This window comes from Sapajus apella, unplaced genomic scaffold (assembly GCF_009761245.1).
Source record: "Sapajus apella isolate SASKATOON/1434 unplaced genomic scaffold, GSC_monkey_1.0 scaffold17, whole genome shotgun sequence".
Taxonomy (NCBI): domain Eukaryota; kingdom Metazoa; phylum Chordata; class Mammalia; order Primates; family Cebidae; genus Sapajus; species Sapajus apella.
Genome location: NW_022436957.1, coordinates 8984078 through 9056166, shown reverse-complemented (window position 1 = coordinate 9056166; position 72089 = coordinate 8984078). Strand labels below are relative to the sequence as shown.

Below are 72089 nucleotides of genomic sequence, written 5' to 3'. Positions count from 1 at the left end.
ATGACTAACAAAGTTATTTTTCAGAGATTTCTAAAAACATATTTCAGATGACATTAACACCAAATTTGGAGTATTTTTCAAATAGTAAACAATGAAAATATCCTTATTAGGGGAAAAATAGTACTTTAAGAAGTACAGCATTAATTTTTACCAGTTAAGGTAAAAGTATGTGACAACACATAAACCCCAAATCTCAGTGGCTTAAGAAAATAGAAATTTGGACCTTACATGAAAAGGAAATAAATTTCTATTTTCTTATGCCACTGAGATTTGGGATATCACCAGGGACCTGCCCCTATCTGCCTGGACATTTGTTTGCCTCCTGCCACTATCAAGGGCCAATAAGAGAGAACATGGAGGATGGTGCCTGGAGGTTTTTCATGGGCCAGACCTGAAAGTCACTCATATTACTTCTGTCTGCATTCCCTTGACCAGGATGCAGTCACATGACCACACTTACCGCAAGGGCAGCTGGGTTCCCAGGAGGCAGAGGAGAGGGGTTTGTTCAACAACTAGCTAGTCTATGCCAAGAAGATCTGTTTTATGTGCCTCCTTTATGAATTTTTGAAGGCCTAGTTAGTGAAAAGTTATGGCCATAATTATGAATCCACTAGTGAAGACATAACTATAAAACAAAAATCTTATTGAATTAATGTATGATATTTACCTTGATATGAAACCAAGGGTTGAAAATAATTTTTGAAGTTCATCCTGAGTTGGATAAAAATTAAATTGAAATATGCCTGTTTCTGGAGATTTGCAGTTAATTCAAATGCCACTGTCATTATCATGTGGAGAGCTGTCACTTTACTTCATCTGGAAGAGTTGCTTTGTACCATGGATTCTTAGAAATGCTATGTGCATAAATAAATGTTGCCTCCAATTACTTGACAAAGGCAGGCTGCCCAAAGAAAAAGCCACTCAGGTGAAGACAATTAAATGTGATCGCAATTGAATGACTCAGCTGGGGATGGGGAATCACAAGACCTAGGAGAGAAGGAATTGTGTAGGAGTGGAATTGTGTGATCAAACCTAGGAAACAGTTGGCTAATCTCAGAGCAATCAGTCTAAAGGCTTTTCATGTAAATGTAGAATCAGAGATTTGAGGAAAAAACAAGGGTCTAGGAAAGCAGGCCCTATAGACCAGTAGCCAAATGGAGTGAGAAAAGACAAGCAACTGAAACGGTTTCTTCTTTATGACATGGGTAGCATGTTCATTGAATTTCTAAAGCTGCACACACCTCTTTGTGATGAAAGAGGTCAGGGAATCTCAAGGACTGTGCATAAATGAAAGAAAGCACTTGGAAAGTCATCTTATTACCTCTTGTAGTGTTATCTCCAGATGCCCGCCTGTGAGGTGACTTAATAAGGCAGCCTTTCCCAAATGAGGACGCACACAATAACAGCTGCCATCATTGAGCATGCAGCATTGTAAACCACAAATCAAGCCCTGTAGTTAACTGATGCGCCCTGCCCTTGGCCAAGGGCTTTCCAGAGTTAACCAAAACACCCTCCTCCCGTTGGAATCCAGGCACAGCTGACCAGCATTAACATTAAAACAGACACCTTAAAACAGAATAGTCAAAAAGAGTTAGACTCTTTTTGACAGCATGGACCAGGTATGCTACTAGGTACTAACACATGTTATCCCTGTTTCAGGTGATGATTACTTTGGAAAGGAACTAACTTGCTAATTATATTTCTTCTTTTTCCTGATAGTGCTAAATGAATAAGATATATCAAACCCATTTAAAAATAGCAATTTTGGAGGGATAGCTTCCCTTACTCTCTAAGTGTGATAGAAGATGGTTTCTCAAAGATGAATATATTTAGAAATATAAACTAAACTTCATTCAGGTAGGCTTGCATGTAAAAGAAAAAAAATAAACTTGCTGGTAGAAATATTAAAAATATTAAAATGGGTCAACTTAAGCAGTGTTTGCTACTCTCCGGAGTTATTTTCTAAAGAATTAATTAGTGACTAAAAAAGTATTGTGAGAGAAGTGCTGAAAAAATATCATGAGAGAAGTTATTGCCCAAGCTCTATGTATTTTTTCCTATATGGGGCTAGGCCCTAGGCTTATATGAGAGTAAAAGCATGGTCATTGCTTGTCTGGAGTCTTCAATTCAAGGGAGAAAAAAAGGTGATATTCAAATATTAAAATCGCTTGGGAAGTTTTAAAAGATACTGTTGCCTGGGCCCCACTCCCAGAGATTCTGATTGCTGGAGCGCTCTGGAGGGTCACTGGACACTAGTGAGACCCCAGCCCCAGCCAGTTTTTTTGGGATGAGTTGGTAAGAATTTGGGATGTGTTGGAATGATATGAAAGACAAGAAGCTTTTTTTTCTTTTTTTTTTTTTTGAGACAGAGTCTTACACTGTCACCCAGGTTGGAGTGCAGTGGCGTGATCTCGGCTCACTGCAACCTCCTCCTCCTGGGTTCAAGTGATTCTCCTGTTTCAGCCTCCCAAGTAGCTTGGATTATAGGCACCCGCCACCATGCCCAGCTAATTTTTTGTATTTTTAGTAGAGACAGGGTTTCACCATGTTGGCCAGACTGGTCTTGAACTCCTGATCTCAGATGATTCACCCACCTGGGCCTCCCAAAGTATTAGGATTACAGGTGTGAGCCACCGTGCCTGACCAAGACAAGAAGCTTTTATTGCAAAGCAAAGGTACACACTTAAGAAAAAAGTGTGGGTGTGCTCATGAGAATGAGTTGCCCACAACAGAATATGGGTTTCTAATTTTTGGATGTGTTTTTTTAATTAAGGGGTAAAATAATCATTAGGTATTCTGGAAAAGAAGGGGATTTCAGCCCTGCCCCAACTCCCAATTATTGTCCCCTTTCTCCCTTATGTTGGTTTGCCCAGAAGAGTCATGTACATGTCACCCTGACCAAGATTTTTGTCATTTTCTCTACCTTATTTGGGGTTTTCTGTTATCCTGTGGTTTCTTTCCCTATTTCTTGTTTTAGCTGTTGTCTGGGTTTTTCCATCCTCCTGCAACTGCACAGTGCTATTCCTATCTCACAAGGTACATAGCCAAGGTTGAGATCCTCTGTTGATGGACGTATAAGAAGCGTTCAGAACACAGGGGAGAGGAGAGGTAGTTGCTCTAGGGGTGATAGAGTATAATGACTTTGAGCTACAATTTGAAGCATGAGTAGGAGTTTCCCAAGTACAGAAATTAGGGAAGTCATTTTGGGAAATGATATATGTGAAGACGTAAGGACAGGAGAGAGCATAGCATTTTGAGGCAATTACTATTAGTGAGTGCTGCTGGGGTGTAATATGTAATGGGAAAGGATGGGGGCAGATGAGGCAGAAGCCAGATCCCGGGTATGTTTGGTCCATGCTAATAAGGTTAGGCTTTATTTCATAGGCAATGGAGAGCTATTGAGGAATTTTGAGCAAGACGAGATCTGAGAAAATGAGAATACTGTTTACTGAAATAATCAAATACCCTGCATGCTTTTACACCATGTTTCATGTTCAAATGAAGAGAACATCCTTTAAAAACTACGTCTTGTACACAAACAAAAGACAATACAATGAGTTTGGTTCTATATTCATTAAATTCTGTTGGATGAAAATGTAACAATTATGCAGGCACAAATCTCATGAGATCCCTCAAATGCTCCCATATCCATGCCCCTAGACTGGAACATACCTGGAGAACTGGCAGTTCTATATTCATTAAATTATTTTGGATGATCGGGTCTGTCTACCATTCTTCAATTTCAGGAGTTCCTGCCTCCTCCCTCTATCTGACTCTTTCATTTATTTTCACTCCTATTAAATTCTCTCCTGCTATCTTCTGTTTAAATGCTTGAGAGAATCTGATTGACACGACTAATATTAAATAAGATAATATATCATTCTGATTGAGAACTTGGACTGTGAGATCAGATCATCTCTGCCATTGACCAGCCATATAATATAGGAGGTACCTCTATTAGTCAGGAGAGGATAGGCTACGCTGGAGTGACAAACAGCTCCAAATGTTTGTTTATCTCTTACACTACATGTACATTGCAAGGCAGCTGGGAGCTCTTTTCGTGTTTCCTCCCTCTGAGATCCAGGCTGATAATGCAGCCACCATCTTCAATGTTGTGAGTCACTGTGGCAGAATGGAAAAGAGCCCTGAAGAGTCATGGGGCTACAATCAGTGCTCAGCCTGGAAATGACACTCGTCACTTTCATGAACATCTTGTGGGCCATATTTAGTGAATATGGTGTCAGCCAAAGACAGGATGCAAGCCTAGCATGTTCTCTGAAAGTGGAAGAATAGAAATATTTGGTGAAAAGTCCTATGAAGTCCACAGCATTTAAATCTAATGCCTCTAATCTTTGATTCCTTCATTTGAATCATGTGGATAGGAATCATGTGGAGCACATACTCCAGAGAGTTGTTCCAAGTATTAGATGAGGTAATGAATGTAAAGCACTTAGGATAATGCCCAGCAATGGTCAGCTCTCCATCAGTGTTCAGTGTTATTACTCTGTGATACACAAAAGGAGCAAAAGGGTGGCAAATAAGAGGGAAAAGTTTCAAGAGGTTTTTTCTTTTTTTTTTTGGACAATAATGCAGAGTATGAGTTAGAATAATGAGATTAGATAGAATGAGAGTTGCATGGTATTTCTCATTCCTTCAGGACTTGTATACTGATGTTATGATTGGGTTTATAGCATTGAAAGGTGAGCCCATGCCTTATTTTTCATGGATGTTGGTCCTAGATCTCTAATTTAGATTTTTATCTGCTCAAGTGTCAGGCCTGTTTGAGCAAAGATGTTGAGGCACAAGGAGTGTAAGCTACAATAGAGGAAAAGAACATTAAACCAGTAAGCCTTAAATACAACAGATATAGGAAGTGATAGGGAGAAAATGTCTTGCCTCTCCTTTGACAAAACTGTTAAAACATCTACCCTGGAGTCATGAACTTGTCTGGAGAACTCTAAGAGGTTTATTAATGCTTGGCTCCAGGGAAAACAACTTAGATGTGTTTGAGGATGATCCTGTGCCCTTGCTGCCTGGCAAGGGAGGGCATTCAGACCCCAAAGTTTTAAGGACCTGACTTTGATGATTGTAAGAGAAACACGTTATCAACAATTCATGTAGTTTCTACTTCAGCTGTAGAGACAGAAGAATGGAGAATAATTAAACGTGGTCTTGCCTCTAAAGAGGATTCAGGTACTATCAAAGTCACTGTCACAGAGGCAGAAGAATGGAGAACATGTTTAAGTATGGCCTTACCTGTAAATTGTAGTCATTGCACTGTCATGTTCACTTTCAAGCTGAACAGTGAAAAACAGCACACCCACAGCATTTGCTAAATAAAGGCCAAGAAAATTATCATGCAATTCATCCATCTTCTCTCTCTGGCTTCCCTGGGAGGCCCCTTTCCAATCCAGTGAATGGATTTGTTATACATCATGCAGACAATAGCATAAAATTAATAAATCAGAATGTTATCTTTAAAAATAATGAATATATTACTCTTCTATTTTCCCCCAAGCGTAGAATTTAAAAAATAAAATTAGTACAAGGAAAAAAAACTCATTTAAACGGAGAATGGGAAGATTAGAATGCAAGAGGAAATTATGTTGTTGCCAAAGACGAGTCCTGGCACACCCTCCGACTGACCTTCAATGACAGGCCACAGGCATGCAATACTCTAGCATACTGAATATTATTCTATATTTGGATTTTTATTTTATTTTATTTTACTTTTGCAATGGAGTCTTGCTCTGTCACCAGGCTGAAGTGCAGTGGCACGATCTCGGCTCACTGCAACCTCCGCCTCCTGGGTTCAAGTGATTCTCCTGCCTCAGCCTTCTGAGTAGCTAGGACTATAGGCGTGAGCCACCATGCCCAGCTAATTTTTGTATTTTTGGTAGAGACGGGGTTTCACCATGTTGGTCAGGATGGTCTCAATCCCTTGACCTCGTGATGCACCCACCTCGGTCTCCCGAAGTGCTGGGATTACAGGCATGAGCCACTGTGCCCAGCCTATTTGGATATTTTTTTAAAGGCAGCTCCATTCTGCTGTAGATCAACCCCTCTCACATAACTACAAATCCATATTCAATCACAGCAGAAGCCAGTTCTGGATCTTATGCCTGGTATTTACCAGGAGTTGCAAATATTTGGAAATATGACATTGATGAGAAGCTTGTCTGACCTCAAGGTATACTCTTATCCCTGATGATGAATTTGTTTCAAAATGTTGAGATCCCAGAATAATCCAATTTGTGACATATGTTGGTGTGTGTATTTGAAGGATGTAGACTTGGTAGAAGAAAATGGACTGGGGTTGGGGATAAAATTGTCTACATAAAATTTTAAATCTCAAAGACGTTCCAAAGAGTACAGAGAAACTCACTGGTGCTCTCCTGAGCAGAGTAGTCCTTCCTGGGCTAGCCAGGGAATTTTCACAAGGCACCTTAGAACATTCATGTGATGGACAGATTAGGTAAAAAGCCAGATTGTTGCACTTACAGACAGATTCACCCTGTCTTCATCACAGACAGCATAAATGAAACTTTCTCCGTGTATCTGAGAGAGGTGAAGTTTGACATACATGTTGTCCTTAGCAGATTCTGTTTCTTCTGCATGCTTGCTTTCATAGGTTTGTAGCTCTGAATCTCCTTCCTGAAAATATGTCATTTTCATTTGTCCCCAGAAATAAAACCTGTTTATCCTTGCTTTTCCACGATTAAACATTTAATTTTTTGGATAGTTTTGTAAGCAAACAATTAAACAGTATGGAGGTATTGGGGTTTAGGAAACAGCACAGGGTCTGAAGGCCTTGGAGCCCCAGATCCTCATGGTGTCTCTGCAGCCCAAGGACAATGACTCTTATTTATGTGTTTACATCACACCTTTTTTTTTTTTTTTGACAGAGTCTCACTCTGTCACCCAGGCTGCTGGAATGCAGTGGTGTGATCTCAGCTCACCACAGCCTCTGCCTCCTGAGCTGAAGCGACTCTTGTGCCTTAGCTACCCAAGTAGCTGGGATTATAGGAGTGTGTCACCGTGCCCGGCTAATTTTTGCAATTTTAGTAGAGACGAGGTTTCACCTTTTTCACCAGGCTGGTCTCAAAGTTCTGGCTTCAAGTAGTCTGCCTGCCTTGGCCTCCCAAAGTTACACCACACCTTTTAAACACACACATACAAACACGCGCACACGCATTCACACACACACGCACACACACACACACACACGTGTGTGCGTATGATGGCTTTCAATAAAAGAAACACATAAAATTGGGTTCATACAATAGCAGTGGAAAACTAAAATCGAGAAAAGGCAGAGAAGCCAAATATGCAAGCCACAAAAGTTAATTTAGTTACTGGCAATACAGATAAAAATCAATGTGGGCAGAAATGTAAAGCAGGGCCATTACACATAACTTTTCTTATTTTTCGGAGACACAGTTTCTCTTAATACTAAAATTTAAACTTTTTATTAAAGAAACCTTGGACTATATGTTACAAAATAAACCGTTTTACAAAAATCAAGAATGCTATTGTTAAATGGCTAGTAAGCCTGATTATAGGCCAAGAACACGCTCTAAAACAGCGATTTTTAGCTTGGGATTTGCAGATCTTAAGTCTGTAGGTGGAATCCATGGTATCTATGGGCTTGGATGGAAAAAAAAATTGCATCCTTACTTTCATCAACCCCTAAGCGACATTTAGCGTTTCTTTTGAGCGTGCACGAAGCCTACACAGAATTTTAGCAATACTTGTAACTTTTTCACCTATAGAAATCACAGATTTTTTTTTTTTTTTTTTTTTTGAGACGGAGTTTCGCTCTTGTTACCCAGACTGGAGTGCAATGGCGCGATCTCGGCTCACCGCAACCTCCGCCTCCTGGGTTCAAGCCTCCCGAGTATTGGGACTACAGGCATGCACCACCATGCCCAGCTAATTTTTTTGTGTTTTTAGTAGAGATGGGGTTTCACCATGTTGACCAGGATGGTCTCGATCTCTTGACCTCGTGATCCGCCCACCTTGGCCTCCCAAAAATTGCAATACAGTTGTTGCAGATATTTCAAAAATTCACTTGTTTTCATTGACACTTTGAAATTACAATTGCTATTAGACCTCAGGCAGCTCTTGTTTGTAATGCTTTCTCTAAGAAGCGTATATGTTGCTATATTAAAGTATTTTGATAACTGAATTTTAGTAAAAGTGGTTTTCTTTGTAAGCTCATGCCTTTTTATTTATGGATTTAAACACTTGCTCTGGGGAGAGTCCATAGGCTTCACCAGATCACCATTAGGCTCTGTGGCATAGAAAAAGATCTGACGTTTGCTCCAAGGTATAACTTGGAGAAGAAAATTTTGTATAGGAGGTAAGAGCTTAACCTAACATGGTATAGAACTTTCTAATGATCTGACTTGACATAAGTAGAGGCTGAGCAAACCTAGAAAAGGGATAAAATAGCATATCTCTTAAATTGTTGTCCGGTCTCCATATGGAATCTGGGTTGAACCTTCTCGTTGGTGAGCAGTCAAAGAAAGCGTCCTCTACGTTGACCTGACACCAATATTGGCCATGAACCTGGTGGGCGAGTGACTAGGGTGAACGTCTCCACGATAGTCAAACCCCTGGAGAAAACTGGTTCCCTGGATCCATGACCTAGGTAGGATTTTTTTCCGGTCCTGAACTGCACAGAAGTCCTGGTTTACCTGATTTTCCTTGTCTTTGCAGTGGAAAAAGGACAAAACCGAAAGGGGGAGGAAATGGAAAGGAAAAGACAAAAGAATGGGAAAGAAAAAAAAAAGAGAGACTGCTTACCAAAATAGCCGGTGGTGTGTGTCTGTGGGCTGGTCTGATGACCCCAGGTCGTTAGGTAGATCTCTTCATGGAGAGAGCACAAGAACAGGAATGGGGGTTTGGTCTCCCATAGGAGTTCCCCTGTCCCAAGCTTCCAGCACCAAATATTAAAAACGTGCGCTTTGAATGAAGAGACCACCCCAAACAGACTTTGTGTGAGCAACATGGCTGTTTATTCACCTGGGTGCATGTGGGCTAAGGCAGAAAAGGACAATAGCTAAGGGCAGTGGGATAGGAGTTGGTTTTATAGGTTTGGGGTGGGCAGTGGAAAGTTACAGAGTAAGATCAGATACAGCGGTGGGGCTAGGGGCAAGGAGTATACATTACCACAAGTTCAGTTACAATGGTGGGTGGGGTAAGAGTAGTAAAGATGGTAGGGTGGGGTGAGGAGTAGTCACATTATCATAATAACAGTTAAGATGGCAGGGTGGGGTGAGGGGAAGCTTTTGTCCAGGGGAAGCTCTGCTGGTTGATCAGGGATGATGGCAAATGCAGGCGGAGGTTCGGGAGAGGGGTTCAGCTGAGGCAGGCATGACTTTAGACTTTTTGGGTCCAGGCTTACACATGGAGGCCTGACAATTGTATACCACTTTCTGCTCAAAAATTTCATCTTCCTGTGTATCTGCTACAATTATGAAGAGTGACCAGTGAGTGAGATTCAAGGGACCCTGCACTCTGCTTGTCAAATTGTATCCTATTCATTGAATGACTAAAAATAGAATGTGTATTTTGCTTTTCTCACCTGGACTTTTCTCTCTTTATCTGAAATCATATCCTTCTGGATTAAGATCTCCAGGAGCTGCATTATGAGAAAATAGCCCCAGGGTGGGCCAGATTCTGATAGTATTTGTTGCATTATAATATTGGATATTATATGCCATCTAGGACATTTTATTATATCTCTAATGTTCTCAAGTATCCTTCAGTTAGATTCTGGCACCCATTTGGAAGGATGGAATGTACCAGTGCTTCTGTTTACCTGACCTTCCCTTCAAACCTCCTAAGACTGCTCTACCCTAACATCTGCTCAAGCCAGGCCTCCAATACTACAGTCTGTTATCATAGAGCATTTTTCCAATGTCAAACATTCTTTGCCTTTTACAGGTTTGTAACCCTGGCTCTACCCTGTTTAAGGGTACAGGAAATATTTAAGTACCTTGTTATTGAAGTATAACATACGTAGGGAAAAATCTGCAACTTCTAAGTTTTAAGCTTGATGAATTTCTACAAAGTGAACCTACCTGTGTAAACACTTCTCAGATAGAGAAAGTGAATATTGCCTACACCCCAGAAGCTCTCTTTTGTCCCCTGTCATCATACCCCCATTCCCACCCCACCAAGGTTAACCATGAAACTGACTTCTAGCGGCACAGATTGGTTTTGCTTAGTTTTTTATGCTTTAGAGAAATAAAATCATGAAGTATTCCATTTGTCTCTGGATTTTTTTGCTCAACACAGTGAGATTCAAGTTACTGGAAATTTTTAAACTCAAAAGTTCAGTTCTTGTTTATTCCTTTTGAGGTTTAGAGTATGGTATGGAGAAAAGAACAAAAATATTTTTTTTTGGGAAAGTTGACTCTCAGGGGACCTAAGAATTCAGCCCTCATAGTTTAGATAACACTATGTTTTAGTTGCTGTCTGTTTTCTTTTTCTTAGAAGTTGAGCTCTGGTTATAATTCTGCTTCCTGTCAAGAGTTAGGGTTGACTACAATAAGCCTGTGGGCTCAGATATGTTGGATGCCTTGCAGAAAAATTATATCTGAACAATTTTTTTTTTTTTTTTTTTGAGACAGAGTCTCACTCTGTTGCCCAGGCTGGAGTGCAGTGATGTGATCACTGCTCACTGCAGCCTTGACCTCCTGGGGCTCAGGTGATTCTCCCACCTCAGCTGTCCAAGTAACTGGGACTATAGTGTGTGCCACCATGCCTGGCTAATTTTTTTTTTTTTTTTTTTTTTTTTTAGAGTTTCGCTCTTGTTACCCATGCTGGAGTGCAGTGGCATGATCTCAGCTCACCGCAACCTCCGCCTCCTGGGTTCAAGCAATTCTCCTGCCTCAGCCTCCTGAGTAGCTGGGACTACAGGCGCGCGCCACCATGCCCAGCTAATGTTTGTATTTTTAGTAGAGACGGGGTTTCACCATGTTGACCAGGATGGTCCCGATCTCTTGACCTCGTGATCCACCTGCCTCGGCCTCCCAAAGTGCTGGGATTATAGGCGTGAGCCACCGTGCCCAGCCTAATTTTTTATATTTTTTGTGGAGATGAGCTTTCGCCATGTTTCCCAGTCTGGCCTCTAACTCCTGGGCTCAAGTGATCCACCTGCCTCAGCCTCGAAAACTGCTGGGATTATATGCATGAGACACTGCACACAGCCTATCTGAACTCTTGAAAGCAATTTTACTTGGAAGTTATACTTTACTGTCATTCAAAGCCAAGCAGAACATCATTTACACATTTAGAGTAAACTAGAAAGTGTTCAATATATTTACTCACTTTTTCTTTTTTTCTTGCTGCTTTTCTGTATTACATGCTTTAAAGTGCAGATAAGTCGAATCAACATGGTACCGTGGGAAAATGCAGAACCAGGGATAGAAGACAACTTGTTTTTTGTTCTGACCACAGGCGTATACAGCTTTGTTGCATCAATTAAGTCTCGGTAGCCTTCATCTCTCGGGCTCGGTTTGAGGATCAGAATGAGAAGATGTGTGATGCATATGAGACACAGCACAAACTGCATTGTGTGTCCCATAGTTGCAAGCTATCCCCACATCACTGTATTCACACGCTCCATGCTTGCTTTTCTTATTCATGGTAGATTTTATTCGTTCTATATGCGTACCATGAATTTCTCTCTGCCTGATTGTCCATATTCCTGTCCTGCCTGCCCTTAGAGGCCTTGCCCAAACTCCAGCATTTCCATGGTCTCTGTCATCCGTTCCCACCCCTTTCTTTTTCTTTCTTGGACTCCACTTGTCTTTATGGTCAAGGTCACACTGCTTTGTTTGGCATTTCCCGTCTGCCTTCTTTCCTCAAATACATTATAAATTCTGTGGTAGAAAAATAAACGTGTTTTTTGAGGAGCCCACCATCTTAAAGAGGACATGGTAGGTATTACATAATGTGAGTTTTTCTTCGTTTTCAAACATGGGGCAAAATCAGTCAACTTTTATAGGCTGGTGTGGGCTAGCTCCAGCACTCCAGTAGGCAAAATGCTATAAATAAGAAGTTTATTTAAAATAAACATTGTATGCTTCTTTCTGATTCATAAGAGAACCTCATATTTGGTTGGGTAAAAAGTCATCCTGTTACTTCTCAATCTCTCAAAAGAAGGTTAGGGCTGGGCCCTGTGACTCACGCCTGTAATCCCAGCACTTTGGGAGCCTGAGGTGGGCGGATCACGAGGTCAAGAGATCGAGACCATCCTGGCCAACACAGTGAAACCCTGTCTCTACTAAAAATACAAAAAAATTAGCCGGGCATGGTGGCGTGCACCTGTAGTCCCAGCTACTCGGGAGGCTGAGGCAGAAGAATCGCTTGAACCCAGGAGGCAGATGTTGCAGTGAGCTGAGATTGTGCCACTGCAGTCTAACCTTCTAGCCCTGGTGACAGAGCAAGACTCCATCTCAAAAAAAAAAAGAAAAAAAGAAGGTTGGATATGAGCATTTTTCAAGAAATAGGTTTACATGGACAGATGCTGAAAGCCAGTGCCTGACTTTTCAGAAGCATCTTGCTCTGTCTTTCAAGCGTGGCAAATACCATAAAGTGATGAATCTATATCATGTGTGACTTGGTGGCACCTTAGTTAAAAATGCTACTTTTCTAACCACAGAACTGTGCTGCAGCTTTAATTTTAAACATGAGAATGTTCCTATAGTGGAAAATGTGTCCCCAACCTGCTGAAGCTTTGAGAAGAAGGCCATCAATTGATGAGGCACATGAAAATGGTCTTTGAAGTTGTGGTGTGACAGGGGTGTCAGGGTACCAGAGTGGCTTCCTAAAGGGAAAGGTACACAAAGCAACCAAAGACCCTATACATTCCTTGAATTTTTTGAGAGATTATGTTCTAAAGTCTCAACAATATGCTTACAATCCTTCAGTAATCATCTGGCTTGCAGAAGGACGGGTTTTCTTAAATAACCATATGAAGTACGTTTTTAAACAATCCATGTCTACATACAGGAAAAATGATTTAGTGAAGTCAACAGAAGGTTCTCAAAAGCCTCAATAAACATTTATCTGAGATGTAAGAAATTTGGACTCAGCCTCAAGTTAGCTCTTTGGAGGTTTATTACTTCTAGGTCACAAAGAAAGAGCAAGATGAAATGCACAGGAACATCTCTATGAATAGTCATATTAAGGAATAATGGAACTATTATTCCTACGTGTCTAGCTAGGCCCTGATCTTTTGTTTCCTAACTCAGGGAGAGCCAGAAACTGACCTACATACCAATCATTTATTTTCTTTATTTTCCTGAATTAAAAATGAAGTCACTGTACAAAACTGGTTAGTTTCCACAGGGGAAAAGAAAATCAAGGAAATGATACAAATGGTTTGCATTTAAAGGATCTTTGTAAAAAATGAAAAGCAATTCTCTGGGACTACAGAGCTGAACATAAAGCATGTGGGCAATTTTGGTGGAAGACACAGGGGTTTGACAACTGCAAGTGGACTTAGGAAGTACCTGACTCAGTTGGTTTTATGGTGAGGCTGAATAGGTTTTCATTCCTTGCCTTACAAGTGGGTGCTACAGGGTGGGTGGGTCCTCCTGATTGCTTAGTCTCTCTGTTCTCACTGCTTAGAATTTCGCTTCTGCTTTGAACATTATATAAAATAATCACTGTAGAAGGCATGTAAAACACATCCAGTTAAGACCAGTGTCACTGTATCCTCATCCTTCATTTGGCAGGTGAGGAAACAGACCCAGAAATATGAAGAGTTAAGTCCAAGGTCACACACCCAGTTGATTCCCACCAGTATAGGGGTATATCAGTCCTCTGGACTGCTATTTTCATGATGGATTTCAACTGACAAGAAAGATGATCTCTGTTTGCAGATGACCTGGTCATATATATATAGAAAACCTTAAAGATTATACACACAGACCCATTAGAAACTACTCAACGAATTCAGCAGTTGCAGGATATGAAACCAACACAAAATTAATACATTTCTTTATACTAATAATGAACAAACTGAGAAAAATAATTGAAAAACCCAGTTATCAATAGCAACTAAAGGAATGAAATACTTAGAAATAGGCTGATGATTGCAGCCCTGGTCCACATCTTGATTGCAGCCTCGTGAAATACTTAGAAATAGTCTGATGATTGCAGCCCTGGTCCACAGCTTGATTGCAGCCTCGTGAGTGCTCCTGAGCCAGAACTGCCCATCTAAGGCACTCTTGAATTCCTAACCCACAGAAACGGTGAAATAAAAAATGTTCCGCAAATGGACCCCAGAACTTAAAGTGTAATAAAAGAAATGTTAACTGATTTAAGCTGCCCAGATTTCAGGTAGTTTGTTATATGTCAATAGGTAACTAGTAGATAACCACCGTGTTAAATGGAACAAGGAAATTATAGCTACAGAGAGCCAGTTTTTCAGCTCTGTTGTTTTACATTTATGGGGAAAAAAACCTCAGAATTCTTTGTTACACGTGCTTTTTCAATGTACATAAGAGGGTTTTTTATTATTATTTTAAATTGACACATAATTGTACATATGCATGAGTACAATGTGATATTTTGATACATGTATACAATGTGTAATGATAAAACCATGGTAATTAGCATATCTATCATCTCAAACACTCATCATTTCTTTGTGTGAAAACATTCAAAATCCACTTTTCTAGCTAGCTGAAAATATACAATAAATTGTTCATCATAGCCACCCGATAGTGCTATAGAAGACTAGAACTTATTCCTCCTATCTAGCGGTACTTTTGTATCTATTAACCAACCTTTGTGGCTGTTTTTATAGAGACAAGAATACCATAATCAGATATCAGACTTGAGCATTCAGAGAATTAAATGGAATCGTATCAGAATGTGGCCATGGATGCTTGAGAGACCAAAACATTATAAGAGATTTTGAATAATTGAACAAATGGTGACCTCATATGCCCTAGCAGTATTTCCATTTTATATTCTAGATACACAGATTATACGCGGTATTCCTCATTGGCATTGCATGCCCCAGATCACAGAACATTGCCTCCCCTCATCATGATTTGGGAACATTCTATTTCACTGCAATTACAGTTTTCAGGAATGACAGCTGCTGAATAATTATAGGAAAATTGCTTTAGTTCTCTATAGAATTTACAAGTTCCTGAACCTGGCATTTATTGAGATGGTAATCCTCAATGTGTAGACCCAGGTTAAAGATAAAAATATGTATTTTGTATTAAAAAATGTACACACATATGCAAAATACTTCTTCCGGATTTCTTGGCTACCTTACAGCATCAGACATGGGAAAAATTAGTATTCTCTGAATTGTCTATTAGACCATTTTTTTTTTTGTTTTATTTATCCATTATTGTAATTTTTTAAAACATATAATTTATAGATCCTCCCTAGAATGAAAGGTTAGAATAGATGATAAATAATTCCAAAAGTCCATTTTAGCTTTAAGAATGTAAGTGTATCTAAGAAAAAGTGCCTTGGGGGTTAAAATGAGGAATCTTAGGGCTGGTCTAGAGTCCTCTAATCAGCTAAGGCAAGTCCTTCTAGGCAGGGGTGAACTCTCTGCTAAATAGTGACCTTGAGTAAAATGTCAGTTATGCTGTGAAGGATGGAATGAGTGATAAGAATGCCCTGGAGCCCAGGCTATTTGGGATAGGGAGATAGGTTTTTCTCAGCAAATATCAAAGAGAACCCTTAGGCAGAACCCTTGGTGTGTGGTCAATCCATGAAGGTGTCATAGAGTTGCAATAGAAATGTGTGTGAAGATCTGGGAGGCAGGATCCCAAGAGGAGGATTCCTCTTTGGGGTCACGTCATGTAAGTACATAGATCTCAACAAGGAGACAGTAAAGCCTGGACAAATGGGAAGGACTGCTACCAGGTTCCCTTCCACTACTATGTGGCGTGTTTGAGAAATCAGAGCCTTAGAGGCCTACAGAGCTGTATCTCAATCAACATACAATTGAGAATGGGAGAAATATACCTGTTATTTTAATTTTAATATTGAATATAGAGACTCAGTTAAATGGGCATTGGGAGACTGAAAAGAAAAGGTGGGAACATGGAGGAAACAGGTAGCTGCTACTACTGAAGACAACAGCCACTCCTAGGCCTGCGGGGGAAAAAAAATGGAAGAACTTGGGTTAACTTAACCTAAAATCTATGAGGAGAACCCTCAAAGCGCTGAGGCCCAGGCCTCTGGGGAGGCAACTGTCAGTCAGCCGGCACTGGTACCTTTAAGGAGCTGAAAAATAATGCTGGAAATGGGAACCAATTGTGGCCAGGGCAAAGACGCCTGCTTGAGATAACGTTTATGGGATCAACAAGCAAATGGAAAGTTACCCATCCTCTAAGCTTCTACCTCCATTTCGCGCCCCCTACTGGCAGAGCCAAAAAGGGAGCCAGATGGCAATGGGGCAATAAGGCTTGCAGCATTCCAGCCCCAGATGGTTCTGAGAGACTCTGGTTCAATGACCAGTCTACAGGGCACCATGAGAGGGAGTGGTGGTTCTGAGTGACCTTAGGAGGAAAGGGCAGCAGGGAGCCATAAAATAGATTTTTGCGCAAAAAATATTTAAACCGGGTATTGGATCCACAGGGGCAGTAGAAGGTGTAGGGGGACAGGGACAGCAGGGCCATGTGGCTCAGGCCTCAAGGTTGAGATTGGGTGGGGCTCAAAGTTAGCTATTGTTCCTTGGAAAGTTTTGTAGGAGAGCAAAGTAAGTCCTCACCTATTTACAAGATCCACTAAGAAAAAAAGGTTCCCATATTTATGATTACCTCAGAAAATTATTTAGAAAAATTTACCTTGTGTACAACCAGTGGTATTCAAATTTATGTATTAAAATGTTATGAAAAATGGACCAGGCGCAGTGGCTCATGTCTGTAGTCCCAGCCTTTGGTAGGCTGAGGTGGGGGGATCACTTGAGGTCAGGAGTTTGAGACCAGCCTGGCCACCATAGTAAAACCCTGTCTCTACTAAAAAATATATATAAAAATTAGCTGGGTGTGGTGGCACACGCCTGTAATCCCAGCTACTCAGGAGAATGAAGGAGACCAAGGCACGAGAATTGCTTGAACCCAGGAGGCCAAGGTTGCAGTGAGCTGATATCACGCCATTGCACTCCAGCATGGGTAACAGAGTGAGACTGTCTCAAAAAAATAAGAATAAATAAAATGTTATGAAAAATGAATAAGAGTTTCCTGATTTCACTAACTGAAACAGGAAGTTGATGTCCACTTGTCTTTTGGATTTGAGTGAATGGGGGTAAATAGGAACTAATACAACGTTTAACACAGATATTGCATGCATATTTATTAATATATTTATATTGCAATACACATTGACATTCTGGGAAAGAGGAAGTGAAGCAATACTTTCCGTTTCCTTAAGATTCCTCCATAGGGCCGGGCGCGGTGGCTCATGCCTGTAATCCTAGCACTTTGGGAGGCCGAGGTGGGTGGATCACCTGAGGTCAAGAGTTCAAGACCAGCCTGGCCATCATGGTGAAACCCCATCTTTAAAAAAAAAAAAAAAAAAGAAAGAAAAAATTCCTCCATAGCCATTTCAGTGAACCCTAACGGCCCCCAGTCCTTTTTTCCTTTCCTTACAAATGCTTGAACCATTTTGAACTTTCCTGCTTTGAGGTTCTAATGCTACATCCAACTCCCTTTATAGCAAAATAAAATGTTTGTTTCCATCTAGGAAAAGACACTTGTCACTGTGTTTTTTGTAGAACTAAAACATTAAGCTGCTACCTAAATAGGTCTTCCCTCTTTTCCCCCAATTTTACACCATGCAAAGGGAAAGAAGACCCATTTAAATGCTGAGTATTTTCCAATGTCAATGATTCTGCAGCAATACTTTCTAAACAGAGCTACCTATAGTCACAGCTTCAAAGGAAGCAATGGCTTTTGATGACAAGCTGACATGAAGCCCAGAAAAGAAGGTGCTTTTATTTATTTATTTTGAGATGGAGTCTCACTCTGTTGCCCAGGCTGGAGTACAGTGGCATGATCTCAGCTCATTGCAACCTCCACCTTTGGGATTCAAGCAATTCTCGTGCCTCAGCCTCCCCGAGTAGCTGGAATTACAGGTACCCACCACCATGCCCGGCTAGTTTTTGTATTTTTAGTAGAGACAGGGTTTCGCCATGTTGGCCAGGCTGGTCTTGAACTCCTGACCTCAAGTGATCTGCCCACCTTAGCCTCCCAAAGTGCTGAGATTACAGGTGAGAGTGACCGTGCCCAGCCAAAAAGGTACTTTTATGATCCCAAATAGGATGAATCATAAAAGGCACATTCAAAGACTCAAACATGGGATTAAAATATGGATAAACCAAAAAAAATGAAAGAATATTGTAAAAGGTTCTAAATTATATTCTTGATTTTGTTTTAGCCAATGGCATCCTCTTTTGAACTATCGGATCTGCTTTTTAATATTTACGTTTTAAGAAGGGTTCCTGTTTGCCTGAAGTACAACTGGAAAACTGTGTGGTTATAACAAAGCTTCTCTGGAGGTCATGTACTTAATTCAAGACAAGTTCTTCAGAGAAAATCGCCTTTTGAGCTTTGAGCTTCCAGTCTTAAAGATTCAAGTTAATGATAATAATATCACAGATGCACATAATAATATGTTGAGAAAATTGCTCCCACTTTATTCTGGACCGTTTCAGAAATAGTCTCTACTAGTAATCTTTTTAGTCATCGTTAGGTTCACAGGTAGTTTCATGTCACATGTCCTCTTCGGGCAAACCCCGGAAATAATTCTAAATCCTGTAACTTCTGACTAGTAAGGTTGGGCCGTGTTTCATCATAATGCCCAACGTTTATCATATCCAGAGGATGTATAAAGTGGTTCTACAAAAGAGAACAGACACACCTTGTGAATAATCACTTTCCTCATTTATAGCCTGTTGAACTGGTGCTGTTAATGGAAAGGTAGATTTAGAATTCCGTTGCGCTCAAGCCAAAAAAATACTGCAAAATATTCTCTTAGAGCTTCCCCTTTAAAGTTTTCCAGCTGGGAGCTTTGCCTGTTGTTTATATGGTAAAGCTCCTGAAAGCATTTCCATCTCAAGTTTTTTCCCTTTCAATTTGATCCTAGACTTTCCATAAAGAAACCTTTCCAAGAGTTACAGATGTAAAATAACCAGTCATCCTCGTTTCCTGGGACTTGAGACTTTCAGTGCTTAAACCGGACAATTCCCTAGGATGACTTTGTCATGGGGGCACATGATGGTGGCTTCCATGCAGGCTTTGAGTAAAAACTTCTTCAGCGTGCCTCTTTATTGCCCAGATTCAATCTCTCCATATAGCAATAGCTTTTAGCAGTTGTTGTTACATAAAAGCAAGTAGTTTCATTTTTATCCAAATATATGTTTTTTTTTTTTTTTTTGAGACAGAGTTTCACTCTTGTTACCCAGGCTGGAGTGCAATGGCGCGATCTCGGCTCACCGCAACCTCTGCCTCCTGGGTTCAGGCAATTCTCCTGCCTCAACCTCCTGAGTAGCTGGGATTACAGGCACGCGCCACCATGCCCAGCTAATGTTTTGTATTTTTAGTAGAGACAGGATTTCACCTTGTTGACCAGGATGGTCTCGATCTCTTGACCTCGTGATCCACCCGCCTCAGCCTCCCAAAGTGCTGGGATTACAGGCTTGAGTCACCACGCCCGGCTCCAAATATATGTTTTAATTGTTTAACACAGGGATCATCAAACCCTGCCCAGGGTCTTGCTCTGTCACCCAAGCTGGAGTGCAGTGGCGTAATCATAGCTCACTGCAGCCTCAAACTCCAGGACTCAGGCTTTCCTCCTGCCTCAGCCTCCAGAATTGCTTGGACTGCAGGTGTGTGCCAACACACTGGGCAAATTGCTTTTATTTTTTTTACTTTTGTACAGACTGAGTCTTGCTGTGTTGCCCAGGCTAGTCTCAAACTCCTGGCCTCAAGCAATCCTCCTGTCTCAGCCTTCCAAAGTGTTGGGATTATGGGCATGAGCCACTGTGCCTGGCTTTTTCACATTTTTAAATAATATATTTTTCAAAGATTTTGCAATTTTCTTTTCTGTGGCCTACCTTTCAATGCCTAAAATATTTACTATCTGCCTCTTTACATAAAAATTTGCCAGTCTCTGGTATAAGATATATTTAGCTATAGAAAACAGCCAAAACACTAGGCCCATTTTCCTGATATGATCAAATTTTGTCTGAATTACAAATTACCAAAAAAAAATCCTTTGTAAATTCTTTATCATTTTGCCATACAGTGCTTTATAAATGGATGAAAAATATACAATGCTAAATGTTTATTTTTTTTCACTCTCTGGTGAAGATACTTTACCTTTTGTAAAAATATTTTTGCTTCCTATAAAACCCAGCATCATGTATTCTAACATAGTGGTTCATATAAGAATCAATTGGGCTCAAAAGGCATACTCATTTCTTAGGCCCTATTCAGACTGGTTGAATCAGAATATAAGAGGACACCCAGGTATTGGTATTAAAACAGGGAACTATAATGCAAGAATGCTGGGATCCGGGTGGCGTTTTTAGTTCTGGCTCTTTCCCCACCAGCTGTTACCCAGGAAGACTATATCATACAGGGCTGCAATTAAAAAAGTGAATCATTGCTAAATTGTTACATACCAAACTTATTCTTCTGGGCTACTCCTGCCCTCCCACCTACCCTCAAGGCCAAAACAAGGAAATGTCCCTACTATCTCTATGGGGCAATATTTTCCCAGTTTATCTGCCAATTCTGTTGTCTATGATAGTCTGTGCTTTAGATCTGACTTTTCAGCCAGGCTTTTCACCATGGCGGCATGTTTGAATTGCCTGGAGAGAGAGAGAGAGAGAAAGAGAGCGAGAGTGTGTGTGTATGTGTGTGTGTGTGTGTGTTGTTGTTGTTGTTTTGTTTTGTTTTAATACCAATACCTGGGCCTTGTCCTCTTATATTCTGATTCAACCAGTCTGAGCAGAGCCTAAGAAATGAGTATGCCTTTTGGGCCCAGTTGATTCTCATATGAACCACTCTGTTAGAATACATGACGCTGGGTTTTACAGGAAGCAAAAATATTTTTACAAATGGTAAAGTATCTTCATCAGAGAGTGAAGTGATTTTGAAAGTGCTTTAGGCTTGATTAATTCCTTACAGTAGGGTAATTTTAATAAAAAAACTTTTAAAACAAAACTATATCATGTAGACCGTAACTTAAGATAGTTGAAGGTAAACTGAGACAATTAATTTGGTCTCCATTTTATATTCTTCTTTATAAAGTCTACTATAATTATCTTCAATTTTTTACTGGCATACAATATCTACTTTACCCTGTGGAAAAGACAGTTATCAAAATTATATACGAATGGATATAACGACCAGTGACCGATAATCTTTAGTGCTTTGGACCTGATGTGATTTCGTCAACATGTAATTACTTGGACAGAACAGCTTGCACTAAGGAAAACAATATGTGTTTCTCTAGACATATGTATCTATCTAGGCATATATATATATGTATACCTACAACTACAAATATTTTAATTTGTAAATATTGAGCTGAAAAAAATTTAAGCCAGGCGAGCATGATATTAGACACAAACCTACTACAACATGTGATTTTAAATGTAAATATGGTTTTATATATCTATGTATTATATAATGTTATATATAATATATTTAATTGAATGACATATAGTGTGCCCCAGTATGTCATTTTCTAAGAGGTTATAAATATTTCCAAGTGAGGAGGAAGAATTCTTCAATCAAATTTTTTGCCATTTAGAGCATATTTAGGACTCAGCTGAGTGTGAAGTAAAAGACATATTGTTGGCTGTCAGAAAGTCAAATTACTGCATGTAGGAAAATTTTTACCCCTCAGTGCTCAATATACAATTTTCTAAAACTTTACACCCACTGCTTAGATAAAATCTTTCAATGTTGCAGCCAAGAATGAGAAATTTTAATTTCGTCCCTGTTCTTTGTCAAGAACTGTTCAATATTCTAAATCAATATAGTAAGCATGGGGCTATAAGTCCCTCAATGTGCCCATTTATCGATAGCAATTTGACTCAGTAAGAATTTGTAAATTAACTTCACAAAGAAGGCCTTAGGCTAGAGTTCCCCAGCCTTGGCACTATTGACATGTTTAGTCAAATAAGTCTTTGTTGTAGGTGCTGTCCTGTGCATCTTTAGCAGCATCCCTGACCTCGATACACTAAATGCCAGTAGCACCCCTCACCAATTGTGATCACAAAAAATGCCTCTAAACATTGCTCACGATTCCTGGAGGCAAAATCACCTCCAGTTGAGAGCCATTGCTGTAGAGCATATAACACTGGTCTCAAACTTCAGAGATGGGAAATAATTTGGGACAATAAGAATGTAAAGTGACTTTTTCACTAAACCTCTTTTCTCCCTTTCAGTATAAAATAATAAGATGGCTGATCCTGCAAAGAGGTGCGGTGACATCAACAGTGACTCAGTCTCTATGATGGTATTAGTAACTGGCAGCTGACTCTCCTATTTATCATCAAGTTATGTTTCAAATAAGACTTTCAAGTCCGAGAAAAATGACAAATCCCTTCCAGGCATGGTTCAAATTAAAGCTGAAACTGTGTCTTCGTTTCAGCTCAAGAGAGGTTTTGATTGGGTCGTGGCTTTTCCTTCTGTATTGGTTAAGGAACTGTGCCTGTGGAGGGGTGGGGAGTCTTGAGAATGGATCAACCGATGGAGGGGGAGTGGAAGACATTGGTCGCCCAAGAAAATATGTCAACATCTGTCCATCACTGCAACTCTGGCCTGATTATCATTTTTTCTGCTTCCATAAGCACCAATGAGACAATGCCACTGAGCCACATCCTTTGTTGCCTTCAGTATTTCCCACCACTGCGCCACCTCTGATATGCTAATGGGGAAGCCTAGGGTTTTGTGTGGCTGAAAAGCCTTTCAGGCACAATCAGTGGGTCAACAATCTCAACTCTGTACAGCGGTTCAGCCTGCTGTGTGAGAGGCTCCTCTTTCAGAGGGGTCCTTCCTCACACCTTTTCTGTGAGTGTGTCTGTGCTTAAGGAAGGGCAATTAACCATCTGGCTGCTTGTCCCCTAGAGAAATTGACAGAATATCAAACAGAATAAACTCATACCTTGAAAACTGCCAAGTGGCACATCACTCCGGGAAGAAGCCACTAAACAATGGTCTGAATCTAAAAATGACCCAATGGCACCAATTTGTAGTAAAACTTTGATGATAGAACTCCATGCAAATTCTGACTCCATAATGCCTGGTTCTTGATGTAAATCTCCCAATGTAACTGTCAAGGTTTAAAAATACCTTACGTAGGTGTTCAGAATCATAAGGTCATAGAATTATAAAATGTTAACTGGCAGAAGTATTTTCTTCTTTGTCATATGACAAAGAGTAATTTGTTCATACTAAGTCTTCAATATTTATATATTGGATTGCAATTAACAGGATTTGAAGGAATCTTGTAAGGATCATTTTTCTAGAATTATCTCTATTTTCTAGAATTACTTAATGATTACTGTGTCTTTATTCAGGCTAAGTAACACTGAAATTTTTCTTCATCCAAATAAATTTATACTCATAAAGCCTTTCCCCACTTTCCATTTCATATTCTAAATGCTTCTGCTAGTATTGTTAACCATTGCAAAGAAATACTGCTGCCCTCCATTAAAACCTGAACTGCTTGCTGTTTATTCTTTATTTATCTAACAAAGATTTATTGTGATGCCAGACATTGTAATAGGCCATAAAGACACAAAGAAGAAAAATATATACTTTCTGACCTCAGGAAAAACTTAGTCACATAAGGGAGACAGTATATAATACAATGTGGTTAGTACATGATGAAACAGTGCCTGTGGTGCTATAAGAACACAAAAGCCAGCCACAGGGAAGTCAAAGAAGGCTTCCTGGAGGACAGTGAACCGAATCTTAAACTGAGTAATATGTAGTGAGGCAAAGAGATGGTAAATGGAATTTTATGACTTTTGTCAGAAGAGGTTAACCATTGTGACAAACAGCCCTGGAATTTCAGTTGCAAACACAAGCAAGATTTATTTTTTGTCTATATCACAATCTAATGAGCTTGGCAGGGGATATCAGAAAGTGTGGTGCTGTGTTCCATGAAATCTTTCAGAGACCTGGTTCCTTCATTAGCAACTCAGCCATCTTCTAAGCCTCTACTGGATTCTTGGCTTCCTCTTCACAGATACTTGACACCAGGAGTGTTCTCCATAAGATAGATCTGCTTCCTGCTCTCATGGAACTACTCTAGCGAACAAACACACAAATCAATATGTAAAAATAGACCTTACTTGGATGAGATGGTCAGGGAAAGCATCTCTGGAAAGACAACATTTGAGCTGATATGTAAATGACAAGAAGGAGCTATCCATAAGAATGCAGAGGTGGAGGGACATTCCAGGCACAGAGTTAAGTTAGAGTGAAGATCCTTAGGAATAAGCTAGGTGAGTGTTAGGATAGAAAAATGTCCAGTGTGGCTGAGGATAGTGGACCAATGGATGAATGGACAGATGAGGTCTCAGAGGTGAGCAGAAGTTAGCTCATGAAGGACATTATAAACTAGAATAAGAAGGATGGAATTTTAATCTAAGTGCAGCGAAAAGTTATTAGAGAGATTTGAGCACAGAACTAATGTGATTTACATTTTTACAAAACTATTCATGTGGAAGCAGAGAAAACTAGTTAGGAAGCTCTTATAGTAGCCCCAGGTGAGAAACAGTGGTGATGCCAGTGGAGATGGGGGAAAAATGGAAAGGTTTGAGAAGTGTTTTAAAAATAGAATTCACGGCACTTGCTGTTCCAGAAGTACTGGGTGTAGAGGGTGAGGGAAGCTATAAAACAGTGATCAAGAACAATTACTTGAGCACTGAGTGGGTGGTAAAACCATTTACTGAGATATATGAGACTGGGGAAAACCTGATTGGCAAAAGAGAGAATTCCCTTTGGGTCATGTTGAGTTTGAGATGCTTATTAAGCTTCCGCATAGTGATATCTAGTTGGCTGTTGGATACACTAATCTGGAATCCTGGGGGTGAATATTTTAAAGATATTGGACATGATGAGTTTGCTCAGTGTGGACAAAAGATAGGGGACCCAGGACAGAGCCTTGAGGTGCTCAACATTTAGAGGTGCAGACAGAGGCAAAAGACCCACCAAAGGAGCAAGGAAAGTTGGGAGGCAGGAGGAAGCCACCAGGGTGCTGGTGAGGAGAGAAGGGAAATGGGTCAAGTTCCAGGCAACAGAGAAAGGGGATATTTCGATTTTATTTCTTTAACCTCTGCATCCTCCAAACTCAGTAAACCATTTTAATTGTGATTTCCAATGAGAATACATCTGGTCAAATTAGTGTACTCACTGACAGCATCTCCACAGTGAACTTTTGGCCCAAGATTTGTTTGTCAAGGAGATGCAAAATCAGCGGAATGGCCAATAGAACGTGGGCTCTGAAGCAACCTTCCCCAAAATACAGTCATTTTTCAGTTGGAGACATTGAAGCCAAGGAAATTCATTTGCAGCTTCAAGTCTGCAGGTTTGAGTTCACATTTCAGCACTAACAATTGTGTAACCCTAGGGGAGCTCTTTGAGGTTTCTGAGCCTCAGTGTCATTTTCTATATAATAAGCATAATAACCACTGTATATTCATGATTATTCTCATCCCTCAGACACATTCTTTCTGTATAATAATAAGACTTCACCGTTTACTATCTTAGAAGCCCCTTTTCAAACTCCTCTCCAGACCTTCCCCTAGGTACCACTTGCTGCATTAGGTGCTGTTCTGTGTCTAAGAACTGCTGACTTTGTCTGCAGTTACTCATTATAACATCATTAGCCACCAAGGAAGAAGTATTACTGCCTGGGCTGCTAGCCTCTGCTTCATTTGGTCATGTTTGAAGTCTCTTCTTAGCTCACATCTCCTTTCTAGTCACAAGGATGTAAAATTGTCTTCAGTTTCCTCCTACCCATTCTTATTTTGTAGATTGTTGGAGAAGGCCTTGGTGACCTTTACATGTGACTCCAAATGCACTGGCTTCACACATGGATTCTTGCACTAGCCTTGCATCTTCATGTCCTTCAAGTCAATAAATTCCTTCCACCATCCATACTGCCCAATCAACCCAACACCACCTAACTCATATGGTGCTTGAAGGAATCAAATAGTTTAGCACACGGGTTGTGAACTTCATCTACAAGGGCAAAAGAGTTTTCTTGGTACTCTTATAGCTAGATCTTTAAGCCTTTAAAAATAGATAAATGGAGACTAAAATCAAAAAGCGCTTATGTAAATGGGTTGAAGCATTTGTTCTGATTGATGCAGACATTTAAAAATGCATTACTCTAAAGAATGCAATTCTAGCTCTGTGGAAGTGCTATTGAATTTCAGTCCTCTATGCCTTATGATTTTTGTGACATTCTGTTTTAGAGTCCAACAATAGACTCTGAATTTTCCCAGAGACATGAAAAGTAGCCTGTAAACAAAATGACCCTCCTTCTAGAAATCAAGTCATCACCAATTAACAGAACAAGGACATCATTTTTTACCCATCATTGCATTAGCTCATTAGCTCAGGCTGCCATAAAAAGCTACCACAGACTAGGTAGCTTAAACGACAGAAATTCATTTTCTTGCAGTTCCTGAGGCTAGAAAATCCAAGTTCAAGGTGACAGCCAATTCTGTTTCTGGTGAGGGCTCTCCTGCTGGCTTGGAGACGGCCAACTTCTCACTATGTCCTCATGTGGCCTTTCCTCGTTGTATGTGCATGTGGTATTTATGCGAAGATCTCTCTCTCTCTCTTCCTCTTCTTATAAGGCCACCAATTCTATTGGATTGGGACCCTAACCTTATTACCTCATTTAACCTTAATTACCTCCTAAAAGTCCTACCTTCAAATCTGATCACATTGGTGGTTAGGGCTTAAACATATGAATTTTGGGGAAAAAGCCATAATTTAGTCTATAGCACTGGCAAGCACTGCTCAGAGTTCATTGCAAAGGGCACTTTTGTACACTGCTCATGGGGATAAATCTGGTGTAGTCAGTTTGGAGGGAAATGAGGTGAGGAGTACCAGTGATCTTAAAATGGTCTCTGATGCAAGAATTCCTCATTTATACCCTTAAGGAAATAATCAGAGCTGTACATACAGATTTTTGAATTACACCTTTTTCTAAACATACTATTTATAAATACAAAGTTCTAGAAATGAACATTTTGTGTCCAACAATACGATAATAAACACATAAATTCAGAGGCAATAATATGGTTCAGAATGTGAGTGAGGAGAAATAATCTTTTATGAAAAAGCTTTAATGCAATGAGAACATATTTAGGATAATATTTAGAGGGGAAATAGAATAAAGGAATACTTTAGAATAAGTTAATATTTTTAACTTATAAATATATAAATTTGGTATGTATTTACATAATATCAGAATAATATACACATAAATAGTAACTGGTTATGACTACTTGGTTGGATTTAGGGTGGTTTTTGTTTTCTTCAAAGTTTTTTGTGTTTCCAAACTATTGACAGTTTACATATATTACTAGTATACTAAGGGGTAAAAAAGCCATTTTAAAAATAGATCTAGGAAACTATTCAAATCTAAAGCTTAAGCATTTATATTTCATGCTGCTTGTGAGAAGACCAGGGAACATGTAGCAGCAGTTGCCTGTTTTTTTCTTTGTAATTCTCGTCATTATATGTAACTCCCCTGTAGCAGGCAGAATAATGGCCCCCTTAAGATGTCTATACTCTAGCCCCTGGAACCTGTGAACGTGTTACATAGCATAAGGAAGTTTGCAGATGGGATTAAAGGTACGAATCTTGAAATGGGAAGATTATCCTGGATTGGCTGAGTGGGTCCTTAAAATGAGATAAACTTTTTGGGCTGTGGTCAGAGGGAGATCTGATGGCAGAACCAGAAGGACTTGACCCACCATTGAAATTGCCTTTTTCAACTACTGCAGAGAATGCCGGTAGCAGGCAGAAGGTGAAAAAGGCAAGGCAAAAAGATGTCCCCTAAATATCCCAGAAGGACTGCAGTGCAGCTGGCACCTTGATTTTAGTGCCATGAGATTTATGTTGGACTTTTAACCTATAAAACCATGAGGTGATAAATGTATATTGTGTTAAGCTACTAAGTTGTAATTTGCCATGGCAGTAATAGAAAGCTAATGTAGTCTTGAATAGTAATTTCACTCAATCTTGTTTGACTTAGTGTTCACACCACCCCCTCCATTATAATCACCTGTTTTCTATTGTTTTTTAAAAATCTTATTATTCAACAAGTATTAACTGAGCATCAGCTATGCACTGGACACTGTGTTAAGTGCTGAGGAAAAGAGAAAGGAAGTGTAAGATACAGCTCTGAGTTTGGTAGTGCAGACAAATGACCTTTTAGAGTGAACCAAGAATGTGTCAGGGAGGAAATACTGTGTTGCTGTAATGTTAATCTGATCTTTTTAATGATTTTCTCTAGTTTAATTTTCATTCTTTTGAGATATATCTGTTTAACTGATATGAGAGATGAAGTCTACATACGAGAACAATAAATTTCCTTTGTATTTTCTTTCTTACTCTTTGTGACTATCAGCCCAGGAGATACAACCTTTAAATAAATTTATTGTCTATCTCAGTAAAGAGCCCTCTAGTCTCCAAATATGCTCATCCTGCTAATAAAATAAAAGGCAAATGTTCATATCCCAGAGAACATCAAGACCAATCCCAGAATGCTCTCAATTGCACAGGTGTGGGCTGTTAGAATTCTGTGGTGTTAAATGTGTCGAATTATGCCATTTTATTCGTTAGCTAGTTATTTCTTTGAAATGTGATTGCCTACATTGTGCTAGCATTTGGTCATACAGAGAGAAATAAAGCCACTCCTTCACCTTCAGGAGCACCGAATTAGGCATGGGAGATAGAGAAACAACTATGACAAAATGTGAGAAGTATGCAATCAACAGGCATTCAAGTCCTGTGAGGTGACAGTGAATGGAGCAATTGTTTGGTATCTGGAGAATTAAGGTGGGAAGGGAGGTTGTAGGGACATTTGAACTGAATCTGGAGATCAAGCGTGAATTTGCCAAGTGAAGGAGTTAGTGAAAAGGTATCCATGATAGATAAAATCACATGGACAAAGGCTGGGAGGTGGGGAAGTGCGTTGATCTTTCCTATAAAGGGATGGGCTGCGCAAAGGAGACTAAGGAGCAAAGAGGGGTTTGGAGAAGACATCTGGAGTTAGATAGTAAAATATCTTAAATGCCAAGCTAGGAGACTGAACTTGATCCTAAGGCAATGGGAGCTAACAGAGGTTTTTAAGCATGACAATGTCACCATAAGCTCTATGGTTATAAACTGCTGTCCAGTTTTCTGCAGTGATGAAAATGTTCTATTTCTGCATTAAAATGTTGCAGCCACTAGCCACATGTGACTGTTGAGCAACTGAAATGTAACTACTGTGATTAAGGAACTGAAATTTTACCTCTATTTAATTTAAATTAAATTGCACTCCAGCTTGGGTGACAGAGCGAGATCCTGTCTTGAATAATGATAATAATGATAAGGAGGCAGTTTAGTTTGTGTGCTGGTAATTTAGAGGAAAGCTATTTCAGTGTAGAGTTAGGGAACGTAACCACTAATCCTGCCTCTGGGCTGAGGATGGGATATTGAACAACTGTTTTATTCCTTTGTATTTATTTTATAGAATTGGATCTCCAACCCCTCATCTACTCACCCATCATACTATCTGTGTAACTACATTTCACATGCAGTGGCCAAGGCAGTGACTCTCAATGTGGGAGGGGGATGATTTTGTTTCTCAGGGAATATCTCACAATGTTTGGAGACATTTTAGGTTATCACAACTGGGGAAGGGGTGCTGCTGGCATCTAGTGGGTAGAAGCCAAGGATGCTGGGAAACATCCTACCATACACAGGACAGTCCCCACAGCAAAAAAATGATGCAGTCCAAAATATCAGTAGTGCTGAGGTGAAGAAATCCTGGTCTAGAGCAGTGGTTCTCAACCCTCAACGTTCATTAGAGTCACTTGGGAAACTTTAAAAAATCCCTATGCCCTGGTCATTCCCCAGGCCAGGTAATCAGAAACTCTGAGATTGGGGCCCAACCCAGGCTTCGGTGTTTTTTAAAGAGATCTCCAAGTGATTCTAATATGAAGCCAGAGTTCAGAGTTACTGGCACAAAGAGAGTCCAAAATATACTATTCCAAAGCGTGCAAAATATCTGACTCCTGTGGACATCCATTTTGTGTCTCTCATGGAGTCTTCTGCCAAAACCGTGTCCTGTCTTTTACTTAGTCTTTTTGTCACTACAGGTCTCTTGAAACCTGTCAGACACCTAAAAATGGCAACAACAGACATTGAGGGGCTAGGGCTGAAAAACTAACTGTTGGGTACTATGTTCACTACCTGGGTGAAGGGATCAGATCATTCACATCCCAAACCTCAGTATTATGTAATATGCCATGTAACAAACCTACACATGCACCCCCTGAATCCAAAAGTTGAAATTATATGTCTACATATATGTATGTATATAGGAACCTGTCAGGCAAAGATAGGTTTTGGCTTTACGCTATCAAATGAAAGGGGATTTCAGAGGGCTTCTCCGGTAAACCACACCATAGTATGCTTCCTACCCATCGGGGGAAACCCAAGTTAAAAATGGTTAACAGGAAAGCTAGTTGAGGGATATAATTAGCAACTACTAGCTCTTCGGTGGCTGTATTCGTATTACATGAGATTATTCAGTAGCAGGAAAGGTTAGACTTACATTAAGTCTGTTTGGCTTAATAAAGCCAAAAGAACAGTTTTTTTTTTCTTTTGCATTTTTAAGTGGAAAAAAAAAACATGCATCTGAAGTTGCTCTTGTTAATTTGTTGGAATGCTGTTGGAAAAGATGTTTTGCCAGAAGAAATAAAATTTCATAGTTTTTATGAGAGATCAAAACACATTGCTTATGTCATCCTTTAATTGTCAGAAGATACTAAAGAGAACTTTCTTACCCTGTTTCACTTAAGACTAACAGCTTGGAGGGAAAAAATATCAGAGGCCTTTGTTCTCTACAAATTCACTGGGCAGCCGTGTACAGTCTGGTGGTTCAAAGCTTTCATGATCTGTCCTCTGAGACCTTTGGAAAAACAACCCATGAGTACACAAGGCTTTCTTTTTAAATTGGATTATTCTTTAATGAGGGTATGGTTTGCTCAGGGTTATGTCAACTCTAAGCACCCTAGTTATGCTTCTTGGTGGGAATGTACAAGCCTCTCAGCACAGCTCAGCTTCTCTCTGTTGCGTCTCTATCGAGGTCCTTCCTAGCAGCAGCTGAAGGGAGCAGTTGAATGAAGATGTTCATTAATGCAGACAGGTGGCTTGTTAGCACAAGAACTTTTCAGCTAGAGTTCGGGGCCGAGTCCCTGACTCTTTCATCTTAAACACTGTGATACTGCTCGCTTTAGGCTGGAGCTCCTCAGTGATGTTCAGGGCTGGCCATTCTTAGTTGTGGGGGCCAGTCCTGTGCACTGAAGCATGGTTAGCAGCATCCTTGGGCTCTACCCACTAGATGCCAGTATCACGTCCAAGTGATGACAACCAAAAAAAGTCTCTAAACATTGCCAAATGTCCCCTGGGTGACAAAATTGCCCCCATTTCAGAACCTCTGTTACAGACTTACCAACTTCTGGCCAGTAGTTCCAACAGGGGACTGCCGTAGGGCCTTAAATGTGTGAATCAACGAGGGAGGGGACTTACGATCTGATCTGATTGCTGCTTTGATACTGTCCCTTGGCTGCTACTTGGGGGAAGAAAGGAGACAAGAAGGTATTCCAAGAGACCTGCTCAATTCATGGCACTAGTCCAGGCAGGGGGGGATAATGGCATAAAGTGTGATTTTAGCAGTAGGAATGGAGAATAAAGGAGGCACTGAAGAAATATTTGGGGAGCAAGTTACAAGCCACCAGGACAAGCTGATGGACTAGGAAATATGTGGGCAAAACAGAGCAGCATCCAAGATGGCTCTTAGGTTATTGGCCCTCAGTGCCATATACTGACATGTAGAATATTAGAGGAGAAACTGGTGGAATAGGGAATGCTGGGGAAGGTGAGGAGCATCAAGAATCCTGCTTTGGACAGGGCACAGTGGCTCACACCTGTAATCCCAGCACTTTGGGAGGCTGAGGTGGGCAGATCACTTGAGGCCAAGAGTTCGAGTCCAGCCTGGCCAATATGGCGAAACTCCATTTCTACTAAAAATACAAAAATTAACTGGGTGTGGTGGTGCACACCTGTAATTCCAGCTACTCAGGAGGCTAAGGCAGGAGAAGCACTTGAACCCAAGAGGCAGAGGTTGCAGTGAGCTGATGAGCCAAGATTGCACCATTGCCACTGCACTCCAGCCTGGGCAACACAGTAAGACTCCCTCTCAAAAAAAAAAAAAAAAAAAAAAAGAATCCTGCTTTGAGCATGTCAGGTTTGAGATCTCAATTGCCAATTCATCAGGGATGGTGAGACTACTGAGCCTAAGAGTCCTAGAACTCAGGGAAGAGGAGTTGGGGAAATAGGTTTGGTGAGAAGACAGATAATATTTGAAGCTATAGGGAAGTGAGTGTAGATGGAAAAGAATTGAGAACTTCATAGTCTTGGAAACGCTATAATTTCAAGCTCCGTTTTCAACCCCACCCTACAACAGATTAGAGGAAACACATTAGAAGTGGGGAGAGGCTAGAGGAGACTTAGACTAGCTCGATTTAGCAGGAAACCCAGTTAAATTTGAATTTCACATAAACAGTGAGTAATTTTTAACTGAGTATACTTTGGAAATACTCATTTTGTCTGGCAATCCAAACAGAGACCAACACCAGGGAAAGACGGCAATGTTTGATGATCATGATGTGTGCCTTGAGACATAGCAAATGGAATAATGCTTGACATCTTCTTTGAGAATATGGGAAAATTGTGCAGCATGTTTGAAAATGTTTTTCTAAAATGAGACATGTGACAAAGAGTTAAGCATCCCTACCACAACCACAACCATAACCATCCCTGAAAAAGAAGCCTCAACCTCCCAGTCCTCTATGCTAGCTATGAAACTATAGTTGAATTTTCTGGGCAACTCCATAGGCCTAAGGGAAAAGAAAGCACTTTAGCAGATAGAAGAAGATGTGAGAGCCCATTATTCATAAGTGGGCAAGAAATTCAAAAGCAACAGTAGCTTTTATCGATTATGACACAAAACACTTTACAAACAGTTGATTTAACAGTTACTTTATGTTTCACGGATGAAGAAACTAAGACCTTGTGATTAGGTGTGCAAATGGTGGAGCCAGATAAAACCCAGGTCTTTTGACTCCTAAGCATAAACTACTCAGGGATTGACCAAGTGTGGGACACAGAATGAGAACACATAGAATATGATGGCCCTTGAGTTGAGCTGTCCTGAAGATCCCTGCTAGACCATGCATGCTGGGTCATGCAGAGGGGGCACCCAGATGTGGCTCAGGGTAGTGTTCATTGCTTAACTAGCACTGAAGTCCTGTACTTCAATATTTTATCATCCAGTCAGACGTGTTGGTGTTTGTGAGTGGAATGCTGACCTTGTTCCCAGCCTATCTTCTACCATGCCTTCTTTTTTAGCGTCTCGTCTCCTCTTGTCACAAAAACACAGACATTTCTTTCCAACATAAACTACCTAAAAGGGAAGGAGAAACCAGATTGTCTGCTCTCTTAAGCATTTGTAGACAGACAACTTTTAAATAGAAGTGCATGCATGAGGTTCTAAAAGCTGTACAGGAACAGCAAGTCCCAGCCACAGATCCTTCTAGAAAGGGAAACTCAAACTCCTGTCCTGACTATCGAAAATGAGAGTGTGGGAGATTTGGCTGTTCAGAGAAAAGCTGGTCTCTTTGCTTCAGGTGAAATCACAAGGTTATGAAGTAAACTTAAAATAATCATAGGGTTGTCTCATGTAGCCTGGCTGGTTAATTATGTTGAGTGTAGATTTAAGGAAGAAAGCTATGGACCACACTTTGAGTGGCAAGTGTCTAATGAGTATAGTGACTGCCTAGAATATTTCTTTTGTATATTCCTTGAATACCTAATCTACAGACTACATATATCATTTGACCCTAACACAAACCTGATTTTAAGAATATGTAACATATATTATGTCTAGACTACAATCAGGCTTAAAAGTTTTATAAATTACCTGTTTTTACTGCCTGTAAGGATGTATTTATAAAATCTCACCTTAGGGAAAGGAAACTGGCGGAGGTGGAGGGGGGAGTGAAGGCAAGAGAGTGTCTTTCTCTGCTATACAGGAAATGGTTTGGTTTAATCTGAAACCACAATCACCATTTTATTACATGAATCCCTGGTGCTCCTAGAACACTAGATCTTTTTCTTTCCAGTGCCCCTTCCCAACTGCAGTGGAGACTCCACCTGATATTCTTGCTACCACTCTGTTCTTCTGCTTACTTCTGCCCACCCCATCAGGCTGATTATAAACAGTTTGGGTCTTTTTGTTTTCTTGCTGGAAATAATGAACTTCCTATTTCCATACTATAGATTGATTCTCTTTCATTTCTCAGTAGCCTTCACTTCTGTGTGTCATGGTTGGTTGCTGTCCCCCTACCTCAGGGTACCTCTCTACCCATTAGGGGCTAGAGTTCAAGTTTAACTACTTTGCTCTCACAGCTTTGTACTGCTGCATTTGATGACATAATATTATACCACTGACCTAAGAGTGGAATTACCTTAGTGTATATATCAGTCACCTATCACTGCATAACAAATCATCCTAAAATGTAGCAACTTATAATAACAATATTTATTACCTCACAGTTTGTGTGTGTCAGGAATCTGGGAGTGGCTTAGCTGGCTCCTCTGGCTCAGGTCTATTACAGGTCTGTACGGAACCAAGGCTGGAATCAAGGTGTTGAGCAGGGGCTATAATCATCTCAAGGCCAAGCTGGAGGAGAAGACACTTCCAAGTTCATACAAGTGGTTGTGGGCAGGATTCCCTTCCTCAAAGGCTGTTGGACTGAGGGCATCCATTCCTAGCTAGCTATTGGCCAGAAGCCACCCTCTATTTCATGCTGCATGAGCCTTTCTGTAGGGCAGTTCCCCGTATGACAGCCTGCTTCATCCAAGAGAACAAGTGAGAAGAGCCAGAGAGAAAGCACAGCTGAAATAACAGTCTTTAGAACTTAATCTTGAAAGTGATATCCCATCACTTGTGCCACATTCTGTTGATCAATGTCAAGTTACTAGGTCCAGCCTACATTCAAAGTGGGGACTACACAAGGGTGTGAACACTAGGAGGCGGGAATCATGGGGGCCATTTTAGAAGCTGCCAACCACTGTATAATGGTACAACGTGGCATGAAATTTTAAAATGCACATGGATTTAAGCAGCAAAGTGTTTGGAGATCACTACTCTTTGCCAGTTTATTCCAAAACATCAAATCCACTCAGAACATGAGAAATCTAGGCTAGAACTGTGTATGTGAGGTAACAAGTCCACCAGGATCCTGTGTCTGATTTGTTCGCAGTGTGGGCCCAAGCTGATGTCCTTCCTGCCCTTTCTAGCAACCTCCCCATCATTGCCTGCTGGCTCCTGCATTTCTCCTAGCTCTTTCAGATACCCACCTGCCCATTCATCTACCCTCCTACCACTGCCAGCCCACCCCCTGGCTCCTATTGTCTGTTCCACTTTCTGATGCTACATGCCTGGGGTCTCCCAAATGGTCTGTAGCCTGACTCTCTGGATATGGTCATCCAGCTGTCTGAATGTCCATCCCCTCAGCCACGTAAGCGTGGTCTAGTCCAAATTTCTGTTCTTTCCCAGTCTGGAAGTCTAGTTCCTAAGAGTTTGCTTCTTCTAATGTGGTCCTTTATATTACCTGATAACCTCTCGTTCTGACCTATGAAATGGACCCAGCTGTATGTTGAGTTATGGAGAGTAGTCAATAGCATCATGGAAAATAAATTTGTTAAATGGATTGTGATTGGTTTTATGTAGATTAAAATGGTAGCCAGGAGAGCCTTTTGGCTGAATTTTCTAATTTTTCCACAGGTTTTTTTGTTTTTGTTTTTTTAAGATATAGATATAATTGAAAAGTTGGCTCCTGTATGTTTAGGGAAGCTGCTTAAGAAACTGTTGTGAAGCTATTGTCTCAGTGAAAATGAAGAGGAGGGTCATCAAAAGCTAAGAAGGAGACAAAGAAAAATGGCAATTAAATGCAATGTGGTGTCCTGGGTAAGATCCTGGAACAGAAAAATGGCATTAGAGGAAAAATTGGTGACATTCAAATAAAGTCTGGGATTTAGTTAATTGTAATGCACCAGTGACAGTTTCTTAATTTGACAAAGGTGCTCAAGTCACGTCAGATGTTAACCATGGGGCAGTTGGGTGAGGGATTAAAAAATAAACAGAGGAAATTTGGATAATTTTTATGTTGTGAAGAAACCCTTCAAAAAAGCATAAGGATGTGGTTTTTGTTTAGTATTGTTTTGTTTTTAAGAGAATGTAATTCCAGGATCACTTCTGTTTCCTCCCCAGTCCAGATGCTATCTCTTAGGTCAAGACTGAGGCAAACATTTTCCAAGGGAACCACATGCTCGGTGTCCACATTCTTCCTAGCTCAGAATGGTTAGAAACAGATGTTTCCACACAAGGATTTCAACACAGAGTCGGTTTTCCTGCTGAGAAACACACCCACCCTCATCCGTATTTGTTAATTTCTTCCCAACACATTACTTTCGATTATAGCAATAGTTTTCCAGCCATGAACATATGAAGTCCTGGCCTCAATGGCCTCCCAGAAGTGCATACTATTATCAGGAAAGCTTGGCCAGTCCCCTAGATGAAGAAAGATGTGAATTTCACTTCCTGACATTGTCAGTGTGAGTGAATCCAGGTAAGCAGGTGTCTCTGACCTCAAACATGACTTTTCCATTTATTTTGGATGGCCACTGCTGAAAAGTGTCATGCTGAAGGGGTAAGTCCAAAAGAATCTGGTAAGCATATTGCAGAAGAACTATAATGAATCCCTCCTAATGTGATCACCAGATCGTCAGAGAATGTGTTCAACATGACATCTCCTAATTGTGACATTTTCCTGCAACTAGGGAGAGACCAAGCATAATTTTTTGAGGAGTGAAATTTCCAGCAGCAAAACTGCTTGGATGATTACTTTAGGTTTTCCCTACAGTATTTTCTAAGGCAATGTAAGTAAGTATAATTAAGGCTGTTTTGAACATGTACTCTCTGTGCAGGATAATAAGGATAAGATTTAAGAATCTGTTGCTGATTTATGCAGCATGTGTTTGCTGTCTTAAAGAAAGACTGTGACAAGGTTTTTCAAATGGAGGATCTGATTTTCGCTCAAGACCGTGCCTGTTTTAAAAGCATTTGTTTTACCACTATTAGGATATTATTTAAGAGTGAGGTGCACCTGTAATCCCAGCATTTTGGGAGGCTAAGGTGGGTGGATCACCTGAGGTCAAGAGTTTGAGACCAGCCTGGTCAACATGGTGAAACCCCGTCTCTGCTAAAAATACAAAAATTAGCTGGGCATGATGGCACGTGTCTGTAGTCCTAGCTATTCAGGAGGCTGAAGAAGAAGAATTGCTTGAACCCAGGAGGTAGAGGTTGCAGTGAGCGGAGATTATGCCACTGCACTCCAGCCTAGGGGACAGAGAGACACACTCTCTCTCTCTCTCTCTCTCTCTCTCCCCCCCATATATATATATATATATAAAATTTATGAAAACGAAACATCTATACAGCCGGTGTTTCCCTTGCAAGACAAAAGAACTACTCTTTTTAAAACAGTTTAATAAAAATCAGTAAATAAACCTTAATATGAAGAGAATGCACTGATGATAAAATTATTAACTTAATGATAAAATAGTTAATAATTATTAGTCTGTTTTTCTGTATTTTATTACAGAGAAAAATGGAAAGAATAATGTGTTTTCTTTCTTTCCTGTATAGATCATGTTATTCTTATGTTGTGAATAATGTTCTAATTTATTATCTGCTTCTCTCTGCCATATAGACCAGCATGCTGGATTCCACTGTGCTGGACAGGCAGGGATTAACTTTCATTTTATAGCTCCATGATGTGTATACACTCTGGAGCCATGTGGGATATTATCTTTGTGGGACAAATAAGTTACAAGGCTGAAGTCTTTGATTTCCCTATAGAATTCCAGAACCCTCTCCTCAGGGCTATTTCAGAGGGCAGTGGCATCACAATTCATAGAGATCAAGAGAATGGGACCTGTCTCAATGGCAATGCCGACAATAAATAGTTATTGATATTTTTAGTTATATAATATCAATGATACTATAATCCTGGGTTTCTCAACCTTGGCACTATTGACATTTGGGGCCAGACAATTCTTCGTTGGGGGTCTGGGGGTGTGTCCTGCTGCAACCACCAAACGAGTTCTCCTTTCCCACTGCCTAGACAGAGCCAAGTTACCAAGGCAGGGAAATTGCAACAGACAAAGAGTTTAATTTGCACAGAGCTGGCTGCATGGGAGACCAGAGTGGCACGGGAAACTGGAGTTTTATTATTAGTTAAATCAGTCCTTCGAAAATTCAAGGATCGGGGTTTTTAAGGATAATTTGGTGGGTAGGGGGTCAGAAAGTGGGGAGTGTTGATTGATGGGGTCAGATATGAAATCATAGGGAGTTGAAGCTGTCCTCTTGGCGCTGAGTCGGTTCCTGGGTAGGGACCACAAGGCCAGATGAGCCAGTTTATCAATCTTGATGGCGTCAGCTGGTGCATTGCAAAGCAGGGTCTGTAAAATATCTCAAGCACTAATCGCAGGTTTTCCAACAGTGACTCTAAAAACCATAATTTTTAATCCTGTGGCTAATTTGTTACTCCTGCTAAGGCAGTCTAGTCCTCAGGCAGGAAGGAGGAGGTTGTTTTGGAAAAAGACTGTTACCATCTTTGTTTCAAAGTTAAGCTATAAACAAGTTCCTCCCAAAGTTAGTTTGGCCTGTGCTCAGGAATGAACAAGAACAGCTTGAAAGTTAAAAGCAAGATGGAGTCAGTTAGGTCAAATCTCTTTCAATGTCATAGTTTACTCAGTTATAATTTTTGCAAAGGTGGTTTCACTATGCATTGCAGGGTGTTTAGCAGCATCCCTGGCCTCTCCCCATTAGATGCCAGTAGTACATCCCAAGTCCTGACAACCCAACTGTCTTCAGATTTTGCGGAATGTCCCCTGGGGAGCACAACACACCCCTATACCCACACCCCTTTGAGAACCACTGCTGTCTTGACAGGGCAGAAATTGCTGACCAAAAGTATCTAGGGAAGAGGCCAAAAAAAAAGAATGATGCTTCAGGCTTAAAGGCTTTGAAAGCCCACATATTGCTGCCTTTTTAATGCAAACAAGATGCTGCAGATGCAGGCAGTAGTACAAGCACATAGAACCTGGCTTTTGCATAGGGATGGCCATGCACTTTGCCGGGCCCCTAGGTTGCAATGGGCACCCCTGGAGAAGGCTGCCAGGATTCACCTCATAGATGCAAACCGGCCCACCAGGGAAATCATGCCTGGGACAGAGTAAATAAACAGAATCTTCTCGAAGTAGCCCAGCCCAGGCAAAGGAAGGAATGAAGGACAAAGAAGGCTTGCTAGGCAGGCATTTGTTTCTTGTATATAACCTTGTTTTTAAAAAACTTAAGATAAATTAACATAATATAAATTTCACCATTTTGGCCACTTTAAAGTGCACAATTCATGGCTTTTAGTGAAACTGTCACCTCTATCAAATTCCCAAGCATTTTCATCACCCCAAAAGAAACCCATATTTTTTTTTGAGATGAAGTCTCACTCTATTGCCCAGGCTGGAGTGTAGTGACACAATCTTGATTCACTGCAACCTCCGCCTCTTGGATTCAAGCAATTCTCCTGTTTCAGCCTTCCTAGTAGCTGAGATTACAGGAGTATGCCACCACACCTGGCTGATTTTTTTTAATTTTTAGCAGATGTGGGGTTTCACCATGTTGGCCAGACTGGTCTCCAACTCCTGACCTCAAGTGATCTGCCTGCCTCAGCCTCCCAGAGTGCTGGGATTACAGGCGTGAGCCACTGCGCCTGGCCTAGGAAATCCCTATATATTAAGCGGCCACTACACTTTCCTTCCTCTCCTAGTCGCAGGCAACTACTAGTCTACCTTCTGTCTCTCTGTAGATTTGCTTATTCTGGACATTTCATATAAATGGAATCATACAATATATGCCTTTTGTTTCTTGCTTATTTTACTCAGCATGTTTTGAATGTTCATCCATGTTGTACCATAGCTCAGGACTTCATTTATTTATATTGCCAAATAAAATTCCATTGTATGGGTATACCATACATGTTTATTCATTCATCAGTTAATGGACATTTGGGTTGTTTCCACCTTTTGACTATTACGAATACTACTGCTATGAACATGCATGTACAAGTTTTTGTTGAATACCTACTTTTAATTCTTTTGTGTATATATCTAGAAGTGGAATTGCTGGGTTATATGCTAATTCTATGGAGAGTAACCAATTTGTAATCTATAAATCTAGAGTGATTGGCTTTTATTCTATGATGATTTAAAAATTTACATTGAACAGACTTTAACAAAACACCAGCGACAGCTTCTAAAAAGCCCTAGAGTAGGCCTTCCTTAACCTTGAGTTTCAAATGCTCTTGGACAATCTCTGGATTAGTTTCAAGAGAACATAAAGCCTGTAGAAATTGGGTGTCAATTTTGCGCATGTGCAAATGTGAACTTTACTGAGGAGAAGGTTGTCGTTTTTAGTAGGATCTCAAAGAGTTCCATGAGTCCCTCTGAACCTGGAAACCTCTGTCTTAGAAATACCATTCAGCTGTTTTAAGCAAGAAAAGGGTTGCAATCCTGGTGTTAATGCTTGGGAGTGGTGTAATCACCAGCGAACATCAACATTTCTGAGCTCCTCATTTGTGAAATGGTAGCAATGACAATACGTACCACACTGTGCTATCATAAACTTTCAATGTAATTATACCTGTGATACATCTAAGAGAGCCTGGCACAAGGGGGCTGCTCAGGATGTGCAGACTGCCCTGGGGAGGGGGCATCAGCTCATCTTTTGGATGTTTGAAAGCCTTGTCCTTTATTGAATGTGTCCTGAACAACTCATCTTCTGTAGGGGAGGTCGAACACCAGAACAAACTCTTACACTGCTAAGAATAGATATGTTTAAAAAAAAAAAACCAAACTGAAATTAATGTTCTTAGGAAAGTCTAAGTAATTCCTTGAAAAATCTTTTTAGGATATAACTAATAAAACTAATTTAATAAATTCAAATTCCTTTCCTAATAATTGGATACTATTCTCAATCCCTGGCTTTGGATGTTAATGGGTTTTTTTCTCCCCTCCCCTCCCTTAACCTTCCCTCTCCTTCCTTCCCTTCTCCTCCTTTTCCCTCCCTTCCCCTCCCTTCCCTTCCCTTCTCCCCTCTTCTGCTTTCCTTTTTAGTCTTGTTGCCAGATAGTCCGAGTTTACTGAGAAATGGCTACCCCAGGGCACCACCACATATCTAACTGGGCAAACAAGGAACCACAGTATTATCTGTGAAGCCATTTTCTTTCCTACCCATGCCCACCCTTCCACTGAGCCCATATCACTTCCTGACCATGGCAGTTCCCTAACCTGATTCTTCCACTGTCTTTGCTCTCTGTTCTCAATTACTACCACAGCCTCCTCGTAAGTGGTCCCCTGTATTCATCTGCCCACCTCCCCCCGCAACATCATTTGCTGATTCTCAACACTGCTGCCAAGGTGATCCTTTCATACTGCTAATCTATTAAGCCACCCCTTGTAGAAATGCTTTCATGGCACCTCTGCATAAAAGCCACAGTGTTAGCAGAGACAACTGTGTAATCTGGTCTATACTATCCACTCTGGAATTATTGCCTACCATCCTCTCCCCCTTTCAGAGGTGTTTCCCATTCTTGAACATGCCACGCTCCCTCTGACCTCAGGATCTCTGTACAGTCTGGTCCGTCTACTTGGAGCACTCTCTGCCACCACCTCTTTCACCTGCGAACACCCAACCATCCTGGATGTTTTAAGGTGTCCTCAGAAGCATTGTATCTTACCCTTCTGCCCACAGATTAATTGCTTCTACCAAGATACTCATAGCACTTATCATAATTATACATTTACAGTTATCTGATTACTGGATTATAGTTGATCTCACTCAGTGGAATGGAAATTCCATGAGGGCAAGGGCTTTATTTTATTTTATTTTTTGTATTGCTAGCGCTTTACAGTGTATATATACATGTGATGTCAGAAAGAAAGAATGCTAAATTCATCTATAATGCTAAACGTGGTAGAAATATGATACTAAACTTACCTAAAGAAGAAAAACTATCTTTGATTTATATCAGTAGACCTCGAAGAGTGGTCCTCAGACACCTAGGGGTCTGTGAGACCTTTTCAGGTGTTTCATGAAGTTGAAACTATTCTCATAGTATCTTGAAGATGGTATTTGTCTTTTTCACTCGGTTGAGAGTTGCAATAATGTTGCAAAGCAATGGGGAGCAAAACTGCTAGCACCTAAGCATGAGTCAAGGTGGTGGCAGCAAACTACAAGTGGTGATTACGTTCTTCACATTATACACTTGACGGAAAAAACAAGTGCCACCTAAAGTTATTACTCTTACTAAATTTCAGCGCACACATTTTTAAATTCTGTGTGACAGAACAAGAAGTACATCTAAATCATTTCAGTTGCATACCAAACTCCTATATTGTCTCAAGGACAAGCACTCAGTGACTGGTAGAGGTGAGGTGCCACTGTTTGAGTTGCCAACTAAACTAGCTGTTGTTTTCATGTTAACACTATTTTAACTTGAAAGGGCAACTGACAACTAATGATTATTCAGACTTGGGGGTTAGGCAGACATTTTCTCAAAATGAATGATACAAGTCTGTCACTTTAAGGAAAACGATTGACAGTATTTGGTGCAAATAATACAATTTGAGTTTTCAAGTGACAATTAAAATTGAAGAAAACTTGAATCTACCCCCAAAAGATTGACAACTTTTTAACACTTAAAGACTTCTCTGATGAGATCCATGGTGTTAATGAGTGTGATGTTAAAATACTGTATGAGGAAAACCTGCATAGCTCAACAAACCAATATATTCCTAACGACCAACATGATGTTACGATTGTGCATGGGTAAAGCATACGCTCAAAATGCAAGGTATGCCAATGGGTTTTAATGTAACAGATTATGAAAAGCACAGCAGTATGCTTTCAAATGTCACAATGCATCTTTTCTTTAGGAAACCATCACTTGCGATTTGGCATAGTACCAAAGATGAGTATCACAGCTATCTAAAAAGGCTATCAAGATACTGTCCTCATTTCTAAATAAGTATCTGTTTGAGGCTAGATTTTCTCCATATTTCTCAACCAAAATAATGTTTCACAATATATTGAAAACAGAAGTAAAGAAAACAAAAAAAATTTCACCCCAAATATTTTTCTTTTTCTTTTTCTTTTTTTTTCTGAAACAGTGTCTCACTCTGTCGCCCAGGCTGGAGTGCAGTGGCACCATCTTGGCTCACTGCAACCTTCACCTCCCAGGTTCAAGCAATTCTCAGGCCTCACCTTCCCAAGTAGCTGGGACTACAGGCACACGCTACCACCCCCAGCTAATTTTTGCATTTTTAGTAGAGATTCGGTTTCATCATGTTGGTCAGGCTGATCTCGAACTCTTAACCTTTGTTGATCCACCAGCCTTGGCTTCCCAAAATGCTGGGATTACAGGCATGAGCTATTGCGCCTGGCCCCAAAATACGTTTCTTTGATATCTTTCAAGATGGTTATTCAGAGGGGCTGGAAACACACAAACAGCTAAAATGCTGCTTTTTGTGGGGGAGATTTGCATCTATAGAGAAAAATCTGCATTGGTGAAATACACAGCCAGGCTTGCTCTGCCTCCATGCCCCTTGTCCAGATCTAGGAAGGATTGGCTAGAGAGACTGACAGCTTTGGGGGCTTGAGAGAAACGTGTTTTTTCTGAGAACTGCTACCTGTGGGGTTTCATCTGCCATTGCTAGCCAAGCCTCTCTTTTTCTCTCCCCCGCCATAACCACTCTTGCTGCACTCCAGGCCTCTTTTCTGTAACCTCAAGATGGTGTAAAAGCATCAACTATCTGGCCCTTTCTTTAAGTTTTCATATTTTGTATGATTCCCATGTGCACATTGATAAATTTGTATGCCTTTTCTCCTATTAAGCTACCTTTTGCCAGTTGATTTTCAGTGAAAATCAGAAGGTGAAGTGGAAGTTTTCCTTTGGCCCCTACAGAAGCAAATATGAGAATCCAACTGCTTCTATTTAGGCAGGCACTGAAGAGATGGCAAAATGTAAGACAACGCCATTCTTCTCAGTAAATTTATTTTTTAATCTGGAAAAGTTATTTTCATAAAATATGTTTTTGTTTTGACACATACTAGGTTAATTATTGTGATTTTTAAAGAATTAATATTTAATTTTTTTCTCAGTTTTAATTTTGAATACAATGAGCACCAATTGATATAATCCGCATAAACACAAACTCTTTGCCATCCTCCATGATTCTTAAGACCATAAATGATTCCTGAGGCGGAAATGTTTGAGAACTGCTGACTTTCAATATAAAGATTTCCATTTTAACATTTTTGAAATTGCTGATGGTAATTAGAATACAAATATAAGGTAACCAAACTGTAGAGTCTGTAGAGGTGAGAAAGCAAATGTACTTCACTTACTTTATTTTATTTTCGAGACAAGGTCTGGCTCTGTCACCCAGGCTGGAGTGCAGTGGCACAAACTTGGCTCACTGCAGTCTCCGCCTCCCAGGCTCAAGCCATCCTCCCACCTCAGCCTCCCGAGTAGCTGGGACTACAGGCACCACACCACCATGCCTGGCTAATTTTTGTGTTTTTTTGTAGAGACAGGGTTTACACCATGTTGCCCAGGCTGCTTGACCTCCTGGGCTCAAGCGTTCCACCCCACTTGGCCTCCCAAAGTGTTGGGATTACAGGCATGTGCCACCACGCCTGGTCCTCACTTATTTTAGTAATACCCCTCTCAAGAAAAAAAAAAAAATGTGACTCTATAAATTATAAAGCAAAAAAGCTGAGGACAGAGTCACACATATGCACCTGTTTACGAGCACAGGCATAGTATCCAATTACCATGTCTGAATGCCTGTTTCCAAGTATGCACAACATATAGGTGAGGGAAAAATGTCAAAAGCATAAATGTTAATAGAGGACAACTCTGATTCATCTGAACTGTTTGATTACCAGTCTGTAATTACTAGTAACTAGTTCAAACACATTTTCGATCTTGAAAAAAAGTTGATCTGTTAAGACTGGATCAGGGATGCGCTGCTCTTATAACTGCCCAGCAGGTTCCTTCACCTTGCCCACTGCCTAGACAGAGCCCATTTATCAAGACGGGGGTGGGGGGGTGAGGGGGTAGGGGGAGGAGGGGATTGCAATGGAGAAAGAGTAATTCACACAGAGCCTGCTGTGCAGGAGATCAGGTTTATCATTACTCAAATCAGTCTCCCCGAGCTTTCCAGGATAGGAGTTTTTAAAGATATTTGGCTGGTAGGGGCTTGGGAAGTGGGGAGTGCTGATTGCTCAGGTTGGAGACAGAATCAAAGGCGGGGTCAAAGTGTGGTTTGCTTGCCGTCTTCTGTTCCTGGGTGGGATGGCAGAACTGGTTGAGCCAGATTACCGGTCTGGGTGGTGTCAGCTGATCCATGGGTCTGCAGAATATTTCAAGACTGATCTTAGGTTTTATAATAGTGATATTATCCCCAGGAGCAATTTGTGGAGGTTCAGACTCTTGGAGCCAGAGGCTGCTTGACCCTTAAACTGTACTTTCTAATCTTGTAGCTAATTTGTTAGTCCTGCAAAGGCAGACTGGTCCCTAGGCAAGAAGGGGGTCTTTTCGGGAAAGTGCTATAATCAGTTTTGTTCCAGAGTCAAACCATGAATTGAATTCCTTCCCAAAGTCAGTTCGGCCTATGCCCAGGAATGAACAAGGACAACTTAAATGTTAGAAGCAAGATGGATTTGGTTAGGTCTGATCTCTTTCACTGTCATAATTTGCTCAGTTATAATTTCTGCAAAGGTGGTTTCACTCTTTGTTATGTTCTTCTGTATGTTTTCTATGCTTGAACTATTTCATGAAAATATAATAAAAGAAGTGAATCATGTTGGTAAATTGGGGAACAGAATGATATTCAAAGTGGCAACAGACTATGGCCATACCACTCTGAATGCACCCGATCTCATCAAAGTGGAATAGAAAGGTAAAGAAGACTCTCAAACAATTTGATTTCTTTCCTTCCTTTTTTTTGAGACAGAATCTCACTCTGTCACCCAGGCTGGAGTGCAGTAGCACCATCTCAGCTAGCTGCAACCTCTGCCTCCTGGATTCAAGCAATGCTCCTGCCTCAGCCTCCTGAGTAGCTGGGACTACAGGCCGAACTCCTGGCCTCCAGTGATCTGCCTCCCTCAGCCTCCCAAAGTGCTGGTATTACAGGCGTGAGCCACCATGCCTGGCCTCAAACAATTTGATTTAATAACATTTCTTCTTTACCCACATGCTTTTATAATTTTTTCCAAAACCATACTGGCCTGCTTGATCTTATGCTTGAGCAGAGTCTCTCTTCCTCCCTCCTTGTTTCTGGACCTATCTCTACATTCACTGAGGGGAAAACATCAGAGAACCTTAGACGCCAAGTTCCCAACACTCTGCATGGGGCCCTTCCAGGGAATTCGCTGCACAGTTCCTTCAAGTCTAAGCCCAGCTCCCTCCACACATGTCCCTACCCCAGCAACTATTTTTACCTAAGAATTGACTGATAAAGGAAGCCTGCTCCCTCCAGGGGCAAAGATCTGGTTTCCTGGCAGTGTCTGGCAGAAAGACAATGGCCCCAAAACATACACTCTCTACTTTAGACACAGGTTTTAGCTTCTGAGAACTTCTACCCACTTCCCTTTACAGAGATGGTCAAAGAACTTTTATATTTTATAGTTGGTGAAGATAATGACAGGAGTTGATAAAAATTCCACTTTAGCACTTTTAGCTGTTAACCTTATTACTGTCCCAAATATTTTCTTAGTGTGTTTGTTTTATTATGCAGGATTTTATTTTAGGGAATATTAACATATAATGAAAGACACAAATCTTAAAGTACAATGTGTTTTGACAAGTGCGTACATACGGCACCACCTAACCCAGACCTCTGTGAAAATGAATCTTTACCTTCATTCCAAAAAGTTTCCTCTCACCCGTTCCTTCCCAGCAAAAACAATCACAGCCCCACTCCCCTTTAGAGACAACCACTGCCTGATTTTTCCACATTTTTAAATTTTGAAGTGTATCTGGGAACTGGGGAGGTAGGAGGCAAATTTCTCAGAGTTCTTATTCATTAAATGAATTGAACAGTGGGTTAATCCAAAGGGGCTCTGCTCAGTCTCAAACTGGAGGCCAAATTTACAGAAGTGGGCTTTTGATTAAGGGCTAGCTGAAACCTGTTTTCCTCAGAGTTGCCTCTGTTTTCATGGACTATATTCCCTGGTGCTATATTCAGGAGATGTCAGTGCTTAAGGGATAGGGAAGGAAAAAATAGCTAAGTATCAACATCAAGACTCAAAAGTTTAAAAGCTAGCTTTTGCTTGGAACTCATCATTTTTATGTTTATGTTTTATATATCAAGAGGCTACAGACAGGGGACCTAAATTTTAAGCCTAGCCCCAGCTCGGACTGGCTATGACCTTGGATAAATTACTTCCCATCCCTGAACTTCTTCCAGCTATAAAGTGAATATCACTGTATTGATTTCCACTATAAATCTGGTAGCTAGGGTATTTGGGATGATGGCTTGTTTATGTTTGTTCAGCCTTCTTTAGCCTCAAGGAAAGAAAGTGATCCTGGCCAAGGTGTTTATCAAAATAAGACCAAACTCCATCTATCACAGTGCAAAAAATGCCAAAGAGAAAGTTCAATGACGAAATTCACCTTAAAGTTAAGGGCCACTTCATGGGGTTGGGGGGGGTGCTGGTGATATTTTCCAAAATGTTCCAGAATTTTATTCATCATGACATAAATCATGTTATTTCTATTTCCTGTCAGATTGTTTTTCAGCTGTCATTATTCATAAATATGCAAAAAGCCATGCTGCCACTCCACCCCGCTGAAGTCACTTCTGTGTCGTTTTTGTTCATTAGACTGTTCAGGACAGATTCATTTTTATTTGGTTTATACAATAAAATAGCTACCAATGGTAATGCCTCTCAAACAGTATTTTGTTCCCAAAGAATCACACATAGGAACATTGAGGGGGCTGACTTCTGTGGTGGGAACTCAGCTGAGCCATTTGTTCTGACAGAAACCAGCTCTCCCTGTGAACGAGTCATTCTCCTTGGCAGCCCAGAGCGTCTCCGTTCTTTCTATGTTAGAATCTTGAGATCCTGTGTGGCCTCTGCTTCCATCCCTTCTCTTTCTCACTCCTCTCCTGCCCACAAAGATTCAAGTAGAGCCTGCTTGTAAATATCAAAAAAGCTATCAAAAAGTCAAATAAGCAAATCCCAAGGTCTAGAAATACTTTCCCTCCTCGCTGGCTGAATCTGCGCCTTGGTGTCAGGAGGGTTAGGAGGCAAGCACATCTGAATGCACGTCTAATGCCTTTGGTGCCTCACTATACTCTGCAAACCTGTGGGTGGATTGTGGTGAGTGTCTGGGTCTGTGCTGGGGACTCCAGTCCTCATGCCATGGCTGGAATTTCAGAAAGTGGGCACACTGAGCAGGGATTTAGGGGCTCCAGCTTGTAATTCCTGCTCTGGGGTGAGAAACCTCCATTTCCTAAGCATCAATATCCTGAGCTGGAACTGGGAAATGAGGACTGTGGGTTTGTAGATCTCTTCTCAGCCTTTAATGCACATCATTCTCATCTGGAGGTCTTGTGAAAAGTCAGATTCTGACACCACAGGGCTTGCGTGGGGCCCAAGAATTAGCATTTCTCACACACTGCCAGAGGATGCTGATGCTGCTGGTCTGTGGCCCATGCTTTGAAGAGTACATTCTGTGGCCAGGCATGGGTAAGGCACTTGGCTTTTAAAAATCTCCTAGAATTCTCACAAAATCCAGCAAGGCTGGTATTATCTGTATGTGATATAGAAAGAAATGTGCTCAGAGAGGTCAGGAGAGTGCCCGATGTCACACAGCTGGAATCTGAACTCAGGAGTATCTGGGTCCTCAGTAAATGAGGAGAATGAATGAAATGAGTGCCTTTCAGAATGAGTCCCCAGTCCAGTGGCATCAATGTCACCTGGGAACATGTTAGAATTGCAAATTCTCAGGCCCATCTCAGATCTATTCAATGAGAAACTCCAGAGGTGCACCCCCTCCCCAATCTGTAGGGTATACAAGTCACCCCCCTCAGGTGATCCTGGTGAATGTTCAACTGTAGAATCACTGAGTTGGACCATTGCTTTCAGATTTCCACATGCACATGAACCACCTGGGGATCTTGTTAATCTGCAGATCTTACAGATTCTGATTCAGCAGGGACGAGGTATGGCATGAAATTGTGCATTTTCCACAAACTTCCAGATGATGCTGATACTGCTGGTCCAAGGACCACACTTTGAGTAGCAAGGAATTGAATAATCTTGCCCTCTAGTCGGAAGACTGTTGGGTTACCCGTGGGTATTATTCTTCACATGCAGATGGTGGTGGGAGAAGGAAGCAGAGCATATTCCACAATTTAACTGCAGAACTGGTCAAAACCAGAAAACTTCGAATTCGATCTAAAAGGTCTGAGATAAGCAATAATACAATTTTTAAAAAAACAAAAGACAAGATATGCAGTTGCTTCAAATAGAAAATTCTGTCGAGCTCAGCATTGCCCTCAGAAAGTGGAGGTATTTTTTCTGCAAAGACCTCATTTTCTGGGATTCACAGCCTCACTCCATGTTTTCTCTGGCAGTGACACTATCGGTTCATCTTCCCTCTGAAATAGCATATACGACCAGCTGGCTTGCTGTAATGCAATAATTCATGGGACCCAAAGAACATGCAGTTTCATGAAGTTCCAAGTTCAAATCTGTTATTCACTTCAGTACAGAGGAGTAACAGTCACACTTGCTGTATGTCACTTGCAGTGTCATTCTTAGGTATGCTGAGAAATGTGCTTGGCTTGGTGTGACCTGGTTTGATTTGTTCTCATCACTGTCACATGAAGCCAACATAGCCAGAATTCATATATTCCCCCCCAAGAAAGTGCTTTCTCTCTTGCAGAAATAAGGGGGCCTTATTCTATGCACTTCAGTTATTTTTCCAGCCAATGCTGGATTTTCCTTCTGGACTTGTTATGCCTCTAAAATTTCTGTTTCCTTTGCAACCCCAAGCCCAGAACTTTGCCAAATCAGGCATAGTAAATAACACAAGCCTGACTTTACTATGACCTCCTTCTTTTGGACATTAATCACTATTTACCTTGCATTTTCTCTTTGCTTAAATGGCTGCCCATTGTCTTGTGTCTACTGGTAATTCCGGGAGATCACAGAGAAGAGGAGAAAGCCGTCATTTTGTATTTGGGTAGATTTGCAATATGAAAACATGGCTAATCTAGCATGCTATCTTGAGGCCCCAAAATATAAGATGACAATAAGACAGGTAGTTTGGGGCTAGCCACTCATAGGACATTTTGTTGCCCACCTCAGGGGAGGTTCCTGGTCCATTACCCCTGGGTGTTAAGTGTCTGGCAGCTGGGAATCAGGTGTAATTAACTTTTGTTTTCTCTTTTGATTTGGTACAGTGCCTTAGACATACCTGGTAGGCACTTAATGAATGTTTATTAATAAGCTAACTTCCCCAGATCACATTTTTTCCTGTTTTATTTTTTTTTCTACTTTTGCTTTTAGAGATCACATTTTTATATCTGAATTATATCTATATTTTATAACTGAATTTTATATCTAAATTACCCAATTTAACACTAATATTTATATGATGCTTTGAATTGAGGTATTCACTAGCACTGAATAATATTTCATTGGCTGGGTGTATCAGTTTTTCTATTCACCCACTGAAGGACATCTTGATGCTTCCAATTTTGGCAATTATGAATGAAGCCATCATAAACAACTGTAAAAAATAAAATAAATTGAAGCAATTGCTAATTCTGGCTTTCCAAATTTTGCTTTGCATCTATGATAATCTACTACTTTGCCTTTTTTCACCTACGACAAGGAATATTATAACCACTTTTCACAATTCCTGCTGACAAATTCTCGTAAAGTGAAAATAAAATAAAGTTGCAAGTCTAAATTTTAATTTCATGAGGAACTCAAAATTTGAAACTCTCAAATCTGATAAAGCATTTGACAGCGACAGTGAATATGGTAATAATTTTTAAAACTTTTAAGTTTTGATACATTCGAACTGTTTAATGAGAAGTTTAAAATAGTACTGGTTTTCCAGGTTTTCTGAATAGCAGGTTATGTCTATATCATCATTACAATTAGTTCTGGATGAGTCTCATATCTGTTTCCGTCCTTCCCATTCCACTGACGCTTCCTTAATCAGACCCTCACCATATGCTGACTGGGCTGTTACAGTAATTCCTACTTACTTCCTCCTCAAAGTCATTGCACTGCCACTGTCAAGAGCTATCCTGTTTTAGCCTATTGCCAACACACATTTAAGTCATCTAGGGAGAGCCCTTACTCTGACTCCATGCTGGTGATGACAATTTGGTTTTCTACATATAGTGGGCTACACGGAGAGTATATTGCTCTTTGTGATGCTCACATTTCTCATTATGAATGAACATACTGACATCCTGGTTTTACCTATCAGTTTCATTTTTGGCCAATATCAATGCACCTTTCAAAGACAGTTCCACCAATAGTGTGCCAACCATGTCAGGCTTTTGATCCTATGAGACTAATGATTAGACCCTGGATGATTTTTATTTCCCCCACGTTGTAAATACCACTCTGAGATGGAGATTTGTGTGCAGGAAGTCCAGTGAGACCAGCACCTGTGATTAGGGTGGAGTTCAACTGCAAGGCATTTGCAACAGAGGCCGCAGCCAATTACATGGCGAACTCTGGAGCTGGGATGGCTCTTCAGAGTTGTCTCGCCTCCAACAAGGGGCCCCGCCTTTGTAATCCCACATTACCCAGTCACCGGATGTGGGCTGCCCCCAGAGATGAGGCATAACTTTGAGCTGGTTGGCTCCCTTGCTAAGAAGGGCACTGGCTGTGAGTAGTCAGCGGCAATAGGCCACCAGCTGGGGAAATGAATGCCCATTCCAGAAGGGGTTCTCGCAGATGTTCCAGAGAACCTCCATGTACCTGGGGGAAGCTCTCTCTGGTATTGATTGCTTGCATCACTCATTTGTATCACTCTGTGCTCGCTTATTATTATTGTTTTAGACTGAGTCCTGCCCTGTTGCCCGGGCTGGAGTAGAGTGGTGCAATCGCAGCTCACTGCGACCTCTGCCTCCCGGGCTCAAGTGATTCTCTTGCCTCAGCTTCCCGAGTAGCTGGGATTACAGGCGCCCGCCACCATGCCCAGCTAATTTTTGCATTTTCAGTAGAGACAGGGGTTTTGCCATGTTGACCAGGCTAGTCTTGAACTCCTCACCTCAAATGAGCAGCCACCTGCTTCAGCCTCCCAAAGTGCTGGGATTACAGCTGTGAGCCACTGTGCCTGGCTTTCTTTGCACTTTAGGATACATCATGAAGCTAGGATCTATGTCTCTTTATCTTTGAATCCATACCTAGCACAGTATCTGGCATGAGGAAGAGCTATACGTTTTTGTTGAATACATGTTTAAAGTTTGGTTAAATTTTATGTTTTTACTATTTTAAATGCAGGCTTTATTTCCTTATTAATTTTCTCTTAGCCACCAAAACATGTTTCTATTTCATTTCTAAGACATAAAATTTGAAACACTGACAGCTTCTATGTTATGTCAAGAAATTTGTCTACAACTCTACCTTTAATTTTGATTAGTTTTTATCACTTGTTTTATATCTAAAACAGTGATGTCCAATAGAACTCTTGGCTATGATAAAAATGTTCTGATATACTCAGTCTAGTGTGAACATTGATCTGCTCTAATTTGGCATCATGGTTGGGTGCTCTGGTAACAAGAACACAGTCCCTGGTTTAGTAGACTCAGCAGGAATGCAGAACCTGTTTGATCAGGAGCTGTGATGGATGTGACTCCTAGTGAGGAGTGTCAGATGCCAGTTCTGTAGGCATAGGACAATTTTCTCTGACTACACCACACATCCATTCCAGATATTGACTGCAAGTCAGCAGTTTCGTCAACAGCGTACGGACTGAAATTGCTTTGGCCTAGTTCAGTTCTCTATGGCCTCAAGTGTGGGATATTTATTTAATGAGACCACTGAATAACTGGAGTTTGCTTGTGGTATTTGAGTTGAAGCAAAATAAATTAGATTACATTCACCTGTTGTTATGGTTTGGCTCTGGGTCCCCACCCAAATCACATCTCAAATTGTAATCCCCAAATGTTGATGGAGGGAGGTGATTGGATCACGGGGGCAGTTTTCCTCATGTTGTTCTCATGATAGTGAGTGAGTGCTCAGGAGATCTCATAGTTTTATAAGGGATTCCTCCCCCTTCACTCTCTCTTTTCCTTCCTGCCGCCTTGTGAAGAAGGTGCTTGCTTCCCCTTCACCTTCTATCATGATTGTGAGTTTCCTAAGGGCCTCCCCAGCCACGTGAAACTGTGAGTCATTAAACCTCTTCTTTTCCTTAAATTACCCAGTCTCGGGTAGTATATAGCAGTATGAAAACAGGAAAACAGGCTGATACACCTGTCCATCCTATCTTACTTTCTGGCTCAAGGACATTTTAACTTGTTTAATCTTTATTTTTATTTCCATTTCCACAGGTCATAAATTTAATCCTAGAACTTTGCAGTTATTAAAAGAAAATCTTTCTTTCCTCTCAGATTCTAGCAAGATTGTCCAGTTGATTGGAATAGTCTTTTCATTTAAAAAAAGAAAAATAAGAAAAGAATGTAATCAGTGAGTTATCTTCAATATTGAAAAAAAAAAACAACCAAGTTTAAACCTAGAAATCTTTGAGTTTTACAAATTCTTAAAATTATATTCTAGCATCAGCAATGAGTATTGTAGTATTCATATTGAAAAAAACTAAGTTTTATCTAAGAAATATTTGCAAAAATTCATACTAGTTCAGCAATTTATTCAATGTCAGGATTTTCTGTGTTTTATTTCCTTGTGTTATGATATTTCCAGTTATATAATCTTCCTAGAGAAAGAGGAATAATCTGAATTAAGTGTGTCAAATAAATGGATGTGAATCTTTCTCTTGATATAAACACTTCACACAAAGTTATTTTCAGGAGCACCTTTGGTAATTCCCTAATTAGGTTATTGAACGATTTTTTAAAAAATCAGTACTAATGTTCTGCATTTAACTATAATATACAGACTTCTCCCCATTATTTGAATGCCAGCAATTCCAATAATGAGAACACTGTGTCTCATCCATGTGCCAAACCCATCCGGTAGTAGCTGCTATAAAAAGAGGAAGGGAGGAGCAACCAGCACCCAAGTCAAGAAGCCCCTGACTTTGTCGTATAAATTAAACAGAGTGACACGCAAATTTCAACATTTGTGTATCCTTATTGAAGCAAAAATGTCACACCTTATTTGAAATCCCTGCACATTGTCTCACTGTAATATGGAATCTGAAGGCCAATTCCGATTATATCAGGGAGCCAGGGTTGCGGATTAGCTCCAAAGAAGACCATCAAGTACAACCCCTCTCCATCTTCTTTCTTTGAAAGAAAGTCTGATTGTTTGAAATGTATTAAATCCACTTAATGGTGAATTGTTATTCCAGTCACAGAAGCTAGTAAATCTCAAAGCGGAAGAATATATACTTAGGATTTTTTAAACTCAAATAAATGTTTCATGTTGGACTGCTACATGAAATCATGAAAAATGAACTTGGAAAAAATATGAAAAATGTATGCTTCATGCTTCTAGTACATTTCAACACCAGATTTTAGTGTAATATACAGTGATGGTTACCATAACAACACAGTCATCCAGAACCTCGATTATGCATATAAGAAAACTGGCAGTGAAATAGAAAAATAACTATCTTTCTCATAGTCACCTAGTATTTCACCTTTACATCAGTTTTCTAGATTTGGGCTCTGAAAATTGCTGATCATCTATCTAAATTATAGATTCGGAGCCATTTCTCTTGATAAATCCTGGAATATTAGAACAAAAGAAGATAAATACAGTAAATGTGAGTCAGGCCCCCTTTTCTCAATGACTTAAGAATTCAACATAATTGATGAGATGGAGTTGAAGCAAACGCTGGAATTAGGGAAAGGGAGAACTCATAGTTTTGAATTAAATGATGTGAAAATGGATAATTATTTATCTAAATGATCTGAGTATTGCTTTGGAATAGAATATTACATGCACCATCCAGCATAGGAAATATTACTGTCCCTTTCAACAAAACAGCTGATGGCATTTAGTATGTTGGCACATCAGTGTGGGAACTTCGCTTATTTATTATTCTGAATGATTAGTAATAAAAATGTATGTTCACAAGCAACTTGTGATAGGTACTGAATCAAACTGAAACCATGGCCCCTTAATTTCCCTAAAAGATTTTTACACAAATAGTTTTGAGAAAAACAATGGAGAGCTGTTTCTAGTAAAGTTTCTGATTTTTCAAAACTATCGGTGAAAAATGCCACCTTTCACACAAGTGCCATGCTTATACATTTTTGGCATTAGGCAGGGAATCTGACTTGAGGTTAGAAAAAATCCAATGATGAAAATCCACCTCTCTAATAATAATGGCAAGTGTTTATGGAGTAATAACTATCAGTGACAGCTACTTTATTTAATATTATTTTACAATTTCATAACAACTCTTAAGGTAGACTCCATTTACTCTCCGTTTCAAAAAATCAAAGCTTATTATTCTCCATTTCAAAAATCAAAGTTTATTCCACTTCAAAAATGAAAGCTAAGTGACCTTAAGTAAGCTCCTCAGCGTCAAGCACTTTTCTCTGATTATTCATTTGTGGAATTTGATTGCAAAGTACCTGAAGGCAGATTCTGCATCTGTTTTCCTCCCCATTGTATGCTTACCATCCAGACTCTTGTCACCTGGTTCATACTACAAGATTAGAATATGAAACCTTTCCATACAATTTTCCAGCAATAAAGTTCTGTGCTAGCTGTATTAGCTATCTACTGCTGACTAACAAATTACCCTAAAACTTAGTGGCTCAGGACAATCAGTATTATTATTTCACAGCTTCTGTGGGTTAGGAGTTTGGGAGTAATTTTGTAATTCTGACTTAGGGTCTCTCATGAGGTTGTAGTTAGGACATTGGTGGGATTGCAGCCCTCTGAAGGTTTGATTGAGGCAGGAGGATCTGCCTCCAAGATGGTTCCAATATCTGATTGTTGATAGGAGACCTCTGTTCCTTGCCATAGGGGCCTCTCCATGAAACTGTTTAACCCTTCCCACTATATAGCAGCTGGCGTCTCTGACAGTGATTGATCTAAGAAAGAGGCCAAGGAGGAGTCTGCAGTGCCTTTTGTGTCCTAGCTTAGGGAGTCACACATCATCAGTTGCTTCTGCCACATTATATTTATTAGAAGCGAGTCGCTAACTACAGCCCACACTCACTGGGAGAGGAATAAGACTCTAACTTTTAAAGGAAGCAATATGAAAGAATTTGTGAACACAGTTTCAAGCTATCACATGAACAGACTTTGGAGTTCAGAAAATACTATAGTCATAGAAACTCAAGAACATTAAAAAAAAAAACAGTCTAATTTGACTTACCTGTAGGAGCTATCAATATGGCCACAATCAACTTGCCTGCACTAAATGTGATAAGTAATGTTAGGAAAATTTGCATCATTCAAATACTTTGAGTCCTGGTAATGTTATATGTCTGGATAATATTGAGATGAGATGCCTATTCAAATAATATTGTCTCTCTGACATATAATTACCATAGTGTAACATTTTTCTTAAAAGATCTGGTTCATAGTCAGTACCACTATTCAAAAAGACTCAAGGGTAAGACAAATTATTGAGATAGAAAAACAATGTATATATAATCTATTAATATTTGTAGATATCTCTCCTGCTTGCTTTACCAGCTTTATGGATTGTGTTGGTGCCTACAGTGCCATCTCTTAGTATTATTTTTTTTTTTTGAGATGGAGTTTTGCTCTTGTTACCCAGGCTGGAGTTCAATGGCGCGACCTTGGCTCACTGCAACCTCTGCCTGCTGGGTTCAAGCAATTCTCCTACCTCAGCCTCCCGAGTAGCTGGGACTACAGGCATGCACCACCATGCCCAGCTAATTTTTGTATTTTTAGTAGAGATGGAATTTCACCATGTTGACCAGGATGGTCTCGGTCACTTGACCTCGTGATCCACCTGCCTCGGCCTCCCAAAGTGCTGGGATTATAGGCGTGAGCCAACACGCCCAGCCATTATTCTTAAGCTTATAGCACTGTCAACCCCTGTTTTGTATTTTTCCAATCATGGAAAGCACCTCATTCAACCTTTGACATAATCCAAAGCCAGATGTAAGAGGAAAGAACCTGGATACTTTAAAAACCAAACAGCCAAACTGATTCTATTATCCGCTAATAAGAAGGTGAGAAGACAAGCATAGAGGTTAAAAAGTACCCCCCACACAAAACGAAGAATTGGTGGCTAGGATCAGATGCTCAGATTCTGGGCTTAAGGCCTGGATATCTTCTGGTTTTTAACAATGGTTTTTGTTTGTTTGAGACAGAATCTTACTGTATCGCCCAGGCTGGAGTGTAGTGGTGTGATCATGGCTTACTGCAACCTCCGCCTCCCAGGTTCAATCAATTCTTATTCCTCAGCTTCCTGAGTAGCTGGGATTACAAGTGTGCACCACCACACCTGGCTAGTTTTTGTATTTTTGGTAGAGATGGGGGGTTACCATGTTGGCCAGGCTGTTCTAGAACTCCTGACCTCAAATAATCTTCCCACCTTGGCCTCCAAAAGTGCGGGGATTACAGGTGTGAGCCACTGTGCCCAAAAGTTTTTAACAATATTTTTTAAAAACTTATTAAGGCTGGGCGCGGTGGCTGAAGCCTGTAATCCCAGCACTGTGGGAGGCCGAGGCGGGTGGATCACGAGGTCAAGAGATCGAGACCATCCTGGTCAACATGGTGAAACCCCGTCTCTACTAAAAATACAAAAAATTAGCTGGGCATGGTGGCGTGTGCCTGTAATCCCAGCGACTCAGGAGGCTGGGGCAGGAGAATTGCCTGAACCCGGGAGGCGGAGGTTGCGGTGAGCCGAGATCGCGCCATTGCACTCCAGCCTGGGTAACAAGAGCGAAACTCCGTCTCAAAAGAAAAAAAAAAAAAAAAAAAAAAAAAAAAAAACAACTTATTAAAGAAATACATGCTCACCAGAAAGTTTGAACATATAGAAAAGTAGAAAGAAGAAAACAATCACCACCCAGAATCAGCCACTTTAATGACTGGTGTATTTCCTTTACATCTCTGGTTCACATATATTTTTTATGTTGTCAGAACCACCCTGTCCACGTATTCTTGTTTATCCTGCTTCACTCACTAATAAGGAAAAACATTCCCCCAAATTATTACAGGTATTTATAGCTGTTTTTAAAGTCTATATTATGGTTTAGGGTATGGTTGTCCATGATACTGAATACCTCTCTCTTATTGAATGATTGGGGTATTTCTACTTTTAATTTATTTATTATCATTAATAGTGCTGCAGTGCACATCTTTGGGTTCAAAGCTCTTTATGAGCTTCGTGCATTTTCCTAGGCCAGTTTCTATGCAGTAGAATTACTGGTTCAAAAGTTAGGGGAAATTTTAAGTCATTGTTACATAAGGCCACAAACCATCCATGTCTTCAATAAGGTCAAATTACCTTAAATTTGAAATAATTGTATCTTCTTTCTATCCCTTTTCACTAAAACCTAAACAGATTTTTTGAATGCCTTCGTCATCTGGTGCATCAAGAGAAAAATGCACTTGCTTGAAACTACCTGCTTGATCTTTTAAAACTTGGACCTTTGTATCTGTGAACAGAATACACATTTAAATAGACATAAATTCCTGTTTTATATGTTCATGTGATACAAGGTGTTTATGAGGCAAAATGCAAATGTCAGAAACACAAGCAAGTGGGTTCAATGTCCCAAGATTTCATCCTCCTCTTCCCCTCACATTCACATCAAAGCATCTAGGGACAGGTCAGAGGCTCTGTAGGCCGATTGAGAAAAAACATCAATTTAATTGTGTTCAGTACAGCTGACGACATTGTATGATGAGAAAGAGAGAAAGACCATTTTGTGATGCATTTTCTTATCCCACCAAATTTTTTCGTTTCTTTAGAGCTGGCACAAAGGAAAAATAAAATGTGTTTATGAATCTGTAAATACTTTCAGGGAAAGATACCCAAGGTATATATTTTAAGTGAACAAACCAGATTGTAATGTAGTATACATTGCACAACTCATAATATGGGGAAGGCTTTACCTTAAGTTATGGGGATGGGGATTATTGGGGGAGGGACATCCATTTTGACTTTTTACATGTATGGTTTTAACAAACTTAAAAACTACATGTATGGCTCTTACAATAAAAAAATAAAGATTTTTAATCAGACAACATCAAAACTAAAATTCAAAGCCCATATTAATAAATGTTCATTCTTAAAAATACAGTGATTTCCCACTGCTATGACAATTTCTGCCACACTGACTTTTCTCTACCTCTGTTACATCCATCAAACAGCATGGAAAATCTACTGGAAGAGCGCAACTTGCAAATATCTTAGTTTTATTAGTGTCATTGTTGTGTAGGCCCTACTTTAAAAAGGAACAGTTTCCCTTTTTTTTTTTTTTTTTTTGAGACAGTCTCACTCTGTTACCCAGGCTGGAGTGTGGTGGCGCAATCCCAGCTCATTGCAACCTCAGCCTCCCTGGTTCAAGCAATTATCCTGCCTCACCCTCCTGAGGAGCTGGGATTACAGGCGCCCGCCACCACACCCAGCTAATTTTTGTATTTTTAGTAGAGACCGGGTTTCACACATTGGCCAGGCTGTTCTCGAACTCCTGAATTCAGGTAATGTGCTCATCTTGGCCTCCCAAAGTGCTGGGATTACAGGCATGAGCTGCCACGCGCAGCAGGAACACTTTTTCTAATGATAAAAAGCAAAGTATGTTCATTGTAGAACATGGAAAAATATAGGAAAGTATAAAGAAATGTGCAAAAGAAAGAAAACACTTTTCCATTCCTCTAGGGCTAATTGCATTTTTTCCTTTTTACTATATTTCCTATGCATGTGCATGGACATAAGATATATGTTCCTACATATATCTTCAGATATATTATTATTTTAGCAGCTGTCACTCAAAAAGAAAGCTGTCATTGTTTAGAAAAATCTTGGATTAATTAAAATGAAATTATTATTTTTGTAGGTCAAAGATGATCAAATATCAGCTTTTTCATATGGGATAAAAATGAGTCCTTATCTATAAGAATACATAAAAACGAAGAAATAGCTTAATTTTGTAGCATAAAAATTGACTAGCAAATTTGGGTCTGGAAAAGAACAGAGGAAGGTGAAGAGGGAGAACATGCCAGGTCAAAATGGCAGCCAGGTAGAGTTTTTGGAAACCATTCCCCCAGGAGAAATTGCCTGGTGCAGGGAAGCTCTTAAATATTTAGGAAGGCCTTTCTGGTGGTGATGACCTACCCACGAGAACATGCCTCTCGCAAAGGATCTCCTTCATCCCTCTTCAGAAGAGGAGAAGAGGAAACACAAGAAGAAATACCTGGTGCAGGGCCCCAATTTCTACTTCATGGATGTGAAATTCCCAGGATACTATAACCATGGTCTTTAGCCATGCACAAATGGTAGTTTTTTATGTTGGCTGCTCCACTGTCCTCTACCAGCCTACAGGAGGAAAAGCAAGGCTTACAGAAGGATTTTCTTTCAGGAGGAAGCAGCACTAAGAGCACTCTGAATCAAGATGAGTGGGAAACCATCTCAATAAACATATTTTGGAGATATATATGTATATATATAAGTTTAGGAAGATGGCATGTTTTACCTTGGTTTTAAGTAGTTAACATGATTACAATATCCCTTTTTGTAATCTTTTCAGTCTTTCAGAAAAGTCATCTATTCACACAATAGCCATGTGTGAGAAGACCTTGAGGGAAAAAAACAGTGCCTGGGTTGGATGAGAGGAGCAGAGATAAGAGATCAGCCATAGATGGGGTGACGGGGAGTTGTGATGAAGCAAGATTGTAGGGCCAGAAGTGGCCTGGAGCACTCAAGTTCCCAGGAACTTGCAGAAATGTCCAAAGGATGCTGGGTTTCACACAGAATAGGAGATGGGTTGACTGATCACATCTATCTCCAGGTGGTCTTGGCTGGAACAGGTGGGCACACTCACACAAACACACACATATGTGAAGACTATAAGCTTTTGAAGGCAGGAGTGGTTTCAAATGTGAACACTATTGAATCCCTGTATCGATTTGCTAGGGCTACATAACAAGTTATCACAATCTCGGTGGCTTAAACAACAGAAATTTATTATCTCACAGTTCTGAAGGCCAGAAGTCTGAGATGAAGTTATAAGTACACCAGTCATATTGGATTAGGGGCCCAATCTACTCCAGTATGACCTCATCTTAAATAATGTCTGCAGTTACCCTGTTGCCAAATAAGGTCACATTCTAAGGTAGTGGTGGTAAGGACTTCAGCATATAAATTTTGGGGGGACACAATTCAACCCATATCAACCCCCTTGGACATGACAGTTCCTGGCACATAGTTGACCCTCAACAAATATTTGTTCAGTGAATAAATGATACATATAAATATTCCTTAATGTGGCTGAGATTAGTTCTCTTGAGTTTTCTGGCTCATTTTCAGTAGATCATAAAAACAAAATACAGTTACAGAAAGTGAGGAGGCAGAGATATCAGCTGAAGAGACAAGCTGGCTTCTAGATCAAGTGATTATATATCCCTAGCCATGTTCCAAAGTACTGTCTAACTAGGTTAGGGCACCCATAATTGAGTATTTTCTCAGGGATGACCCAAGCTAACCAAACACACAGTACACTGGTACATATAGCAGAATCTCAACTTTTTCATTTTACAGTGAGAACTACTCCTGCCAAGTAGATCACAGTTCTCATGTCAGCTGTTACCACAATGTACTCTCTGGAAAGGCAAGAAGGAAAAGCAAGGAGAATCAATCACTTGGAACTAATAACCAGTGCCATTGATGTTTCCACTTTCTCTATAGGGATGAGTTTGCCAAGGGCTCAAAGATACCTGCCCCTTCTAGTTAGTGTTAAAGACATAATGACTCTTTTCTTTAGGCTCCCTTTTGTCAAGCTCTGTTACAAAAATATCTGTGTGGAGCAAGTAGCTTTCAATGTGTTTGGACCACCATGTTTTCCTGACCCTGACCATTCAATTTGGTCCCCTGAATTGAAATACGTGTTTCTCAACTCCTTAGTCATCAATTTCCAAACCATTGCTTTAGGTTGGTTATTTCTGTGGTCAGTTATATTGAATTCATGCTGAGGGATTATCTTATTATCTGGTATTGAGAGCGTCTGACTGTCATGCCACACAAGACTACAGAGAATGTTTTGGTGCTGGTTGTGACAACAAGGAGGTTGGGCTAAATGGTGGATGGTTCATTTGAACATGTGATTCGTCATGGATTCAATCTACATGGGCATACATTCACGTCTCAGGCAGCTATCAAACAAATTGCACACTCAATTCTGCCTAACTACTCAGAGAAATGTGACCCAATAAGTCTTGTTAGGATTTATTGATTGTTTACTCTGTGCCCAGGAAGTAACAATCCTGGTGAACAAAATGTTGCAGGAGGCACTTTCTCCTTTCAAGTACTATCACAGATTGCCTCTCCAAGAAGTAGACTTTGAGTTAGAGATTATTACAAGGACATTTGTTGGGATCAACACCTGTGAACATTTAGGGACAGAAGCAGGACTAGGCAGAGAGAGAAGTCAACCTGGAACCCAAGCACAATAACAGCCTCCAATGATGCCACAGGGCTTTGGAGTTGGAAGGGCCCTTCAAAGTTACTCTGGGTTGGAGAGATGGCCAGACCTTTACATCCCTGCATTAATCTGTCATTGAGTGTGGGTCACTTCAGGAAGGAGCTTGACCTTGGGTGAGAGGGCTGGACCGTACAGCTGAATAGTCGCTGAAGCTCGTCTCCCATTACCGCTTCCTTTATCTGGGGGTAGCAAGTTCTTCATTAAATGGTTTTATGTGTTGAATTATGTCTTCAAAAAGATAATCCAAAAGCATTAAAGTTATAACCTGTGAATGTGACTTTGTTTGGACATAGTATCTCTATAGATGAAATCGAGTTAAGATGAAGTAATCAGAGTAAGCCCTAACCTGATATGACTGGTGTCCCCCACAAAAAAGAAGAAAATGCCATGTGAAGACAGAGACACACAGGGAGGAGATGGCTATGTGAAGCACAGGCAGAGACTGAAGTGATAGGGCTGCAAACCAAGAAATGCCAACAATTGATGGTCACCACTAGAAGCTATGTACAGGCACAAAAGGATTCTACCCAGAGTATTAGAGGGAGCATAGCTCTGAGGACAACTTGACTTCAGATGTCTATCCTCCAGAACTGTGAGAGAATGAATTTGTATTGTTGTAAGCCACCTAGTCTGTGGTACTTTGTTACAGTTGCCCTAGGAGACTAAGAAGGGGGTTCTGGGTGTCAGATAACAAGAATATTCCCTCAGAATGAAATCAGTTTATAAATGAAAGATTCAACTGTAGAAATAACTTTCTGAAAGTAATAGTTTGTAAGTGGATCTGGGAGCTAACAATCTGATTGAAACTCTATGACTTTTAGATATATAATGGAAATAGATGGTATAGAATTACTATGTGCAGGGCACTGGCTGGATGAAGAACTTTATATGTTTGGCTTCACCAAGCCTGATGGAGTCGGTGTTATTATCAACATTTCATAAATGAGAAAACTGAGGACCGAGGATCAGTCATTCATCAACAACTAGGAAGTAGAGCAGCAACTGGGTGCAAACCTGAGTTTGTACTGCCCCTGAAGCCAGTGCCCTTGGCCACTGGGTGACTCTGGAGGTGCAGTAGCACCAGAACAATAAGTCTGTAATAACCACTGTGGGATGTATGACGAAGGAGAGCTGACAAAGGATCCTGGGTGAGGAAATGCATCCGGAACAAAGCAAACTTATTTCCATTACTGGAACATAGCCCAGAATACAGGTCATATGGATGGTTGGTTGGTGAGATCACTTCCAGTGCTTTTTGTGACACTGTTTTTTCCCCAGAGCTATATTAACACCATCCACTTTAAAAAAAAAAAAAAAAAAAGAAAAAGAAAAAAGTAGCATTCCTAATTCAATCTGGTGGGAACAAAGAACTCCTATGACAATGGAAATAAAAAAGATGAGAGAAAAAGAGAACAAATCAGGGTCTCATTTGCATAACTGCCTCTACCCCAGCCCCAATTGTCTCCATGCCAGACGACAGTGTGGTTTTCATACTCGGATGTCACTACACATACTGAAACCAATTTTGGTGCCAAATTACAACCACAAGCCAAAATACCTGTAAAAAAAAACTGCTTTTTATATTCTGATTCAGGTCAACATCAACTAGACACCATTTTGTTAAATTTCCATTTAAATAAAGAAAGGACCACTTCTGAATACTGTTTTTAATTAACTCAGTTCAATTTATCTCAAGTCCACACTTTTTTTTTTTTATATTGTTTTCTATGTGCTAAGACTTATTTACTATGAGTGCAGACATAATATAAAACGTTTCTACTATAAATAATCTCACACTCTAGTGGAGAAATTTATAATTATTACGAAACCTCAAAGGAACTGTTATTGATGTTACTTACAAGGTGTGATAGAAACACTAAGGAAGAACACTCAATAGCAGGGAGTAAGTGGAGGCAGTAGGGTAGAGGACTTTCCCAGTGGAGGGAACTCTAGAAGTGAGGCTTGGAGAAAGGGCAGAAATTGTCTCAGAGGGCAAAGCAAGAGAAATGGGCATTCTTAAGGATTATTGTATAAAAAGTTAAGAGGAAGAAAGAGGAGAAGAAGAGAAGGAAAGGAGAGGAGAGAAGAAAGAAGGGAAGAGAGAAGAGAAGGGAAGGGAAGGGAATACTCTAGTCATCCCAAGAAGCACTAAATAGCTCAAGTTTAGCAAAGTATGCATGGTAGAGGTTGGAAGGTAATGGAAGAGGAGATAAGTGGAGAGAAAGGCAGTGTTTTTCATGCCACGCCAAAAGGTTTGGACTTCATGCTGAAGGCAAAGGAAAGCTACCAATCTACATTTTAGAAGAATTATCACAAAGTAGGGTGAAAAGAGTAAGTTGGAAGTGGGAAGAGGCTGGAGGCTGAGAGATGCCTTGGAAAGTTCTTGAAGTAATTAAGAATCTGGAAGTCCTGGACCAAGACAGTTTTCTGAGAGAAGGAAAGAGGATGCTTTGAGAAAACAAACACAAAATCAATATTTTAGGGACAGATTATAGTTAAGAGAGGGGTGGGGAGGGACATGGATAAAGAATCAAGAATGATGAAAAGATGGACAGCTTAAAAATGAGGTGGCTCTTGTCACAGTTAACCTGCATGAGGAAGCCAATGAGTGTTTGGGGGTTAAGGGTGAAGATAGTAAATTTAATTGTTAACAAGTCCAGCTTGCAATGCCCCTAGGAATCATCAGAGGGCATGTGCCTCTATTCCAGGGAAAATCTGATATCATGTGTCCTTGATGTGAATTAACCTGCAGGTAAAGGACTGCTGCCCAGAGAGGTGACAAGCTGGAGTCACAAAAGCTACAGAAGGAACGATTTTAAGAAGAAAACAATGATTGACCCTGGCATACCTTACAAAGCGGTTTTATCAGAGAAAAGGCCATTGGATTGCAAATAGGGCAGTATTCAATGACCTTACCAAATCCAGTTTCAGGGGAAGGAGCAGAACTAGATTCTAGAGGTGGAAAGAAAGGGGATTAACTGTCGCCACACCCATGCCTACAGTTAATATCTACATCACAACAGAAAATCTAGGCGAGAGTGCATGTAGAAGTCATGACAAACAGACTGATTTATTTATTCCTTCATTCAAAAATATTTATTGCATGCCTATTTTGTACTTGCAATGACAAAAGTGATGTAAAACATATAGTTGAGAGCACAGTAGTAGACAGTAAACAAAGAAACTTATAACCTGATGTTTGGTGATAAGAGCAACAAAGTCGATTTTGCCTAGTATAAATACAGAAGAAGGGCTACTGCAGCATTGATAGAGATGGCAAACGCATGGGAGGTCAAGGTTTAGAGAAAAAAAGGAGGCTGGAAGCAGTGGCTCATGCCTGTAATCCCAGCACTTTGGGAGGCTGAGGCAGGAGAATCACTTGAGCCCAGGAACTCGACACCAGCCTGGGCAACAGAGTGAGACCCTGTCTCTACAAACAATTTTAAAAAAATTGGCTGGATGTGGTGGCGCATGCTGCTAGCTACTCAGAAGGCTAAGGTGGTAGGATTGCTTGAGCCAAGGAGGTCGAAGCTGCAGTGAGCCGTGAGTGTACTACTGCACTCCAGCCTGGGTAACAGAACAAGACCTTGTCTCAAAAATAAAATAAAAAAGAAAGGCAACAAGCCAGTAGTGCTCATTTGTTTATTTGTTCACCAAACTACAACTAATAATACAGGGAAACATTTACAGACTGCTTACATCAGTATATTCAATTAACAGGATGAGAAAAAATTCAGGAAAGAATCAAAGAAGAAGAAATACATTAAAAAGTAAGACAAAGCATAGGGGTAAATTTGGTGTGCAAACTATATCCCTACATGCTTGCTAGAAGAGGGCAGAAAGTTTGTCTCTAAGCTTTAAAACAGCTGTGGCAAAGACAGACGCAAAACAAAACAACAACGATGACGACAGCAATAATAGTAACTATGTTGACTTTTGTGTATGCCAAGCAGTGTTCTTTCAATCCTTACAACTCTTGGAGATAGAGTATTTTTGGTTTGTGTGTGTTTGTGTGTGTTTTGTTTCATTTTACAAACGAGGAAATCAATCATAGACAAATTTGGTCAGTGTGGAAGATGGATTATTGTTATTAATTCTTCTCTCCCTCCCTCTGCTGTGTGACCTAGCGTTGCGATAGTAGAGTGTGCATTCCCACTCCTTGACTTTACGCTTAGCCAGTGGAGACTCTGCAAACTTGACTGGAACTTTAACCCTTAAGGGGCACATGTGTGTGACTGGGCATGACATCTTATGCTCCTGTGATTCACCATGGGAAGAATATACACTGAGTAGCTGCTGGTCCAGAGAGAATGAGGAAACACATGACAGGGGCCTAAAACCAATGTGTAGCCTGGAGCCAAGCTCTCCTAATCCTGGATGATTCCAGTAAAACCGTAGCTGACCCATAGATCTGTGCGTGGAAACATGACTATAAGCTTCTGAGAATTGGAGATCGTTTGTTAAACAGCAATGACTAATTAACACTTTCCGTTTCAAGGCACCCTTAACCTGGAGTCCCTGAATATCAAGTAAGCAATGGATTTTACATTCCTTAGGTGGTCTCATGAATATTCATTTTTTACCACCAAGCTTTTCATAAGAATTGTGCAGTTATTAGAATTCAGTAAGTAGTCTTCATTGTGCCTTTTATAAGCAACAAAAATCAGGTTCAAAAAATTCATTTCCCATGGGTGAAGATAGGAATGAAACAAATTGCTTATATCTATCACAATATATGTAGAAGAAAGAGGAAAAGTTTTAACCCAGCTATACGAAAATTTTAAATCAAAAGCAGGTGACCCGGAACGAAAACAAGAAGGGAAAAACTTGCTTTAGTCATTCCTTTCGCCTAGAGTTTACCTAGTTTCCTACTCCTAGGCTTCGGATATTTTGTGAAGGCTGGTAGAAGCATGGGGCTCAAACCAGTTCCAGCTGATGCCAAAGTAGTACACAGAAAAAGGCAGCGGGAAGCAAGGCAAATAGAAGACAAAGAAGAGAAAAAAATCAGGTTTCTCTTAGGCCCCTCTGGTTAATCATTAACACTAGTATTTTATCCTTTGGCCATTATAGAAGTTAATTTTAATCAGATTTAGTTATCCTAATTTCCAAATCATTTTTCATGTTTCCGTTATTCTCTATGTCTTTTAAGAGGGTATTTTAAGATGGTTCTGATGTGAAACCCTACTGTTTGGGCATCTGTAACTAAAAACACTCTGACTCCATGGAATTCAAGTTATTTTTAGAATACTGAAAATTCCCTTGGTACAACAGAGATAGTGATGATCATAATATTTTGAAAAGAAAGTGTCTGGTTGGGTTGTGTGTAAGAGAAAGACACACCCATACACACACACGGACAAGAAACAAGTGATCAAAAACCAGGACCAGGTTTTTTTTCCCTAGTATGAGATGGATCTACTAACATCAACACTCTTTTTTAAGATTTCTCAGACCGGTGATGAAAGATATAAAAATGATTAATAAATCAAGATTCAATTATAAAAGCTTTCTAGATGAGATTTAAAAAGAAAAGCTAATTTTATTCAAACTGGCAAGCATTGTTATTCAAGAGAATAAAGCCTTTTTAAACTACCTTCTGGTGGCTTTTTAAAAAATATTTGAACTCTTGTATTCATAATAAGTTGAAACTTTTATCATCTTAATAGTGTAGAAATAATTCTATTCCCTTTAACTTCTCCTGTATTCCCGGCAAAGCATTAGCTTTAGGGAAGTAGTCAAATAAGTTCTTTGTCAACCTGAAAAGCGAAACTCTTGCTTTATTTGGTGGGAGGGGAAGGGGGGAAGAGGGCGGGAACTCTGCTAAATAGTTGTTTCTGGGCTGGGTGCAGTGGCTCAAGCCTGTGATCTCAGCACTTGGAGAGGCTGAGGAGGGAGAGTCGTTTGAGCCCAGAAGTTTAAGACCAGCCTGGGCAAAAGGGCAACATAGAAAGACCCTGTCTCTATAAAAAAAAAAAAAAAAATGAACAGCCAGGTATGGTGGCATGTGCCTATGGTCCCAGCTACTTGGGAGGCTAAAGTGGAAGGATTGCTTGAGCCTTCGAGGCTGCAGTAAGCCAAGATCATGCTACTGCACTCCAGGCTCGGTGACAAAATGAGACCCTGTCTTTAAAAAAAATAGGTGGAGTTAGCAATAGAGAAGGTTCTAGTAGTATATCATCCGGTACCAACTCTTGCCCCTGAGGCGGATTGATCAGGAAGCATAAATGCTCTGTGGCATACCTGGGCCCCTTCTAAGGCAATGTGTTCACATATTCATATGTTTTTATAAAATTTGCAAAACTAATCAATCTCACCCACAATCAAATAAGACTACTGTCTCTTCCCACGACGACTTCCCTTCCTTGTACTGAGTTGCATTGAAGATGGCCATGGCATTTTTGAAATATGCCTAAGATGAAGTTGAGTTAGGAACAGTTTGGGTTTAGTGGGATATGTTTGTGTTTCGTATTTAAGTTATTACCAGCCATCCTGATGTAGGAATGGCTTTCAGGAACCCCTCTACCGTCTACTGTGATGTCTCACTTGGAATCACAAAGAAAAGGTATAGGGCCAGAGGCCATAAATTGTAATGTGTGTCATTGTGCCTAGCAGCACTAGCAGTATGGGGTGGTAGAAGAGAAATAACATTTGAAATATAGATGGCCAAAGGCTACTTTATGAAAAACCTCTCCCAAGCATGAGATATATGGAATTGTAAGCAGAAGATTTAGTTCTCAAGGGCCTCAAGTCAAAATAGAAGTTCTTTCCCATCAGGAATAGACTGTGATAGCTCAACATATCCAGTTATAAGCTCATTACCGGTAAAACTGCTATACATATATACAGAAGTATATGTATATTTCTGAATGAAATCATGAGAAATTATTCTGACATGGAGAAACAAATTGGATTTGAAAGATTCATTTAGACCATAACAAAATCAATAATATTTGAAGAGGAAGAAAAAATTTTGAATCGGGACTCTTGGATTGCTTACTAATCCAACTAATAAAAAATAAATCTATAAATATGTTTGAAGAAAATTAAATTTCTTGCCAGTTTGACAATGAATACTAATATTGACAATGATTAACATAAAAATCATAATACACCACTAAACGACATCAATGACAAACTCTGTAATGAGTGTCATTAGTTCAAAGATTGTGATTAGTCACTAGGTAAGGAAACTTAAAATAACTTGAAATCTGACAGTTCACACATGAAAAAAACTTGATAGGTTTTTCAAATTTGACAACAAATTCTACAAATTTATATTACATGGCCAAAAATGAATTGGGAAGCTGAAAACCAATTTTCAGTGTTTCTTTTCTTTTCTTTTCTTTTGAGACAGAGTTTCGCTTTTGTCACCCAGGCTGGAGTGCAATGGCGTGAACTCCACTCACTGCAACCTCTCTGCCTTCTGGGTTTAAGCGATTCTTCTGCTCAGCCTCCCAAGTAGCTGAGATTACAGGCACGCACCACCATGCCCAGCTAATTTTTGTATTTTTAGTAGAGACGGGGTTTCGCCATGTTGGCCAGGCTGGTGTTGAGCTCCTAACCTCAGGTGATCTGTCCACCTTGGCCTCCCAAAGTGCTGGGATTATAGGCATGAGCCATTGTGCCCAGCCTGAAAATCAATTTCTAAACTATCAATAGTTTTTAAAAACATTTCATCAATCATTCTAGATAGAAGAAAGAATGAATATATTCCTGTTACCAAAAAAAAGAAAAGCCTTACAAAATCACTGTCATTTGAAGAGGTGATCAAAGAATATTTAGCTAATAAATGTAGAAAAAACAGTATAGAGATGCACTGGGGAATTAAGATTATGCTATGTTCTAGATTATGTGATGCTTTGGGTTATTTGCCAGCTTTTATAATAGTTGTAATTTGTTGTTATTTTTTACCTCATTGTAAATACATGTTTGCATTTTTGTACCTCATTTTGAATTTGTAATATAGTATATTTTTTCTTGAAGAGGACCCTCAAAATCATGTAAGCTTCAAGCCTACAAAATCTGGAATCTCTCCTTCTTGCCCTCTCTCCCTTGATGTAGGCAGAGGCATGCATACACACACACGCACACGCACACACACACATGCACATGCACACTTACATCACCACTACTACTCCCCTACATTTTTGGTAGTAAGTTTTGCCACTCACAGAGGCAGACATTAGGCCTCTGGAATATCACCTGACCCCAAGGGAGCTCTGGTTCATTGAACCCTCAAGACAGAATTGGAGAAAACCATATAAACTATTGTCACTGTGGAGAGAGACCGCTGGGAGCAATGCCGGGATTTGGCCCAGAGGATCCCTAGGGAAGACTCCTTGTTTTCAATCATGGGCACCTCGGGAGCTCTGTTTTTGGGATGTCTGGTGGGGTGAAGTTCCTTTGACTCTCAATGACACCATAGAGGATGTAGAAGCCCCAGTGGGTCCTCTAACAAACACCGCCAGCATCTTCGGGGCTTTTGAGGGCAGCCCAAGCACTATGGCTCCTTTGAATAACTGCAGGCCCCTAGCTCCAAAACCATCTCACACTGGAGAGAGAATAGCTTCTCAATCCCTGGGGAACGTCAGTGGTGAGGAGCTTCCACAGGTTCTCAGGGGAGCAGTTGAGTGGTTGCTTTGCTACAAACTGGCCCAAATCCCAGGGAATCAAGGGCTGGCTTCTTGTATGTGAAATGCAACTCAAGGTAGTGAA

At 40.3% G+C, this 72089-nt stretch overlaps 2 long non-coding RNA genes across 2 annotated transcripts; one reads left to right on the top strand and one right to left on the bottom strand.

Moving 5' to 3' along the window:
* Nucleotides 1-37635: 37635 nt before the first annotated feature.
* Nucleotides 37636-61105, bottom strand: LOC116556533. The gene is made up of 3 exons (XR_004271063.1): nt 61009-61105; nt 44713-44717; nt 37636-37664 (listed from the first exon to the last, which is right to left on the bottom strand). It is a non-coding gene; the product is annotated as an uncharacterized LOC116556533 (long non-coding RNA).
* Nucleotides 44159-61072, top strand: LOC116556534. The gene is made up of 3 exons (XR_004271064.1): nt 44159-44169; nt 55244-55249; nt 60989-61072. It is a non-coding gene; the product is annotated as an uncharacterized LOC116556534 (long non-coding RNA).
* Nucleotides 61106-72089: the final 10984 nt, after the last annotated feature.